A 53,517-nucleotide genomic window follows, 5' to 3' on the forward strand; every position below is an offset into this window, starting at 1 on the left:
TCTCCATGAGAAGTACAAGGCGTCCCCATTAGAAGTACCAGGCGTCTCCATGACATTTTAATGTTTTTAATTAAAAATTTTGTGACCCCGTCACTACATGCTTAGCAACGCGAAAATAGTACCTTAATTTAAAAAAATAATTTTGCATTTCTGGCGCGACTTCAAGGTTTGTTTCCATGCAAGGTTTGTTTACGTTTTAAATCAAAATTTCCAAAAAAAACGCTAAGGCTTTATTTTTTTATTTAAAGTATTAATTGACTGAAAAGAAACTTATTTCAACAAATTCGCATTAAAATACATCAATTTTTAAAATTTTGCTAAATTTTTCATAAAAAAAAACTAAGGCTATAGCCTTATACAATTTTCAAATTTTTAGAATTTTTTTCAATTTTTTCATTATTTTTTATTCTTTTTTTTATTTAAACCATTATTTGAGAGAAGAGAAACAAATTTCAACAAATTCGCATCAAATAGCGATTTTTCGCGGAAAATACAAGTATAGCGACTTTTCGCAATTTTTCGCAGTTTCGCAAAAAAAAATTTGAATCGCGTTCGCAAACGCGACAATTGTTAAGCGTTTAGTGACGGGGTGTCGTTTTTTTAATTTTTTTAACTATAAATTAAGGGTTAAGCATGAACTTTACTTTCCGTTGTAAGAAATTCGACCCCAACGACTGTTACACCTTAACATGAACGCTCATAAAACGAGTGCACCCAGCTAAAAACAAATCCTCTGTAATAAACGTCTCGATTTATAATCACTTTAACTTTATCTCGCTTAAAAGTTTTTTTGTTTTAATTAAAAATCTTGCTTAAGAAATCAAATTCCTGGTTGTATTTGTTATATATTAATTCTTAAATTTCTAACGGCAAAGCCTTTAATTAGCCATGCTTGGAGTTTTACTGCTATGTTTGATTACACGTTTTACAATTTTGTTTCTCCTCTCCCTGGAGCTGAAGAGTAAATACTTAACCAATATCTTTACGCTATTGCCACCCCTCTGTGAGACTGGGGTTGCTCGTCCAACCCGCTTTTCACACCGAATCTCGGCTTCCCAAACTCACCGTGTGTCTCTGTGTCCCCGTTCTAGGTGCATCATATCATCACAATAGTAATAGTAGTAGTGGTAGTAGAAGACCGGCCTCGACCCGGCACGGTGACAACCGCGACCGGGACCGGCTGGACCGTATCGAGCGTGACCGCGAGCGGGACCGCGAGCGTCTGCATGCACGGGAGCGCGACATGCTGCACTACGACATCAACGATGACGATCTACTAAACGAGCGCAACTACGGACCCGCCGACTACGGTGGTGGCGGCGGTGGCAGCGATCGTGGCGGTGGCGGCGGCATGGTACGGGGCGACAGTCGGGACATGCGTGACCTCAGAGATCCGGTATCGGCGGGGGTGCGGGAGCGCGGTCAGCTGGCGGGCGGCATGGGACTGGGGCTGGGGGCGAGCAGCAGTAGTAGTAGTAGTGCACCGCACGCTAGAGCGCACACACTCAGCAGCGACATCCTTGACCACGGCGAGCTAATACGCGAGAGGGAGCGAGAGCGGGAGCTGAACCGGGGGTACGCGGTGCAGGGTGGGCCGCGGCAGCTGGTGGCCGCACCCACCTCCCAAACCGTGCGCCGCGGCATGCCCGATCGGGACCGCGACCGGGACGACTACAGTCCGCACCGTGGCGGCGGTAACAATAGAAGGGTACTGAACGCCATGTAGGAATCGTGGATATAGGGATGGGATCAGGATGATGGCGATGCGGACGAGGCTGGGACCCGTGTACTGGCCCGCGGCCGCACGGTGGACGAACCGGACGACGAGCCGGACGTTCGCGATGCGGGCGCACTCGACGAGGTAAAGCTCGTGCCGGACAGCGACGAGGACGACGGTTTCGAGTACGATGAGTTCTACTGAAGCGACTCCCTCACCACTTTGTGGAGGGAAGAGGCTTGTTGGTCGGGCGTACAAAATTCACTACTCAAACACACATACAGACAGACACACGATACACGAGTTACGGATGCAGAAAACGATCTCCTCAGTCGATTGCTATCCTCCCTTTGATCTTCCTACAGACAGACGACTTCCGAACATATTCTGAACTAAGACTTCCGTTTTTCACGTCGTTTTGATTCGAGCTCAAGAAGAAGGAAAAAACACTCTAATTCTTAATCCAAAACAAACAAACAAATACTCTCTCACGCACAAAGCCAAATACACATACTCACACAACAAGACACTCACACTGCACAACCGCCCTTTAGTAAGGACCAGTAAGAAACGATCGCCGTTCCCGCGCAAAATCGCATCCGCTTTCATAAATACGCGTCGTGCGAATCATCCTGATCCGATTCCTATACGGTTTACGTGAATGCTCTTCTTGGCAGGTTTTGATATGGCACAAGATCGAACCGATCGATCCGGAAAAAACAGCAATGAAACACTGAAACCCACTGTTCCACTGAGCGTTTGATAATCTTCCCTTATTGCTAATCGCAGCTCGTTATCCTCCAGCTATCCGGAAAAGGATAATTGTAATGTTGTCTATTTTCGTTTCCTACTTGTGTTCGAATTGTTCCAAAAAGTTCCCACTTAACGTGCACAAATGTATAGTGATTCTCACTTTGCTACCAAATTTCGTTAGATCGTTTGTTTGTTTTGTTTCGATTTCATTTCAGTATCGATGCTTGCAGTATTGTTTTTGTTTGTTTGCAACTTTTTTACACGTACCTTATGTCTTTGTTTGTGTTAAAGATAGCTCTACCATTCATTTATGTAATGTGTTTTGTATGTTTGAAGTTTTTCTATCTTTCATTCTCGTTTTCTATTCATTCTATCAACTGTTACGACTTGTTACGAATTACTTTCATATTACTTTTCCCTTCTTGTTTGTTTGTTTATACTTTTAGATCTTATCCTGTCCGAGTTTTTCTAGATGGCTTCTCTGTTCTGTCCTCACCAAATACGTGGTTCTTGTTTCTAGTGCTTGTCTATTCGTTCTGAAAACAAAAAAAAAACAGTTAGTTCTCGTACACGTAGCAGACCGCTGTTAGTGCCCCGTGTTCAGTACCAGTTGGTGAAGTCTTTATAGACGAATTTGAAATCGTCACCTTTTATTTTACCGCCTCTTGCCTGCTCCAACACCTTCTTCTTCTTCCCCATTCCCCTAAACTTCCATTCTTCCACCCTCTAGCAGCAACCGCCCTCGGTCCCTCTTAAATATGCTCGCATTCTGCTGCCGCTGCCGCCCTCAATATGCCTTCGTGAGCTGGCCGGCAGCTATGGCTTGCATTGGTATGGTGGACAAAGTAGCTTCTGCTAGCACACAAAAGTTACCATCCTCCCCCTTCTACACACACACACACACACACATACAGCGATAAAAATGTGCTCAGGCCAAGGAAGAGAGAAAGCGTAAAAAAGAGAAGAAACAGCTATGTATAAAAAGAGGTTTAGATTTTAGGGATTCTAAAGCAAACGATAGCAAGATCGCGTAAAATGTAATATAGGCTAATTAAAAGTAAACCATCCTTCCCCCAAAAAAAAACACTGTCTCACGCCCCACTTCACTTACTCAAACACCCAAAAACCGATACAAAAAAAAAGATACGGTGAATTGGTTGCTTAAGCAAAAACTAGACACATTATTTCGCATAATGGTGGACGAGGAATACAGCTGCAAGCATAAAAGAAATATGGCGCCGTCGTAACGACACGCTAAATGGACGCAAATGGGACTGTCGATCGTGCGTGTAGTGTGGGTGAAGGTGAAATTTGTTTGATTTCTATTTTTCCCAAAACACGCAATAGTATGACGTTTGATTGTGCCAAAAATGTGACCAGAACTGAACGTACCTTTGCAACGTGAGGACGTACGGATCGTGAGATCTGTATCAGGGGCAATGCAAATTGTACCAGCAAAAAATGAAAGGCTTTCACTATGACTTCTTTTGTTTCATAAAATGGTTTCATTTATTTGTAATTTCTTTTAAAATGTACTTTTGGGTCAGTAATTAACCCTCGTGGTAGACACCAGATGAGCAACAGTTTGCATCCATTTGCAGTGTTTTTGTTGTTGCGACGACGGTGCACCTTGCAGTAGTGTGTATGAGAAAAGCTTTAAATTTAACTTTAGGTAAATTGTAAAGGTTTATCGAAACATAAAAAGTAAAAAAAACACACACACATACAAACACACTTTTTGGATGCGTGCCTGGCAAGCTGGTCTGAAGACTTTATGCAGGGAGATAAGAAGGACTTGTCAAACAATTTGTTAATGCAATTTTTTCAATTTAATTATTTCTTTAGTTTGATTATAATTCTTCCTCTCGTTATATCCCTGCACACTGTTTTACGGAAGCATTAATACAGATACACACACACACACACAAATCACGCTTGCCAAGCACGAAACGATAAATTCTCATTTTGTAAAGTTAAGAAGAGGAGGAAGCAAACAAGCAACAAAAAAAAAGATACCTACCACAAAAAAAACCTAAAAAGAACAATCGTAACAACATATTATTAACTTGCGTACGTTAAGCAGCAAATTGAATCGATGCATTGAAATACCATATTTGAAAAAAAAAACAAACAAAAAACCCATTGCTTAAGTCGAATTTATATACATATAAAGTACGAAATGCGAAAACCAAAAGCAGCAGCACCATACACACACACCACAGTTGTGCAAGTGTAGTGGTGGTTTTTTTTTTGTTTTGTGTGTGTATAATATTGGAAAAGTTCAACCAAACGATTTGACGAGACCGAGGATCGTCGAACCGAGGAACAAACAAACAAACAAGCAAAAAAAAAACAAAACAAACACAATAACATATTCCATTGACTAAACATCATGCAGAGCTTGACTTCTTGGGTCTAGGTTTTTTCCCCCTTCTCGATCGTTGATTGATTAGTTGTAGGTGCTTTTTCGGGAGGCCATCTTAGATGAAGGGAAGCGAAGGGGGTGGTTCGAATGAAATACGGTGGTGTAGAACGAGTAAACAAGATGAAAGGTTATGAAAATTAAAAAAAAATAAAAACAAAGCGAAAATGTAAAACAAAACTGATAACAGAAACGATAAGTACAGAGAACAGTGTGAAAGTGAAACTAAAAACATGAAAACTGCACAGACAACACAGAGAGAGAGAGCGCGCGAAATAGAGAGTAGGAAAGAAGGGAAAGTAAGGAGTAGAAAATCGGGCACAGAATACCTGAGAAGCTATGGTTTCGACACAACAAAAAGAACATAAAAATGAACAAATTTACTTACTCCCTAGCTCGCACAACCATCGACACACAAACGCATACACTTACACTATTACACACAAAGAAACATGTTTGCAAAACTGTTACAAAAAGAAACTAATGAAAAATGTTATGGAATTATTTAAACAATCAGTGATCGTAAAAAGCAAATGGATCGTGTAAGAAAACAATAACGAAAACAAATACATCACCAAACTACCACTAACACACGACACGATCAAGCGAAACCGATCTTTCTTGACGGTGTCTTTCTTCCACTAGAAACATTCTAAACTGAACGAACGTGTCCGAAGAATCACTTTCTTCTCTTCCCACAATTCCGTTGCAAAATAGCGTTCGAAACAATAAGTTGAAACCGGCAGTAACGATCGGTCGGTTCCAGCGAACACCATTTTACCATCATTCTATTTACGCACTGAGCAGTGGAGAAGAAACACAACACATTACCACCTGCTCATGAAACACAGCCACACTTAACACTTAAAATCATGCAAACAACCACCACATTACACCGATGTAACGATGGATGGCGAAAGGCGCGAGAAGGAAGCAAGGCAAGCACGAAAGACGTGATCGAGTAGTAGTAAGTGGCCGTATTCTTCCCACGCACCGATCGAGTCTCTGGAATAGGCGAGTACAGATAGAGCTACAGTTGGCGAATTGTGATTATAAATACTAAATTATCAGAGTACTTTAAATGCAAAACGTAGAGAACTTTGCAGCACCTTCAACGCTCGACACGTTTTGTTGTCGAAGAAGAGAAGAAAAGAAGATAGTAAAGAAACACACAAAAGGTAGACACAGAAGAAGTAGGAAGAAAACAAATGAACAAAAGAAACGCGAAACTCCTGCAACGTGGTACTCAACGAGAATGAGAAGAGCAAGAAGAACAAAACAAAGTCTCTACTTGTAAAAAGCTAAACCAATCTAAACAAAGCAAAGAAAAAAAAAGCAGAAAAGTCCAACCTATGGATATTATACCTTATCGCATAAGTGGAGTAAAATGGAGTGGAAACGAGATGGGAGCTAAAAACCCTTGAACCGTTGAAGAGTAAAAAGGAAAAAGGAAAAAGAAAGAAAGAACAAAACAAAAAATATATTTGCTATATACCAATTGCCTTGCACTGATATAAATGAAATGAAAATTAAAGAAAAAAAAACAAAAGACGAAAGAGCTAGAGACAGCTATGTAAAGTTGAAAGCATATTAAAACCTAATCACATACACACAAACACACTCGTGCGCTGCATTGGGAGAATGTGTAGTGTGAGTGTGGGTGTGAAAAATCGTTACAAAACACACTCACACAAGCATGCACCCATGAGCTGTAATATAGAAACAAAACAAAAGTAAACAAGCTATTCTTTCCCCAGTTTTACCCGCAATTCGTTCTAGCGAAATGAACAAAGTAGTAGAAAAGATGAGAAGAAAAAGAGAGCAAAAAAAACACAGATCAGCAAAACAGATAGAAATCATGATTAATAAGTGAGATTAGAAGAATGAAAAAAAAAACCCGATCGTTGACATGTTGATACAAGAACAAAGGAGAACAAAAGTATAAAACAAACAGTTGTAAAAAAAGAAAATGAAGCGAAAAAAAACATAAAAAAAACTTCTATTACGCCACTGAAAGTGCAGTTTCCTCTTATTTCTTCGAGCATTCTTCAAATTAATAAGCAAACAACAACAACAAAAAAAACCCCTCAAGAGCAAGGAAGAAGAGACACATACACAATACACACAAACAACGTTAATCGCTGCTGCAAAATCGAATGCAACCACAAATAGAAGCAACAGATGCTAGTGAACTACGTTAGTGTACACTACTAAACAGCCACTTCCTTCCGGTTCTGTTCGGATGTGACACAGCAAGATTACATTATCACACAAGGAAACAACACTCGAAATACACAAACACAAACACACACGAGAAGAGTCACTATTTTGAGGCGAAAATGGCCGACCCGTGTACATACGCTAAAGTAGATGATATACAGGCACACCCTGGACATGATCGAGCTATTCTTCAGTGAATCGAAACTTAACATTGAAGTGTATTTGCAAAAACCTACATTGAGCTACTGCCAAGGGACTACGACGATATTAGCCAAGTTGCGTACGTTATAGGTGTACGCCGTTTGAAGATTACGGTTCAGTTTCCAAACCACTTCCAATAGTCCTGTTGTCATTTGTTTGCCCAATATCAGCTATAAGTTCAAGTGTTTCATTTTTTTTTGTTTATTCTGTGCGGTTTGTTTTAAACAAGATAAGTTTAAGTTTGCAAATAAGCTAAGCGATTCGTAGTTGTACGTTTTGAATGTTCTGTTTTATTTTTCTGCTCAATACCACTGTAATACCGTGTTGACGTTCTTTTGGATTGAACATTTTGGTTTTGAAATATTTATAAAGTATCTTACACAAATGCGGAACGCGTTGAAATTTACAACAGTTTGTATGAGTTAGAGTTTGTAAAGAAACAACTGAAGCAAAAAAAAACTACACACAAGAACCCATTTAACCGAACCGGGGAGAATAGTATCGAACGTTATTTATGTATATGTACGTTTCCTTCGATAACAATTATACTCGCCTAATTATAAACAAGCTGATGATTTTCATTTCATCGTGAGAGTCATTTCAAATCCGATTGCCCCATTTCCCTTTAAATCGGACGCTCCATTTAATGCTAATAACGTTTTTCATCACGGTGTGTGACCCCCAATGCAAGAAGCACATTGCGGACGGGGCACACACACCCACACTTTCCTCCAACATTAAAACACAACAAAACACACATTACACACACACACACAAAAGCTCTAGAGATTTAAAAAAAACAAAAAAAAAGAAAGATTCGGTGGGATAAGAAATTGGTTACGGGTCCTTTATTCAAAACCGATTCGCTTTTAAGGCAAGCGTAAGCATCATTTAGTCAAAATGGCAAAGACAGCAAACCGCGAAAAAACGGGGATTAATGTTGGTTGGCACACGGTGGCGGCAAGAGAATCATGATAAGCTAAACAAAGAAAAATGTAAAACAAATTAAAGAAGACAAAAAAAATGAATCCCAATAGCTAGACTAAAAACGAAGACGAAAGCGAAAAGATGGAGAGAAAAACAAACCAAAAAAAAAACACGAGATTTCAAAAATGATCTTTATGCAAAAAAGCGAGCTGACTTACAAACATAAATTTAATGAACAAAGCAAAAGAATGAACAACAGACAAGAAAACGCTACACTCTTTACAGACACACACATACATACACACGCATACACCGGTACACACTTTTTTGTCTTGCGAGAGATCCACTGGTTCATTCCGGACATGATACTCATCACGGTTAAATCGGATCGAAACATATGAAATGTATATGCGGTATACGGGAAAGCTGCTAAAGAAAACTCGAAGCGAAATACAACACACACACACACACACACATACATACACAAACAATTTCAAATCAAGTAATATAATTGATATGAGCAGAAAAGGAAAACGTATAAAAGAAGAGAAAACAACCCAAAAAAAAAGATTAATTCTTTATTGTTGCCACATTTAAATTAAATTTAAACAAAATATTAAAAATTTAATGAAAAAAAAACCAAAACTCAGAACTCTACAACAAAAACAAAAGCAAACCAAAAAAAAAAAAGAAACAAACAAAAACAGCCCAAAATCATTTGTAAATATATGATGAAAAAATAAAAATAATTTTTATCTAGCCTATGGGTTTTGGTGCTTGAGTGGAAAGAAAATGGCACACAACGAAATTTCGGATATGTCCGGTGCTATTGACGCTGCATAATGTTCGATTAATTGTTTTATTTATTTGTTTAATAAACTTTATCGCTAGCTGCAAATCGTTTGATTATCGAAAATATCAGCTATCAATTGTCAATTATATTTGCAAAGGTGTTTCTTTGAGAAAACCAAATGATTTAACATAATTACACCATGTCCCGGTCGTTTCTTCAACCACGGTTAGTTGAGAACATCTTGATTGAAGGTTAATCCGATCTTTGTCGATCCGATCGGATTATTTACACACGCACACACATATAAATGATTTGTTCTGTCCGTTTTTGACTTCCTTTGTTAATACAACTCTACGTTTGCTCTACTCTAGTTGTTGCTGTTTTGTTTTATGATTCGATGCTTTAGCATCACTTCTGAAATCAAAATGTGTGATTGCGACTCCTTAAATAGCATTGTTTTTACATTGTTGTCATATGCCTCATACAAAACGCCGAACAGAGATACGATTTTAAAATCTATTTCGAATAACAATTCTTTTCAGTACATTTTACAATGTTCCCAAGCTGCGGCCACATATTAACAATTCGGTTCTGCTACTCTTGTCCTTCCACAGCGTTCATTCGTTTGCAAACATTCCTAATTATATTACAACTTAAAGCATCAGCACAATGGAAGGAAGAAAACGAGTAAAATTTGCACTACTTAACTTGATCTATCGTCGTGTGATCGCGCGATTTAAAAAAAACCTTTAACACTCACTTCGGGCACGCCTACGGTCACGTGCACATTCTCAACTCTAATCACTAAGTAGCTTAGAGATTGTGTTAGCAACATACAAAATAGTTTGCTCGATAAAAATAATAATTTGCGCAGTAGCTATATTTACAAGCATCAAGAACAATTCCGGGACCATGCCCACACCCGGCAAAGGCAGAACCGGCCGTCTATCCTTTAAATTGTATACGGAAAAATAATCGTTTCTCTACTCCTATAATAATCATGATCGCCCTCTCTTTACATGCTCTTTACTACTTTCTTTCATTGGTATTACTTTTCATTTAACTAATTTCCATTTTTGTTTTTTTTTCTGTTTGTTTACAATTCATTTCTTTTCTCTGCGAAAACGTGCTCTTTTCGTACGTTACACACTATTTTATCACCAGTATTTGCGTATAAATTACTAATACAAACAAATGGCATACTGAATGGGAAAAAAGCGGGAGGGAAACAATGGGAAAACGGAAGCGGGATAAAACGCTGAAGTGTTTGAAAGGGTGTACAGAGAGAGAGAGTGACTAAGAGACATGGATAGAAGACGAAGCATAGGAATCTATCATGGAGTGTGCGAGCAAAACGTTCGAATGCCCCTGGAGAAGGGAATTAACTAAATGGAACAACGCCCCTGCACAAGAGAAAGCAACAAAAAAAGTACGGAAAGCAACGCTTAAATGCCAGAGCCTCCATCAGGATTTTCAATTTCCTTCCCAAATGGGGGGAAAAAACAAACAATGCCAACAATCAACTGGCATCGCCTTTGTTAGACGAAGCAGCAGCAGCAGCTGATGGAGAAGACCGACTGGATTGTGGCTGCTCTTTGATTGAGGCACTGGACGCACAAGCACCTGTTGCTGACTTTCTTCCATCTCCCGTCGGCGATCGTTTTGCTTCAGCGGCACGATCCGTACCGTATGTCTTTTCTCTTTCGCCCGGCGGAACGATGCGTTTGTTTGTTGGCGTCTCGTGCATCGTCCAGCCCGGTGACGCCTGTGTGTTGCTGTTTTTTGGATTACTACTGTTGGCAGCAGCCGGTTTTGCTTTGCTGGCGGCTGCAGAAGGAACGGTAAAGGAACTGTTTCCTGTGTTTTGCGGGTTTTGGCGCCCAAAAAACGATGATGATCCCGTATGGATCGGTGCACCAGCATCCGATTTGCCACCGTCCGTCGGTGCCGTTGTTGCCGTCCCAACGCCCCTTCCGGGGGATTCACCCTTCCCCGGATCGCCACTACTGGCCATGGATGTTGCAGCGGCCGCCGCCTTGCAGCGTTTGTTACTATATGTGTATCTTTTGAGCGGTGGCACTCAGTTCGTCCATGCTCTTCCGGGCCTGGTCCGTGATGTCGTCCAGCGATTTTTTGGTCTGTGTCAAAATTTCGTTCGTACTGTTTGCCGCACTGTTGGCCAGTTCTTTCATCTGAAAAAAATAATGGGGATTTTCCGTTAGTTGTTGGATAATTGGCATACGATCGGTATGATTCTCCCTTACCTCAGCATTCAGCTTTCCTATTACCCATTCCAACCCCTGGCGTCCCTTGCCCGCATTGGTGCTAATGTTTTTCGTCAACACATCCTCCATGTACCGGTTCAGTGGGACGCCCTCGACCTGTACCGTGGCTTCCTGCTTTAGTAGCGTTTTCGACGGATCGGTCGGATGTGGAACGTAGCTGAGCGTTTCGTACACTGAAAGAAAGCTGCCAAAGGTGAGGTTGATCGTTTTCAGCGTCATCAACCGTTCCTTCGGATCAACGGTCGACTTTTCGCTCGCGTAGCAAACGTTCGGTGAACCAATGAGCTGAAATTAGAAGAAAAAAAAAACAAAACGTTAGTGTAAAGCGAAGAAATTACGCATCATATAATTACGCCGGAACGTATGGAGTACATATTTCGATCCGCCTCCAGCAAGTGAAATAAATTAAATCATTGATTGAAAATAATTATAAACTCGTGGCGTTGATCGAATGGGAATTATAACACATCACCTGGGGTGATTTCCCACCGTGCACCATTGTCAAGAAGGTTTTGAAATATTGAATTAATAATGCGTCGTTCCTTTAGTCAACACCACACAAGTAATTGTTTCAACAAATCGAGAAGGTGCTAGGCAAAGCATGATAACACAGCACCGGATGCGAAGGGGTAGAAAAAAGGGTGGATATACATCTGACTAACGTCTGTATAAAGCCTTTAACTCCCTTCTTAGGGGTCTCTCCGTATGACGTACGTTATAATGCGTTCGACAACTTCAACCCACAGCGCATGCAAAGGTCGCTTGTCTGCCTCATGCGTTATCGTATCAGTTGCTCGCGTTGCTGCTACACACGCTGTGGTGTGATCACGCGTATCGGCAGGTGATAATCTTCTGGCAGATATAGCATTTATTGCAGAAAGCTTCAGAAAAAAATTGCAATCCCCAGCGACACTGTTACCGGGTGGCCGCAAAACACCACCCAGGTGATAATGAATTGATGCGCATAAAAAAGGGCATGTAACACCTTAAACCGGGCGAGATGATAACATGAATCGCTTATCGGGAGGTCGGTTTTTTTCGTTTGTACTTTGCTCTTATGAGTTTTTTGTGAATCATTATTTATTCCTTAAATCGTTTAACACAAGAATTTAGTGAACAAAGCAGCATAGATCGACAACGATCTCACTTCAGCAGATCGATCATGCAATGGTCACGTGCATCGCAGCAGCCGTTGGCTAAACGATCTGTCAAGCTAAAGAACGTACAGCGATACTTTCACCGTCGTATCTACTTGAAACAATGAGAAAGAAGTTAATCATGTTTGTAATGCGCGTGAGACAAACACAGATCAGCATCCGTACACATTGTCAGACAGCTCTAGAGGCCGGCAGCGTGTAGTTGGGCAAATTAAATAAACGCCAAACCATTCCTCGTGCGCTATGTTTGAAGTACACGCGCGCGCACGATACCCACTGCGGACAATGTGGTAGTGGAAAGGCGCAAAAAAAAAACGGCAGCATGTGAAACGATGACGCGTGCTCGTGACGATAGTGAGAACCGTTCAGTGTGTCGCCGTAAATTTAGAGTAGCATTCCGTTGGAGGTTTTTGAGCTTCTCAAAAAAGAAACGCTGCCGTTACCAACACAAGGGCCATCAGCTGCCTGTCGTCGTCTGCAGGGATACGGATTAGCGTATTTTTATCGTGAAAAAGTGTTTCGTTTGCATACAGGTAAAGAAGCTAGAGCGAGCCAATTCGAATATACTTTTTATAATTGTTTCGTAGAACATTAGCAGAACTTATGGATGGTTCAAGATGGAAATGGAGCGATCCGGTGATATATTGATAGTGGAAGCTTCACAACAAAAAACCCGTACCTTCTGCGCCCACTGTGGGAAATACCATTTGGAGCTGACCAGCCGGTGCGTGTGCAGGACACCGTCGACGACCCTTCGTTCCACCACATCGGTGCCAATGACGGCTGTGTTGATGGGGTTGGGGTATTTGCGCCAGGCGGCTTGTGCTACGGTCTCCCACGGATGGCTGCAATTAAAGAAACGAACAGATGGATTGTATTAATTAAATAATGCCTTTTTACCATTTTTCTTCTGGACAACGTGATTCGCGCGGTTGTTCTAAAGCGCATTGCAATACAAAGCAGGTCATATTCATGCAATTCCACAATTTTCTTGCCGTAACATACATGCAAGTGGTCCACCTTGAGCAGTGGAGAAAGTGAAGGTTATCTCAATCTGAACGAATGCCAAGCGGAACACAGGAGATCGACGAACCCGGTCGAGGTTGCCTCTGTGTTGACCACTTCCTTAAATCCCTCTGTGCTTGCGGTGTATAGTCATAAGATCATTTATTTGCACTTGCCGAAACTTACGATGAGCGTTAATTTTTCGGAAAGTAAGTCAAGCTCACGATTTTAAATTAACAACAAAACCCCCACCATCACCACCCCCCTACAGACAGCTGTTTCATCCGCATCAACCCCGTTTGACGTTTCGCGTCAAACACACATGCTGTCGAAACGGAAACCAACACGCACACACTCTCGCACCTGGTTGCTCAATTTCGTAACAAGGTCCAATTATATTGCGATGATTTCTATTCAACACTCTGCCCCAGTGTATGGTAGCATTTTCACTAAATCAACATTATTTCACTGCATTGTGCCTTTATAGGAGACGAATTTATGTTGAGAAATCATTCGCGTGAACGAACATTCCAGACGCACGCGGGGCGCACACACTATCAAAAAAAAGGTTTCCACAAGTGGTACATCGCTTTTTACATAACATCCCCTCTTTCGGGGCTTGGTGGGGTGAAACATTTGGCATAGCAACCGCGACGACTATGCTGCAGCAGCCCGAAATATACTTCACACGATACTATGGTTACTTACTTAAAGACGTGTTCTGATGTCCAGATTTTCATGCTTGCGCTTTGTGTGTTGAGCTCGGTATGGTTGAGTAAAGTTATCGCTCGCTGTGTTGCTATGCGTCACGAGGAATTTCACGGACGCTGCAGCTCTCCCACTCCAAAAAAACGCCTGGCGGTCGAAGACTTTTGTTTCTCCTTGCTTACAATTACACCACCTCCACCTGAGGAGCACACGCGAAGAAAAAATGCTGTACAATAATTGGGTTTTGCAGATTCGTGCGCTTCTGTAGGCTCGATCGCGCAGAAGAGCTGTGAATCGTGCGGCCACGGAAAACGCAACGAAAATCGCGAAAAGCGTTTACAATGCACGGAACAATCACGCACGTTTCGTTTGAGTAGAAAACTGCTCCCCAACACCGGATATTATTTGTACTCCCACAACAGCGCGAAAATCCTTCTCCGTTCGACCGCAGCAACCATGACAAGTGAGGAAAGAAGAAAGCGCCGAGAAGCCTTTTGTATTGTCCGAAGACGGCTAAAGTGGTGCGCACACGGAAGCTGTTGTCGTTCAGTTTTTGTTAGAATTAATTAAATTTTTATGTGAATTAATATTCATTTTATTCGAACATTATTATTTGGAAATGATGAATGTCATCTTCAGTTGAAATATAAAAGAAGGCATTTTGATAATAAAATTAAAGAAAAGGTTTCGTTTACAGGCACTATAATGTTGTCGACAAATTTGTCGGATATTGTACATCACTTTGACAGTTGATAATAGTGGTCTCATTTTCTAGAAAAGTTTGTTGAAATTCATGTGAATATTAATTTCACAAAATTAATACAAAATTAAGTATCCGATATATTCCAATTAACAAAATAAAATGCGGAAAAAACTTTCTTGTGTATTTGCTTTTTATATACGAATTTTTCAATCGTTTATTGCTGAGAGCTCTAAAAACATTCCAACAAAAATATATTAGCATTCAAATACAGATTTAACGAAAGCACTACATAAAGGGGTGATAAATCTCGTTTTTTGTAGTTCATTTCTTAATTTCCAGATAGCTTCCATACTATAACCACAAATTACCGTTGCGGGTGTGAGGAAATTTCCGACAACATATTCCCAGCACTATTGCGAACATATGGACAAACAAACAGTTTGGAGTGCAACTCATGAATAAGAACGATGTATTTTCAATACCATTTCAATAAACGGAAAATGTTGCTGAATATTTAACACGTTGTGTGCCATGTCTATCATTTTTGATAGACAGTGAAGTTTCCTGGGGGGCCATGTCTATCATTTTTGATAGACAGTAGTCGTCATTTTCAAACTGTTATTTCTCCGCGGTGGCTGCGCTTTTCTACTTACAACCTTCGGCAAATATTAAGATAAAACTTTCATGAAACTAATTACATAGTTGGTTTTCGCAAATCTTCAGTCCATCAATTTATAAAAGTATATTTTTGGGATGCCTTTTTTCGAAAAATCTTAACGTTTTGTTCATATTGCTATCTCTTATGTCGCGCCGTTTGATCGTTTGCAGTGCGAGTGAGACAAATATATGCTTGAACAACAGACGATGGAACGGCGCTTCAGAAGAGATAGCAATATGAACAAAACGTCAGATTTTTCGAAAAAAGGCATCCTAAAAATATACTTTTATAAATTAATTTACTAAGGGTTTCCGAAAACCAACTATATAATTAGGTTCAATAAAGTCTAATCTGCATATTTGCCGAAGGTTTTTTGTAAAAATGTGCTATCTCCGCGGAGAAATAACAGTTTGAAATTTACATTTCCTGGGGGGCCATGTCTATCAAAAATGATAGACAGTCAATTTGTAAACAAAAACGCCGTGGCCTGCTAGGAAACATCACCAAAATAAGCGTGGCACACAATGTGTTAATTTGTTGTTGAAATTTTAATTTTTAAATTCTTCGAATATTACAAATGCTAGAAAATCTTCGATATCGAACGTCATTGGTTCGAATTCGAACAGTTCGAAACGGTGTGCGGCGCGCGTTTACGTACGGATCAGATACTTCGCATCTTTCCGTCTGACTGTGTTTGAGCCGCCATTTTGAGCCGCCATTATGTGGCTTTCTGTAAAATTGGTGGTATCGTGGTAAATTACGTGGTACGGTTACAAATGCGTTTTTCTCCTATTGTGACTGAGGTGCGTGAATCGTGACGCGGTCAGCATGAACTAGCACGTTGCGGGTCGTGTTTTACGTCCCGTTGGACCGCTTGGCGGACCTTGGAAGCAGGATTTTCGCGTGTTTTTTCACTCCCTTGGCACGGGAGTTTTCTTCGCACACACGCCCCGTCGCCGTCGTCCGGGTCGCCCTCTCGCCCTTCCTGCCGTCGCTGCCGTCGCTAGCTAGCGCCCATCGTTTCGTTGCTGGCAAACGCGCTCGACGTCGCCGTCCGTCGCCGCCGCTGCCGTCGTTAATATTTTGCCCGGGAGTGCGAGTGTGAGTGAGAGGGCAGCAGTGTCAAAGCAGCACAGAGTACGGTTCTGTTTCGCGGCTCAAGCAGCGAGTGGGAACGAGAGCGAATAAAAAAACGTGTACAGTAAGGCGTACTTACGTTAGTGTGAGTGAGAAAGAGAGCGGTCGTTCGAAGAAAAAAAAAGAGCATTAGCAAGCAAAGTGTCAGAGCGCGGTGGCGCCATTAGCGTGAGTGAAAAGGCGCGCATGGTGGTTGTTTGTGGAGTGTTTTGTGAATTCGCGCGCTTGCTTAGGTTTTGCTGTCTTTTCAGCGGTCATCAATTAGTTACAGCAGCAATTTGCAGGCTAACCTATCCGTGGTGTTTGATTCGGTGTGGCAGCCGTCAAATATTTTTCCATCGTCGTACGAGCGTTGTGTGATCGGCAGTGTACATCTAGCTCTACGCTTCCTGCTCAACGAAATTGCGCGCGCTGGCGCACGAACACACACGCACACCTAACCATTCGTCCCCGTGTCATTTCGTTGTTTGCTCCCGTTTTTTTTCGGTAGGGATTCACTCTTCCTTCGGCTGTCAGTGGTGTAGTACTTCTGGGTGCGGTGTGTGTGTGTGTGTGCGCGCGCGTTGTGTTTGTCAGGAGTGGAAGAGAAGCTGGGCCCGGGGTTAGAGGAACGGAGCGAAAGCTAGAAAGAGCAAGGAAACGCGCAAACGTGGTCGAAAGCAACATAACGTAGGGCAAGACGAAGGGTTTGGGCGCGCATTCATGAGAAGCAGAAGACGAAAAAAGAATCAAATCGAACCCAGCAGCATTGAGCGCGGATCGGTTCTAGGTGTGTGTGTGTGTGCCTGGCTTAAAGGGAAGACGCCGCGCGAGTATCGGAAGCATCAGCAAAAAGCGTGCGAAAAGGAATAAGCAAACACACAGCCATCAGTCAAGCGCGCGCCCTACGTGCGAGAACGAGAGCGATCGAGACGAAGCATCCTAGAACGGGGTGGAATCGAGAAATCGGGGGTACACACGAAATCTTGAAGCCGGACGGGTTTGGTTGAATGGTAAAAGACCAGCTCTGCATGTCGAAAGGGTTGTGCAGAGCAAGAGCGAGATGAGCAAAACCCACCCAAATGAGTAAATAGGAAAGTAGGAATAAAAAGCAAAAGCACGAAAAATAACAACTCATCTCGGCACGGGCAGTAGATACAGATATACAGCGAGCAGCGAACGGGGTGGAAAGGTGGCGAAACTAGAAGCAGAACGAACGGATGGTGTAGCAACCGGGTGGCGGCATCCCCAGCGAACTGCACGAAAGTCGCACAACAAAACGGCGCAGGGAAGGAAAACCCGCCCCACCACCACCACCACCTTCATTGTCCCAAGGGCTGCAGAAACACGCTGTCAAGATGTCGAAGCTTTCGTTTCGGGCAAGGGCCCTCGATCCGTCGAAACCCATGCCGATCTATCTGGCGGAGGAGCTGCCGGATCTTCCCGAGTATTCCGCGATCAATCGCGCAGTGCCCCAGATGCCGAGCGGCATGGAGAAGGAAGAAGAATCGGTAAGATCTTCCCGCATGCTACTAGCAAAAGGCAACACTTTTAGGACGGACACCACACGTCTTTAACACGGTGCTTTTGCCGATCGGAACGTTCTTTCCATTATATTCCGTCCGTTTTTGTGTTTGTGCTTGTGTCGTTTTTTTTTCGTTGTTTTATTGGTTCCCCTTTTTTATGGGTTCATCGGTTGAGCTTGCTATTTTCATGCTTTTTTGTATGCTGCTTTCGTGCAATGATTATAAATTGGACTATAAAAGCCGCGTAAATTTCGTTGTAAAGTATTTCGCTGTGAGAAAATGTCAAAACAATTCTTTTTGGTTACAAATAAATGAATCATGTAAAGTGTATTTGATAGAATTCGCGTAAATGAGCAAAAATGTATTACTGCAGAGCACACTAGATGCTAATAGCAAAACAATAACAAACAACGCATCGATCATTGCAACCGGTGCAGTTGGGTTTGTGGGCGAGAAAGAGACCACATGTTTTTGTGATGCGCAAGAGTAGTAACACACGTGCGAACTGTTTTTGTGTTGTTCGAAACAAAACACGTTCTGTTGTTTTTTGCATTTACAAAAAAAAAGAACGTGAAGTTTGAAGTTTTGCTACATTTGATGAATGAACGGATTGGATGCATTTGCATTTAATCATTTAAGTGGAATTGTGTTGTTTTATATAAGCAGAACAGATACAAAGCAATTGTCTAAATAGTAAACATTCGTAAAAACAAAAGGTCAGTTGCGCTGGAACACGGAATGAAACACGAATGACTTATTTAAATTACCATGGCGCTTGAGTTTGCTTTGTTTCGTATGTGAAAAACACTGCTGTTATAAAGAATGTATGCAATCGCAAAGATTCTGCTACAATGACGATGTTACAGTATGTGTGTGTGGTCACGCTGTTCCGATTTGTTTATGTTCCAATGGTGTAATTCGCTTCCATTCGCTTTTCTATTGTTGGACTCCAGCTTTGAATGGATCGTCTCGTATGATGATGTTTACGTTCAAATGAAAGATTTGAAGGCAAAATCATGCTGGAAGAAAGGAAGAATAATCATTTACTGAAACTCATTGGATTTTAATTAATTTGTGTTTATAGTTCAGGGCAAAGATGCAAATAAATTGCTCTAGAATTGTTTGTTGGAATCTATCATGATATTTTTTGTTAGGCGGACCATAAAATTAGAAAAAAACACCTCAGCTGACTCAGTGAATTCTAATGATTTGTTTTTGTTTTCTTTCCCATGCAACAGGAGCACCATCTGCAGCGGGCAATATGCACCGGGCTCATCATTCCTACGCCGGAAGTGTACGATTCGACAGATTCCGAGTTTTACGACAAATACTACCCGCCCGACTACAAACTGCCCAAGCAGCTGATCCACATGCAGCGTAAGTAGCAGCTGATATCGGTCAATCTACCTACACTACAATAATATAGCCTGCGATCACATCTGGTCGTTTTGTTGCATAAACAAGCGATCGTATAAGTTCGCATGCTCATTGCATTGGAATGTTAAACAAGTGTAATGGAAACAATATGCATCGCTATGCAAGGTTTTGTGAGTAGGAGAAACAATTGTAAAGTGATACTATCATTTTAAAGGCAATATTTGCATTATTGATATTATCCTCGATGTGATTGACTTTCAACACAATCTTGAATTATCTTATTTTTACTGGTTTGTTACTTTCCGGATTTTTATCACATGAAATTGCGACTTAATTGCGATTGTTTAAATGCGTGTTCCTGACCAGTTCATCGTAAAATTAGAAGCGAAAACATATCGTTCACTACAGCAAAATGTATTGCCGTTTGCGTGACCGACTGGAAGCTGAGATCATTAGCCATATCTTTGTATATTCTGTTCGTGCTTTCTTAGCGCGGCAGTAAGCGTTAGAGAGTACAGTTTGAGTCATCAATCTAAAGACCCTTGTTGTCTGTATACGTTAATTTTTCGCAAGCTAATCTTTAATCAAATGTATTTTCCATCGCTTCATTTCAGCACTCAACCTCGAGCAGGACATACCGGATTACGATATGGACAGTGCGGACGAGGTATGGGTTACGTCACATGAGAAGAAGCTCGATCTTGATCCGCTCAAGTTTGAAATCATGATGGATCGGTTGGAGAAAAGTTCCGGTCAGACGGTGGTCACACTAAACGAAGCCAAAGCCCTATTGAAGCAGGACGACGAAGTGAGCATAGCCGTGTACGATTACTGGCTAAATAAGCGGTTGAAAATGGTAAGCAAATCGTGCGTCGGATCGTATTATGAGCAACATTTTCTTACCGCTTCCTTACCCTTCCAGCAACATCCCCTGATTCTGTACGTAAAGACGGAAAATCGAGGCAACATGACACCGAACAATCCGTACCTTGCGTTCCGGCGGCGCACCGAAAAGATGCAAACGAGGAAAAACCGCAAGAACGATGAATCATCGTATGAGAAGATGCTTAAGCTAAGGTACGGACCATCGGCAACGCTTGGGCGCTACAAGCTAACGGCGTAGTGCGAGCGCAAGTGCTTACACACCCCGTACACACACACAAACATACTTTGTCGAATGGCATTCATACGGGACCATCTTGGTCCGCTTGTTGTTGCATTTTAGGCGGGATCTCTCGCGTGCAGTGACGCTGCTGGACATGATAAAGCGACGGGAAAAGCTAAAACGGGAGCAGTTGCACCTGAGCATCGAAATCTACGAGAAGCGCTATCAAGCGCAGGATTTCCATGGTCATCTCCTGTCCGAGTTTACGTCCAACGCGACTCGTGTCACGAGGTACGGAGCGTACGCAATCGGACTCGTGGCGCTCCATAGATGTAGAGCAGTTAGTAATCTTTATTTCTCTTCCTATACCTCGTTTCTTCATCGTGCAGACCTGCGTTTGCGCCCCTCTACACCAACCAGTACGCACCGTTGGCTGGTGGGCAGGGTGTCAATGCGGTGGGCGCTGGTGCCGGTACGTATCTGAACAGTGGAGGCTCTTCGTCCCAGTACGAAGGTCACGGCACCGGTGGCAGCAGTGGCACCAACAAGCGTGATAATGAGAGTCTCAGCAGTCGGAAAGAAAAGCGTCAGTATAAAAAGCGGAAGCTAAAAATGCAGAAAGACCGTGGCTTATCGAGCGGCGGTGCTGGAAGTGTTGGAACGGCTGGCGGTCGTGGAGATGTGGCAGGTGGCACGAATAGTGCGGGTAGCTCCTCGATGCATCATCATCACCAACAACACTACCACGGATCGATGCTAGGAGGTATTGGTGGACGTGGTGTAGATGGCACTGTATCGGGCGGACATGACACAGGTAAGCAAACAGCGCTAGTAGCATCATTAGAGATGAGATGAGTCTCATTTAGAGTGAGTTTTAACTGAGTAAAGGACGATTAATTTCCTTCTTTGCAGACCATCATCATCATCATCATCTGCATGGGTCGGGTGATCATGTAGTTTCGTCCGACGATGAAGAACTGTCGAATCTGCAAGGTTCCTCAGCAGAAGAAGAGTACGCTTATGCATTCCGAAGGAGTAAACACAGTCAATATCACAGGGTAAGACAGACGGTTTCTATCGTATTGAGTAGAACATTGGTAAAATCATTCAAATGTTCTGACAACGTTTACAGCCCCGTGCGGATGGCTACGGTAATTGGCCGTGGACCTCCCGGGAGGAAAATGGTTCGGCGGATCCACGATATCGTTTTACCCTTACTTCTTTGCGGTATCCAAGGTAATGTAATTTGTTTTACGGAAATTGATTTGAAGCTAAGATTTTGAATCTAATCTTTTGTTTTGTTTTCCCTTTTTGCTAGACCCCGATGTATTGGTTTTGCGCGTAGACGTTTGGGTCGCGGTGGGCGTGTCATCATTGACCGGATAGCGACCGATTTCGATGATTTGTGGTCACGGTTAGACTACACGATCGTCGAGAGTGAAACGATCGCATCGCTTAACGCTACCGAGCCAACTAAATCCCGTGATGAACCGAAGGCGGACGAGAACGATGAACCGATTGTGGTCCCAACACGTAGACGCCAAATCGAGCGTACGGTTAGCGTGAGCAGCAACTGCAGTAATACTAGCAGCACGGCTGGTGTGGTTGTATCGCTAAAGCCACCTCGGTTACCTGCACTCTTCAACCATCAGCATCAGAACCAACCATTAGTCAACGGTTCGAATGAGCTGCCGTCGGTTGCGAACGGTAACAACACACCGCGAACGACCGTAGCACGAAGAAAGTTAATACTGAAGCAGGAACAACCGCCCGTACCGAGTGACTACGAATCGGATGGTGGCGAGATCCAGTTTTTGGCCAGCATTGGGCTAATGAATAAGGCTGAAAAGGAATCGGATACGACATTTGCCAATACCAAGCGCCGGCTTCGGTTTGACAGTGAGGAAAGGGATGACAATCGTCCCGCGGTGGAAGGGGACAGTGAAGTGTCCAAGGATGTTGGTGCGGTGTTGGGCGACGGAAGGACATTGCGAGATGTTCAAAACTCAGATTCAATTGTGATAAAAAGTGAAGACAGCACTGAGCTGGTGGTGTCGACGGGTACGGACGGTTCGACGGTGGTAAAGCAAGAACCGGAAGCGATGGACGATTACCAGAAGGCTGTCGGTGGTACCGGTGTACCGATGGAAGAGGATTTCGAACAGTTGATAGACAGTGTAAATAGTCACAATCACGTGCGAAACCGATGTAACGTAACGGGGGTGGGTGCCGGCAATAGTATTAGTTCTACGTCGAACGATGGTGGTGTGGTTACGGTGGGTGAGCAACGGAGCCCGTCAACCCAGCAAAAGCACGGTTGGTCCAGGAAGCGCCTGGGACCGGAAGGTTCCCCTTCGCGGCTGCACGATGCAACACGGGAAGATATCAATGCGGTATACAAGGATCTACTGAACGACATTCAATCGAACTGGTTACACTTCCGACCGAAAACACCGGAACCGAGCCAGGACGATCTGCTAACGCTAGATGGCGATCTGGAGCACTGCTTCGGTTTGACCGATCGGAAGCGTATCACGCTGGAACTGCAGGCATTGGACGAACAGCTGCCGGCGACGATATTTGCCCCGAGCAAGGGAACAACGATATCGTCCCAGTTCCGTACGACGGCGTACGATCTGGACAATCTTATCGAACCGCATCCCTTATCGCTCGACGATGCAGATAGCGCTGTAAGTGGAACGACGAAAGGAGTGCCGACTGCACCATCGTCATCGACATCGGCCATTGAAGTGAAGCTGGAAACGTCCGGTTCGTCTAGCGCGGAGAATAATCTAAGCGTACCGTCAGAGCTGAACCTAAGCCTGAACGAATCGAGCGAGGATAATGAGAAGATGCTGGATAATATTCTGCAAGAGTGTGCGATAGATGATCCGAAACAGTTGCATCAAACGAGCAACTTTTGGAACGGCATCCTGGACGATGGTATGCTGAACAATCTTGAGGCTGGTGGTAGCACGCAGGAGGACGAACCGATGGTGGAGGAACACGAGTCGGGCGAGTCGAATCTGTTCGCTTCCAGCACGGGCAAGATTGGGTACCACTCGGAGCTGGTCGGGTATGGACGACCAGCGGGAGCAACCGATCGCCGTACGAGCAAAAGCAAACGGCGTAAGATGCTGAAGCGTTGTAGCTATCTGGTGGGCAGCAGCTACTTCTCGGTGAAAAGTTTACCCAAAGAAGAAATCTTTCAACCATTGCTCGACGCCAACGGGCAGCCAATATTTCTTAGCGATGGTGATGCTGATGGTACGAACGATGGCGTGACGGAGCAAGCGGAACTTCGCGATGCTGACGATGCGATGCACAGTGACTTACAGCCCACTGCCGTTGGGGTGGAAGCGATGGAGATTAAAATGGAAGAGGAAGCGACACTGGCGGCGTCGGCCAACGAGCTGACGGAGACGGTTTCATCCGTTCCGATAACGTTGGCCGGAGGAGAGCAAGTGATCAAGATTGAACCACCGGACGAGCTCGTACCACCATCGACAGATGGAGTTGGCTGTGATGCGACGCTGTTGGGAAGCACACCAACCACGGTTCAATTTCTACCTCACAACAGTACCATGGCGGCACCGGCCGCAACCACCATCAAGCTGGAACCGTTCAATCACATTAGCCAAATAACGGCCCGAAGTTCGACACCGGACGGTGCGCGCGTCGTTCCGACCGGTTCGACGACACTGATACCGGCCACGATCGTCGTTTCGCAACCGTCAGCGACGGGCAGCTCGTCAATGTTTTCCGCCACCTCCGGGACGGTTCCGGCCGTGGTATCGGTAGCACTTCAGCAGGGTCAACTCCATCAGCTCGTACACACATCGTCCGCACCATCGATGGGTGCCGGTACGACAATGTTGGTAATGCAATCGATACCAGCGAACAGCGGCAACTCGCTACAATCGTCCCCGTCCGTATCGTCGGTCGCTGGTACACCGACCTCATTCCTGCTGACCACCACCGGTAACGCAATCAGTGGCAGTAACGCCATGGGCACTGTGTCATCGATCGCTGGCTCGATTCTAGTGCAATCGTCCGCCTCGTCCTCACTGTCGAACGCTGTCCAATCGTCTTCGTCGTCGTCCGGTTCGCTGCTGTCGGGTTCGACGCCCATCGTCGTTACGGTACCACCGGCCAGCAGTAGCGGCATATCGGTCAGCGGTGGCACCCAGCCGATGAGCGTCGTAATGCCAACGAGCGGCACCAACACGGTCGTATCGATTGCGAGCCCAATCGTGGTATCTTCAGCATCGGCAGCAACGCTAGCCCAATCGATCGTGCACGCCCAATCGTCACAGTCGTCGGTTATCGGTAACAGTACGGTCGCTGGCAGTAATAGTGCCACGTCCAGCGCAAACACACCGACCGCACTGAACAGTTACATTGTGCAGCACAATTCGACACCGATCATGCTTTCCCATCAGCAGATGCAGCAGCTAGCGAACAGTGGCGGTGGCAATATCGTCACCGTCGGTGGACAGCAAGTTGTCACGACTAAGCAGCATCACGGCGAAACGTACGTGCTCACGCAAACACCGCTTAAGAAGCAAATCAATGGACCGTCCGATGGTAGCAAAAATGCCACCACTGCTGCCGGTAAGAAAGAGTTTTCCCTTTTTTTGTTCTTCGACTTTAATGTGTCTGTTTTGTTTATTTCAGTGAACGCGCAAAACATCAACAACCAAAAGTTCCACGCACTGTTGAGCCAAAAGCTTGGTAGCAAATCTTCCGACCTGAACAAAAAACAGCTAGAAATGATACGGAAAGCTTTGGGTTCGTCACAAAAGATGATCGTCAAGTCGACTAACCATACGCAGCAACTGCACGGTGCCACCGCCGGTGGTAGCGCTGGTATTGCTGGACATCATCAACAATCAGCCGCACAGCAACAGCAGCAGCAGTATAACGTCATTCACCAGAACTCGCTAAACACACCGATCACGATCGTTTCCGCCCAAAGCCCGGGTCAGCCCACGCAGAACAAGATCATTCTAACCTCGTCGCCACACCTTCTGCAACAGGCAGCCGGTGTTGGTGGTGCTACCGCCGGCCAACTGATAGCCGCCGGGCATGGTAAGATACAGCTCGCAACAGTTCAGCAAAGTCAGCAACAGCAACAGGCGGCCGGTACGGCCCGCGGCCAAATTGTGACGCTGGATCCATCCGGTCAGCAAGGCGCTAGTACGGTGGGCGGTGTGCAACAGCAGCTAAAGCTCGAGAAGAACAGCATACTGTACAACATCAAGAATAGCCGCGGCCAGTTTCTGCATCTGAACCCGAAGGTGGTCAACATCATACAGCCGGTGCAGCAGCAAAAGATTGTAAACAGTTTAACGATTCAGCAGCAACAGCAGCAGCAACAGCAACAGCAGCAACAGCTCCTGCACAATCAGGCCGGTCACGGTGGGACGACTACGACGATACTAAGCAAAGGCCAAACGGTTCAACGTATCCCGACGGTTAGCATTCGTACGCAGCAACAAGCGCAACAGCAGCAGCAACAGCAGCAGCAGCAGACAAACCTCGTCGATATGGTCGTGGTGAACAATGCAAGTAATATAAAGTTTATACAGGCCGCAGCTTCGGCAGCGGCCGCTGCTGCTGCTGCAGGTGGTGGTAGCGTGGTGAACAATACCGCCGGCGGAACGTTGACAGCAGGTCGGGTAAACTCCGTCACAACGTCAGTCGGTACGGCCACGCTGAACGCTTCCTCGGACGGTGGTACAAGCAGTAGCGGTAGCAGCAATTGCGTACAGGTGGCCGCTACATCGGCTGCCAATGTGAACAGCACCGGAACGGCATTAACGAACAGCAGCAACGCAGGTGGCGTAACGGTCGCGTCGGTTGCGTCTCCGGTGGCGACGGTAACCGCTGGAACGGTGGTCGGCGGTAGCACAACGGTGGTTGGCAATACCGGTATTGCGACCAACAGCAGCAATGGTGGTGGTAACAGTACCGGCAGTGCCAGCGGTAGCACTAATCCTTCAGCCAGTATAAACATTACCAATAGGTGAGAGTCGAAGATCCAGCTCAGTAGGTAACTGTTACTGTATTTTAACTTATTGCTAATTAATGTTAACGTGTAGGCCAAGGTAGGGAACATAAGCGAGTATAGGGAAAACTAGCGAAGCGCGCTTTCGACGTACGGAGGCAGACGACAGTTTTATCGATGAAAGGCAGAAGCGAACTGCACGCCTGAAACGAACCTGAAAGGCACTTATAAGGGAAAAGCGGGCACGAAAAGGCAAGGGAAAAGAAAAACCATGTTTTTTCTCTGCTTTCTTTCGGTGTGCAAGGAGTCCACGTAAGTGTGTCCACACATCGGTCAACCTGTGTAGATTTGTTTCCAGCTGGTATAAGAAAATGTTTCAAGATGCACAATCGTATGACGATTTCATTCTTTTGCTTTCATTAAACTTATCTGTTGTGCTGGTTTTTCTATATGTTGCGTATGGTTTTGCACTTTTGGTTTAGTGAGGCGCTGTTGTAATATTATATTAATTTTCTTTTTTTTATCAACCACACATCGTGAGGAATTTACGCCAAAATAATACATTGTTCTCAGCAAGAAAAAACTTATCAAGTGATCAAGTGTAAAAAAGCGATTATATATTTTCATTCAAGCTTTCTTTTTTTTAATCAGTTTTGTTTCGGCACACAAACGAATATTTGCGACATCTGTGATTTTCGTTCAATTATTGCAAATATTCCATTTTTAAAAATTTGTGCAGAAATTGCAGAAAATTCGAAACGAAATTCACACGACTAATAGAAAATAAACTTCATTTCGGTAACGTTCGTCGGAAAAGAAACGGTGCCGCAATATTACAAAACCCATACAACAACGGGTTGACCGATGTAAGATTCTATAAAGCTTTACAAATAAAACAATGCAGTTAGAATAGCAGGAAAATAAAACGGATGACTTCAGTTCGGAAAGGCAAATGCACAAGCAAAGCGGAAGAAATAAGCATGTGTTTCCCACTATTCATTGAACGTATGCGCTTCGTTTCTATTCTTTTAATTTTCTAAAAGAATAATGCTATAGAATGGGCAAAAGCGGGGCAGCGCAACGAAAACCGACACCACAGCGTTCATCAACATCTTGCAGGCGCTTTAGTTTGCTGCCAGCAAAGAGAAAACATCTTTCCTCCTTATCAAACACGCACGGAAATAGTGCGGATGGTTAGTAAAGGGACAATCGAGCTGTCTTCATCGAAATACAGAAGGAAAGATATGTTCGGCAGAAATGAAACTGCGTGTGGGTGTCGGTTTTTCTTTGTTTTGCTGCTGGTAGGGTGTGTAAGAAATTTAAGTACTGTAAATAATTTGTAGCTTTAACAAATAAATAATTAGCTCTTGTAAGACCGTTGTACCGGTAGCCGGGAGTTGATAAACACACACGTACACACTAGTAGGGACAAAGTGTCATTCTTTGTTGAATGCAGTACATAAAGCAGCAGAAAACTACAACTAATACACTCACCAGAACGAAATAAAACAAAAGAAGAAGAAGAGAAAAACACAGAAGCAATTCCATGAGGGAAAGAGTGAAAAAAAAAACGGGAAGAATGATTATAAAACAACAAAAGAAGCAATGAATGTGAACTGCTAAAAAAGAATATAAAAAAAAAACATGAAAACAAAACAAACGAAAAAAAAACACATAAAAACAAAACCAAAGGCTATATTGGAAAGCTATATAAATTTATCAACTGCACATGCAAAATCTGTTGTGTCCTCTTGAGCAGTTCCGTTTTCGTGATGATTCTAATTACACGCGCTGCGTAAAGTTGTCTGGTAGTGGCTATTTGGAGAATTTTTCTTTATCACCAAATATTTAGCAACTTTCATCCCATCCACAAGTGATGACATTTGTTTTTGCTTATTTACAACATGTTCTGATGTCAATTTTTGCTCTTCATTCCAACCCGTTTTCCTATGGCGTTCGTTATCGTTTTTAAGTTTCGGTATCCTTTCGCTCCTTTCCAGTAGTTTTTAGCAGTGCTTTAGTTCGTTGTTCGTGTCCTATTAGCTTTTCTCACTCACTGTCCCCCCCGTTTTGGTTTTGATAGTTACTGTGTCTGTGATTGTGATGTCGTGTTTCCCTTTTTCGGTTTTTAAGAGTTGTATAAAAGTAAAAAAAAACAAAAGCTAGGTAGTATTAGGAGATTTTACGGAATATCGTGCGCTACTGGTAATGAAAAAAAAAAAACAAAATCTCGTTATAGTAAAGTAATAAATATGGTAGTAAATTTATGAAACCTAGTATCGAATATAGATTACAATGACTGCATCATAACAGGAGTAGAGACACGAAAAAAAACACACATAAGAACATACACACTACCAAGATCTGTGCCCGTGGCGGCTCCATGCCGGCTTGCGCACGAGCACTTCTGGAGGAAAACACTTGAAAACGCTTACGAAACGATTTAGGACTATTCCGATTTCTACCTACATCACGGGTAATCGTGCAACAACGCGGTCACGGGCAGCTATATTCCGAACCCGGTAAAGGTTTTTGGTTAGGTGCGCATAAATACTTGACCATGGCCATGTTCTCATTCTCATTCAATTGCATTGCATAAAGGCGCATACTTGTGCGTGACAAGTGATGGCCAAAATAGAAGCAGATGATGACTAAAAACAAAAAAAAAAACAATAGCAACGTAAAGACATCCATCCGTTCTACTTCTACATTCACAAACGAAACGAAGAAAACAGTACCCAATACGGTTACTACCAATGATCTACTATTATTATCATCAATAATACTATTACTATTACTACTATCTACCACACCTACTACTAATACTACTACTACTACTACTTCGGCAACGAAGGCAAAACACACGCGAAACAGCTTTCCTCCCCCCGCAGGTGTGTTGTACCATAAAGGGATTAAGAAATTACCTTTAAAAAAACAACTAAAAGGTGCAACGAATAAAAACCAAAGTGTGGTGATTAAACTGAGAGAGTTTAACGGAAAGCAAGGAAAGGAAGAAGAAAAAACAATTGTTTTAAATTGTTTTTTTGTTTTGTTGTGCTGTAAGAAGCTGTACTTGTATTGGGTCTACTAAGAAGTAATAGATAAAATCAATCAAATACTACTTAAATAGTGAATTATGGTGAATAATGTTTTGCACTAATGCAGAAACACACGACAAGATAGGACAACACATCCTAATGCCCAAATTTGTAACCTTTATTGGAGGAACTCATTGTTGTTGCACATTTCCCCCATTTGGTAAAACGGAGTTGATCTTCCTTGAGCGCTTTTTATCCACCGAAATTTACCTATTTGGCATCTAGATCGGGTTTTTTGGGCAAACTTTGCTCACCATCAAACTTCCTTCCTTCGTTCCATCAGTAACTTGCAGCGTGAATGATAAATAGTACATTCAGGTTCCAATTTGGTTGTTGTCTACACTATCACAAAACCGAAGTTTTAAGTACAATACTGCTTCGTGTGTGTGTGAGAGAGAGAGAGAATTGATACTCCGCAAAATAAGATAAGCAAAGTAGGGAAGTGTGTTACGTTAAGACAAACAAAACAAAACCATATTATGGTAACAGCAGAGTAAGACAGTTGGTAGTAAAGTTGTGCAAATGGGTAGCCACAGGTTGGTTTGGTCGAAACGTTGCAATAAAGCAATTGGAACATGTTAAAACAACATCAACACAAAACAAAAAAACGCTAGATTGTATTGAACAATTGAAGTAAAGAATGAGAACATAAAGTTAAAAGCGCAACAGTTGTAATGAAACAAACCGAAACATAGTGTGAAGTATGGACCGTTGTGCGTGATAGTGTTATGTGACAGTAGATAAACATAACAATGTACACGCAACAGTGCAATCGCAACGAAATGCACCATAAGACGAAGAAAAAACAACATAAATTCGCTACACTTTCAACAGTTGGTAAAAGTAATAGAAATGATCATTAAACAGTTGACTAAAGGACATGATAATGTGCAAACACAAGTGTGTGAAGTGAGATTGAAACACGGGTTCCCTCAAAAAGAAGAAAATGGCAGCAGATAAGCAGAGTTGAAGCAGCAAAGAAGCAGAAAAAAATCAATCCTTTGGAACATAATATATGTGTACGGTAATGTAAAAGCAAGTAAATCTTAATGACTAAAGTGAGAGCACGAATATGTGACGAAAGTGAGCGAGAGAGAGAGGGAGTGCGATAAGATGGGTATAAAATAAGAAAGATGCAGAGACGGCAGAGACACTACATAACTACAGAACAATAGTAATTGCCCGGATGTGTGAGGTCATCTCCCCGGTGCAAAAAAACCCCCGTTACATCAGATCACTCAAAACAAGTATTATCCTTATGATGAGCAAAAACCAATAAATAAACGAAAGAGAAAAAAAACGAAATGATAAAAAAAAACCCTGGAAAATAGTACTCAATTCAATGTGGTTTGAAATTTGTGGAAGAAAATCGCATGCACTTTACAGGGTTTTTCGAGCTGAAGTTGTAAATATTTTTGGGGTCGTTTTGAAGTTGTTCTTGAATGAAGTGAAGTTACACCTAGAATCATTTCTAATTTCCTGAACTATTAAAATTTAAAATCGATTCTGTTCAAAGGTTTTTCAATTCTTGCATTTGAAAAGGTTCTATTGCGGCGATCGAGAACCTTTTGAGTAAAAAAAAATCACCTGAATTGGAGATATCCACTGAAAAGCTTAGAAAAATTGGAAAGCATCGCGTTTCGTCCTGCAACAAGAAAAGAATCCCTAATTGGTTTTAACTTTACTACTTGAACTCAAAAACCCTGTCAGCAATTGTACACAGAACCGACTTCATCTTGCAAAAGCCCGATAAAAGAAGGAAACATTTCACTTCAACATGAAAATAATCCGGAAATGGTTGCAACTTTACCAACTTTATTCGAATACCCTGTACAAGGGGTGTTTTATACAGCAAAAACTGAAGACACTAAAGAAAGAACATCAACTCCAAGAACACCACAGTCCAATGGGTAAGCTTTATGATTTACACGTTGTTCCCTATTTACGAATTTACATGTTGATACTAATTAAACGTTCTTTTTTTCTATTTTAGGTCAAGTTGTCGCCTAACATGGGCTGATGCGGCCCGTTCAATACGCTTTACGTACGAATGAATCAACCTGTGCGGTTGATGGAGGAGTCCACGATATCTTATCCAGGCTATTACAACGGCAGTCGCGGTACCCGTCTATCCTCACTTTCATCTGCGGAACAGGTTAACGCGTTCGCGTTGGACGTAATCTTATCTACCCTCCCTGCGAGCTATGGTACACGATCCGAGGAATCGTAATGCGTTGCGTGAAATCGGGATCGGAAACCATTATCAGATATTAACAACGCCCGTCGTGCATTCTTATAGGTCTCACCCGACGTTATCGACGTTGGCGATGCGCAAACGAATCGGCCCCCAAACTGTGGACGACAGTGTGGTTGTGCGCGTCGCCAAGAGATGGTTGATACATTGGCTCGGAATGTGCTACTGGATGCAGAACAGGCCATCGCACTGTTCGAGGAGCTGACAAACAATGGTGAGACATCCACGCGCGAAATCCTGTCGGGCGTAGTGCACAAACTGTGCGAGGAAGAGCTTGGTCACGTACTGGAGATAGTGCGCTTCTTGCGCCGTTACTACCAATGCCGTACGGAGCATACAGAACATCGGGTGCAAACGCTGCTGGTGGGTGTAGAGGAACTGTTGCGCTATCTAGACGCACTGGTACCATGCATACCGAAGACGGGCTGTACGTTGCTGGTGTACAGCCTGGTGGATGAGATGTTTACCAGTGGAGCCGATTTTCTGGACCTCGAAGAGTCCCTCCAGCGGGTCGTGAATCTGAAGCATTCGCTCGAGTACGTGGTGCGTGATGTTGCGTCTGCTATCGCACAGTCTATGTCCGATGATGATCGGCATAATCTGGCCGCACTGTTTGACCAGATATCGAGCGAGCTGCTGAAGCGGTTGGTGGACGAATCGTACGCGGACTGCTCGGAAGGGTTGCTGCATGTGTGTGACTTTGTGGAACATTTGCCCTGTATCGATCATCAAATTATCGCCTGCCAGGTGCTGTACCGACGGATGAACATGGACACGGGTCGGCTACGTGTCGGTGCGACCGTACTTGCTCACCGGATCCGGAAGGTGATGCGCTACACGGACTTTGTCCGGGCCAAGCATGTCGGTGAGATGCGTAAACTGAAGCTAAAGCTCCCGGAAGGTGTGTACGCGATCACCTGGGGCTTCGTTAATATTGCCGGCGCACAGTTTATGGCACCGAAGGCAAAATCGGAGCGCATCGGTGAGCTGAAGTGCAAACCGGCCGGATGGATCGAGACGTGCAGCAAAGCGGCCAAACACGAGTTCCAGACGGATGATCGGGGCACGAGCTTTGCGATCAAGAACACACACACCGGTCTGTTTCTGACCGATGTGGATGGTGCGTTCTGTTACGTGGAGACAACTCCACCCGACCGGTGGACGGTGGAGGTTATCAAGCGGGGCGAAGATGTGTGGTACAAGATTACGAACCGACGGACGGGGAACTCTTTGGTGCCGGCCGGTGAAGTACGAGTAGGCATTGATGACCAGTGCGATGGCTTCAATTTGGTCGACTTCAATGAAAGATCGCTAGTGGTAGTGCAAAAGTTTGAGCTGCAGCGTAAAAAAGCAGCCTGTAACATGCAGTAGGAGACGGTATTAGGAGGTTGAGGAACTTTGGGATTAACTAGTTCAATAAGTTGCAGTTTTATAAGCTCTAAAAAACTTTATTCCATATTGTTTATATGTTTCTAGTGGCACCTAGTGATTGTAATAGTGATAGTTTTCCACGATTCCCGTAGCTTACATAAAGTCTGCAGAGAGTTGGAATAAAATGAAAAAAGTCCTGTACATTTATCGCAGTTCCTTCCATATTACTAAAACCAAGGCTACAGCCTTAGGAGATTTTCAAATTTGTAGAATTTTTTTTATTATTTTTTATTCTTTTTTTATTTAAAGTATTATTTGAGTGAAAAGAAACTTATTTGAACCAATTGGCATTAAAATTAATTAATTTAATTTTTTTTGCAAAATTTCCCAAAAAAACGTAAGGGGTATGCCTTATGAAATTCTCGAGTTAAATTTTTTTTCTGATTTTTTATTCTTTTTTTAATTTAAAGCATTATTTGAGTGAAAACAAACTTATTGAAACGAATTCGCATTAAAATATATCACATTTATAAATTTTGCTAAATTGCTCAAAAACAGGGTAAGGAACTTGGTTCCCTGAATAACTTCTGGCACAGACATCTGACGGTATGGCCGTCCAAGAAGAAAATGTAGCCATTGGTGCCATCTATCGACCACAAGTTAAAGATTGGCGATCCGTTGGATACCGACCGAGTTATAGGCAAAATTTGGTGCAAAAATGACCCTTAGTAAATTTTCTTTTTTTTGAATTTTTTGATTTTTTCATTATTTTTCACTCTTTTTTTATTTCAATCATTATTTGAGTGAAAAGAAACTCATTGCAACCAATTGGGATAAAAATAAAACAATTTTATTTTTTTTGCAAAATTTCTCAAAAAAAACGTAAGGGGTAAGCCTTATGAAATTTTCGAGTTGAAATTTTTTTGAAATTTTTTTTTCGATTTTTTATTCTATTTTTAGTTTAAAGCATTATTTGAGTGAAAAGAAACATATTGCAACAAATTCCCATTAAAATATATCACATTTTTCAATATTGCTAAATTGTTCAGAAACAGGGTAAGGAACTTGGTTCCCTGAATAACTTCTGGCACAGACATTTGAGGGCATGGCCGTTCAAGAAGAAAATGTAGCCATTGATGCCATTTATCGACCACAAGTTAAAGATTGGCGATCCGTTGGATACCGACCGAGTTATAGGCAAAATTTGGTGCAAAAATGACCCTTAGTAAATTTTCATTTTTTTGAATTTTTTGATTTTTTCATTATTTTTCACTCTTTTTTTTTATTTCAATCATTATTTGAGTGAAAAGAAACTCATTGCAACCAATTGGGATAAAAATAAAACAATTTTATTTTTTTTGCAAAATTTCTCAAAAAAACGTAAGGGGTAAGCCTTATGAAATTTTCGAGTTGAAATTTTTTTGAAATTTTTTTTTCGATTTTTTATTCTTTTTTTAGTTTAAAGCATTATTTGAGTGAAAAGAAACATATTGCAACAAATTCCCATTAAAATATATCACATTTTTCAATTTAGCTAAATTGTTCAAAAACAGGGTAAGGAACTTGGTTCCCTGAATAACTTCTGGCACAGACATCTGACGGTATGGCCGTCCAAGAAGAAAATGTAGCCATTGGTGCCATCTATCGACCACAGGTTAAAGATTGGCGATCCGTTGGATACCGACCGAGTTATAGGCAAAAGTTGGTGCCAAAATGAGAAAAATTTTACATTTTCTCAAACAGGGTAAGGAACTTGGTTCCTCGAATAACTTCTGGCACAGACATCTCAGGGCATGGCCGTCCAAGAAGAAAATGTAGCCATTGATGCCATCTATCGACCACAGGTTAAAGATTGGCGATCCGTTGGATACCGACCGAGTTATAGGCAAAATTTGGTGCAAAAATGACCCTTAGTAAATTTTCATTTTTTTGAATTTTTTGATTTTTTCATTATTTTTCACTCTTTTTTTTATTTCAATCATTATTTGAGTGAAATGAAACTCATTGCAACCAATTGGGATAAAAATAAAACAATTTTATTTTTTTTGCAAAATTTCTCAAAAAAAACGTAAGGGGTAAGCCTTATGAAATTTTCGAGTTGAAATTTTTTTGAAATTTTTTTTTCGATTTTTTATTCTTTTTTTAGTTTAAAGCATTATTTGAGTGAAAAGAAACATATTGCAACAAATTCCCATTAAAATATATCACATTTTTCAATATTGCTAAATTGTTCAGAAACAGGGTAAGGAGCTTGGATCCCTGAATAACTTCTGGCACAGACATCTGACGGTATGGCCGTCCAAGAAGAAAATGTAGCCATTGGTGCCATCTATCGACCACAAGTTAAAGATTGGCGATCCGTTGGATACCGACCGAGTTATAGGCAAAAGTTGGTGCCAAAATGAGAAAAATTTTACATTTTCTCAAACAGGGTAAGGAACTTGGTTCCCTGAATAACTTCTGGCACAGACATCTGACGGTATGGCTGTCCATAAAGAAAATGTAGCCATTGATGCCATCTATCGACCACAGGTTAAAGATTGGCGATCCGTTGGATACCGACCGAGTTATAGGCAAAATTTGGTGCAAAAATGACCCTTAGTAAATTTTCATTTTTTTGAATTTTTTGATTTTTTCATTATTTTTCACTCTTTTTTTATTTCAATCATTATTTGAGTGAAAAGAAACTCATTGCAACCAATTGGGATAAAAATAAAACAATTTTATTTTTTTTGCGAAATTTCTCAAAAAAAACGTAAGGGGTAAGCCTTATGAAATTTTCGAGTTGAAATTTTTTTGAAATTTTTTTTTCGATTTTTTATTCTTTTTTTAGTTTAAAGCATTATTTGAGTGAAAAGAAACATATTGCAACAAATTCCCATTAAAATATATAACATTTTTCAATATTGCTAAATTGTTCAAAAACAGGGTAAGGAACTTGGTTCCCTGAATATCTTCTGGCACAGACAACTGACGGTATGGCCGTCCAAGAAGAAAATGTAGCCATTGGTGCCATCTATCGACCACAAGTTAAAGATTGGCGATCCGTTGGATACCGACCGAGTTATAGGCAAAAGTTGGTGCCAAAATGAGAAAAATTTTACATTTTCTCAAACAGGGTAAGGAACTTGGTTCCTCGAATAACTTCTGGCACAGACATCTGAGGGCATGGCCGTCCATAAAGAAAATGTAGCCATTGGTGCCATCTATCGACCATTATAGGCCAGACGTGCCATTATACGCAAAAGTTGGTGCCAAAATGAGAAAAATTTTACATTTTCTCAAACAGGGTAAGGAACTTGGTTCCTCGAATAACTTCTGGCACAGACATCTGACGGTATGGCCGTCCAAGAAGAAAATGTAGCCATTGGTGCCATCTATCGACCACAAGTTAAAGATTGGCGATCCGTTGGATACCGACCGAGTTATAGGCAAAAGTTGGTGCCAAAATGAGAAAATTTTTACATTTTCTCAAACAGGGTAAGGAACTTGGTTCCTCGAATAACTTCTGGCACAGACATCTGAGGGCATGGCCGTCCAAGAAGAAAATGTAGCCATTGATGCCATCTATCGACCACAGGTTAAAGATTGGCAATCCGTTGGATACCGACCGAGTTATAGGCAAAATTTGGTGCAAAAATGACCCTTAGTAAATTTTCATTTTTTTGAATTTTTTGATTTTTTCATTATTTTTCACTCTTTTTTTTATTTCAATCATTGTTTGAGTGAAAAGAAACTCATTGCAACCAATTGGGATAAAAATAAAACAATTTTATTTTTTTTGCAAAATTTCTCAAAAAAAACGTAAGGGGTAAGCCTTATGAAATTTTCGAGTTGAAATTTTTTTGAAATTTTTTTTTCGATTTTTTATTCTTTTTTTAGTTTAAAGCATTATTTGAGTGAAAAGAAACATATTGCAACAAATTCCCATTAAAATATATAACATTTTTCAATATTGCTAAATTGTTCAAAAACAGGGTAAGGAACTTGGTTCCCTGAATATCTTCTGGCACAGACAACTGACGGTATGGCCGTCCAAGATGAAAATGTAGCCATTGGTGCCATCTATCGACCACAAGTTAAAGATTGGCGATCCGTTGAATACCGACCGAGTTATAGGCAAAAGTTGGTGCCAAAATGAGAAAAATTTTACATTTTCTCAAACAGGGTAAGGAACTTGGTTCCTCGAATAACTTCTGGCACAGACATCTGAGGGCATGGCCGTCCATAAAGAAAATGTAGCCATTGGTGCCATCTATCGACCATTATAGGCCAGACGTGCCATTATAGGCAAAAGTTGGTGCCAAAATGAGAAAAATTTTACATTTTCTCAAACAGGGTAAGGAACTTGGTTCCTCGAATAACTTCTGGCACAGACATCTGACGGTATGGCCGTCCAAGAAGAAAATGTAGCCATTGATGCCATCTATCGACCACAGGTTAAAGATTGGCGATCCGTTGGATACCGACCGAGTTATAGGCAAAAGTTGGTGCCAAAATGAGAAAAATTTTACATTTTCTCAAACAGGGTAAGGAACTTGGTTCCTCGAATAACTTCTGGCACAGACATCTCAGGGCATGGCCGTCCAAGAAGAAAATGTAGCCATTGATGCCATCTATCGACCACAGGTTAAAGATTGGTGATCCGTTGGATACCGACCGAGTTATAGGCAAAATTTGGTGCAAAAATGACCCTTAGTAAATTTTCATTTTTTTGAATTTTTTGATTTTTTCATTATTTTTCACTCTTTTTTTTATTTCAATCATTGTTTGAGTGAAAAGAAACTCATTGCAACCAATTGGGATAAAAATAAAACAATTTTATTTTTTTTGCAAAATTTCTCAAAAAAAACGTAAGGGGTAAGCCTTATGAAATTTTCGAGTTGAAATTTTTTTGAAATTTTTTTTTCGATTTTTTATTCTTTTTTTAGTTTAAAGCATTATTTGAGTGAAAAGAAACATATTGCAACAAATTCCCATTAAAATATATAACATTTTTCAATATTGCTAAATTGTTCAAAAACAGGGTAAGGAACTTGGTTCCCTGAATAACTTCTGGCACAGACATTTGAGGGCATGGCCGTTCAAGAAGAAAATGTAGCCATTGATGAATTCTATCGACCACAAGTTAAAGATTGGCGATCCGTTGGATACCGACCGAGTTATAGGCAAAAGTTGGTGCCAAAATGAGAAAAATTTTACATTTTCTCAAACAGGGTAAGGAACTTGGTTCCTCGAATAACTTCTGGCACAGACATTTGAGGGCATGGCCGTTCAAGAAGAAAATGTAGCCATTGATGCCATTTATCGACCACAGGTTAAAGATTGGCGATCCGTTGGATACCGACCGAGTTATAGGCAAAATTTGGTGCAAAAATGACCCTTAGTAAATTTTCATTTTTTTGAATTTTTTTGATTTTTTCATTATTTTTCACTCTTTTTTTATTTCAATCATTATTTGAGTGAAAAGAAACTCATTGCAACCAATTGGGATAAAAATAAAACAATTTTATTTTTTTTGCAAAATTTCTCAAAAAAAACGTAAGGGGTAAGCCTTATGAAATTTTCGAGTTGAAATTTTTTTGAAATTTTTTTTTCGATTTTTTATTCTTTTTTTAGTTTAAAGCATTATTTGAGTGAAAAGAAACATATTGCAACAAATTCCCATTAAAATATATCACATTTTTCAATATTGCTAAATTGTTCAAAAACAGGGTAAGGAACTTGGTTCCCTGAATATCTTCTGGCACAGACAACTGACGGTATGGCCGTCCAAGAAGAAAATGTAGCCATTGGTGCCATCTATCGACCACAAGTTAAAGATTGGCGATCCGTTGGATACCGACCGAGTTATAGGCAAAAGTTGGTGCCAAAATGAGAAAAATTTTACATTTTCTCAAACAGGGTAAGGAACTTGGTTCCTCGAATAACTTCTGGCACAGACATCTGAGGGCATGGCCGTCCATAAAGAAAATGTAGCCATTGGTGCCATCTATCGACCATTATAGGCCAGACGTGCCATTATAGGCAAAAGTTGGTGCCAATATGAGAAAAATTTTACATTTTCTCAAACAGGGTAAGGAACTTGGTTCCTCGAATAACTTCTGGCACAGACATCTGACGGTATGGCCGTCCAAGAAGAAAATGTAGCCATTGGTGCCATCTATCGACCACAAGTTAAAGATTGGCGATCCGTTGGATACCGACCGAGTTATAGGCAAAAGTTGGTGCCAAAATGAGAAAAATTTTACATTTTCTCAAACAGGGTAAGGAACTTGGTTCCTCGAATAACTTCTGGCACAGACATCTGAGGGCATGGCCGTCCATAAAGAAAATGTAGCCATTGATGCCATCTATCGACCACAGGTTAAAGTTTGGCGATCCGTTGGATACCGACCGAGTTATAGGCAAAATTTGGTGCAAAAATGACCCTTAGTAAATTTTCATTTTTTTGAATTTTTTGATTTTTTCATTATTTTTCACTCTTTTTTTTATTTCAATCATTGTTTGAGTGAAAAGAAACTCATTGCAACCAATTGGGATAAAAATAAAACAATTTTATTTTTTTTGCAAAATTTCTCAAAAAAAACGTAAGGGGTAAGCCTTATGAAATTTTCGAGTTAAAATTTTTTTTGAAATTTTTTTTTCGATTTTTTATTCTTTTTTTAGTTTAAAGCATTATTTGAGTGAAAAGAAACATATTGCAACAAATTCCCATTAAAATATATCACATTTTTCAATTTAGCTAAATTGTTCAAAAACAGGGTAAGGAACTTGGTTCCCTGAATAACTTCTGGCACAGACATCTGACGGTATGGCCGTCCAAGAAGAAAATGTAGCCATTGGTGCCATCTATCGACCACAGGTTAAAGATTGGCGATCCGTTGGATACCGACCGAGTTATAGGCAAAAGTTGGTGCCAAAATGAGAAAAATTTTACATTTTCTCAAACAGGGTAAGGAACTTGGTTCCTCGAATAACTTCTGGCACAGACATCTCAGGGCATGGCCGTCCAAGAAGAAAATGTAGCCATTGATGCCATCTATCGACCACAGGTTAAAGATTGGCGATCCGTTGGATATCGACCGAGTTATAGGCAAAATTTGGTGCAAAAATGACCCTTAGTAAATTTTCATTTTTTTGAATTTTTTGATTTTTTCATTATTTTTCACTCTTTTTTTTATTTCAATCATTATTTGAGTGAAATGAAACTCATTGCAACCAATTGGGATAAAAATAAAACAATTTTATTTTTTTTGCAAAATTTCTCAAAAAAAACGTAAGGGGTAAGCCTTATGAAATTTTCGAGTTGAAATTTTTTTGAAATTTTTTTTTCGATTTTTTATTCTTTTTTTAGTTTAAAGCATTATTTGAGTGAAAAGAAACATATTGCAACAAATTCCCATTAAAATATATCACATTTTTCAATATTGCTAAATTGTTCAGAAACAGGGTAAGGAGCTTGGATCCCTGAATAACTTCTGGCACAGACATCTGACGGTATGGCCGTCCAAGAAGAAAATGTAGCCATTGGTGCCATCTATCGACCACAAGTTAAAGATTGGCGATCCGTTGGATACCGACCGAGTTATAGGCAAAAGTTGGTGCCAAAATGAGAAAAATTTTACATTTTCTCAAACAGGGTAAGGAACTTGGTTCCCTGAATAACTTCTGGCACAGACATCTGACGGTATGGCTGTCCATAAAGAAAATGTAGCCATTGATGCCATCTATCGACCACAGGTTAAAGATTGGCGATCCGTTGGATACCGACCGAGTTATAGGCAAAATTTGGTGCAAAAATGACCCTTAGTAAATTTTCATTTTTTTGAATTTTTTGATTTTTTCATTATTTTTCACTCTTTTTTTATTTCAATCATTATTTGAGTGAAAAGAAACTCATTGCAACCAATTGGGATAAAAATAAAACAATTTAATTTTTTTTGCAAAATTTCCCAAAAAAATCGTAAGGGGTAAGCCTTATGAAATTTTCGAGTTGAAATTTTTTTGAAATTTTTTTTTCGATTTTTTATTCTTTTTTTAGTTTAAAGCATTATTTGAGTGAAAAGAAACATATTGCAACAAATTCCCATTAAAATATATAACATTTTTCAATATTGCTAAATTGTTCAAAAACAGGGTAAGGAACTTGGTTCCCTGAATAACTTCTGGCACAGACATTTGAGGGCATGGCCGTTCAAGAAGAAAATGTAGCCATTGATGAATTCTATCGACCACAAGTTAAAGATTGGCGATCCGTTGGATACCGACCGAGTTATAGGCAAAAGTTGGTGCCAAAATGAGAAAAATTTTACATTTTCTCAAACAGGATAAGGAACTTGGTTCCTCGAATAACTTCTGGCACAGACATCTGAGGGCATGGCCGTCCAAGAAGAAAATGTAGCCATTGATGCCATCTATCGACCACAGGTTAAAGATTGGCGATCCGTTGGATACCGACCGAGTTATAGGCAAAAGTTGGTGCCAAAATGAGAAAAATTTTACATTTTCTCAAACAGGGTAAGGAACTTGGTTCCTCGAATAACTTCTGGCACAGACATTTGAGGGCATGGCCGTTCAAGAAGAAAATGTAGCCATTGATGCCATTTATCGACCACAAGTTAAAGATTGGCGATCCGTTGGATACCGACCGAGTTATAGGCAAAATTTGGTGCAAAAATGACCCTTAGTAAATTTTCATTTTTTTGAATTTTTTTGATTTTTTCATTATTTTTCACTCTTTTTTTATTTCAATCATTATTTGAGTGAAAAGAAACTCATTGCAACCAATTGGGATAAAAATAAAACAATTTTATTTTTTTTGCAAAATTTCTCAAAAAAAACGTAAGGGGTAAGCCTTATGAAATTTTCGAGTTGAAATTTTTTTGAAATTTTTTTTTCGATTTTTTATTCTTTTTTTAGTTTAAAGCATTATTTGAGTGAAAAGAAACATATTGCAACAAATTCCCATTAAAATATATAACATTTTTCAATATTGCTAAATTGTTCAAAAACAGGGTAAGGAACTTGGTTCCCTGAATATCTTCTGGCACAGACAACTGACGGTATGGCCGTCCAAGAAGAAAATGTAGCCATTGGTGCCATCTATCGACCACAAGTTAAAGATTGGCGATCCGTTGGATACCGACCGAGTTATAGGCAAAAGTTGGTGCCAAAATGAGAAAAATTTTACATTTTCTCAAACAGGGTAAGGAACTTGGTTCCTCGAATAACTTCTGGCACAGACATCTGAGGGCATGGCCGTCCATAAAGAAAATGTAGCCATTGGTGCCATCTATCGACCATTATAGGCCAGACGTGCCATTATACGCAAAAGTTGGTGCCAAAATGAGAAAAATTTTACATTTTCTCAAACAGGGTAAGGAACTTGGTTCCTCGAATAACTTCTGGCACAGACATCTGACGGTATGGCCGTCCAAGAAGAAAATGTAGCCATTGGTGCCATCTATCGACCACAAGTTAAAGATTGGCGATCCGTTGGATACCGACCGAGTTATAGGCAAAAGTTGGTGCCAAAATGAGAAAATTTTTACATTTTCTCAAACAGGGTAAGGAACTTGGTTCCTCGAATAACTTCTGGCACAGACATCTGAGGGCATGGCCGTCCATAAAGAAAATGTAGCCATTGATGCCATCTATCGACCACAGGTTAAAGTTTGGCGATTCGTTGGATACCGACCGAGTTATAGGCAAAATTTGGTGCAAAAATGACCCTTAGTAAATTTTCATTTTTTTGAATTTTTTGATTTTTTCATTATTTTTCACTCTTTTTTTTATTTCAATCATTGTTTGAGTGAAAAGAAACTCATTGCAACCAATTGGGATAAAAATAAAACAATTTTATTTTTTTTGCAAAATTTCTCAAAAAAAACGTAAGGGGTAAGCCTTATGAAATTTTCGAGTTGAAATTTTTTTGAAATTTTTTTTTCGATTTTTTATTCTTTTTTTAGTTTAAAGCATTATTTGAGTGAAAAGAAACATATTGCAACAAATTCCCATTAAAATATATCACATTTTTCAATTTAGCTAAATTGTTCAAAAACAGGGTAAGGAACTTGGTTCCCTGAATAACTTCTGGCACAGACATCTGACGGTATGGCCGTCCAAGAAGAAAATGTAGCCAATGGTGCCATCTATTGACCACAAGTTAAAGATTGGCGATCCGTTGGATACCGACCGAGTTATAGGCAAAAGTTGGTGCCAAAATGAGAAAAATTTTACATTTTCTCAAACAGGGTAAGGAACTTGGTTCCTCGAATAACTTCTGGCACAGACAACTGACGGTATGGCCGTCCATAAAGAAAATGTAGCCATTGGTGCCATCTATCGACCACAAGTTAAAGATTGGCGATCCGTTGGATACCGACCGAGTTATAGGCAAAAGTTGGTGCCAAAATGAGAAAAATTTTACATTTTCTCAAACAGGGTAAGGAACTTGGTTCCTCGAATAACTTCTGGCACAGACATCTGAGGGCATGGCCGTCCATAAAGAAAATGTAGCCATTGGTGCCATCTATCGACCACAGGTTAAAGATTGGCGATCCGTTGGATACCGACCGAGTTATAGGCAAAAGTTGGTGCAAAAATGAGAAAAATTTTACATTTTCTCAAACAGGGTAAGGAACTTGGTTCCTCGAATAACTTCTGGCACAGACATCTGAGGGCATGGCCGTCCATAAAGAAAATGTAGCCATTGATGCCATCTATCGACCACAGGTTAAAGTTTGGCGATCCGTTGGATACCGACCGAGTTATAGGCAAAATTTGGTGCAAAAATGACCCTTAGTAAATTTTCATTTTTTTGAATTTTTTGATTTTTTCATTATTTTTCACTCTTTTTTTTATTTCAATCATTGTTTGAGTGAAAAGAAACTCATTGCAACCAATTGGGATAAAAATAAAACAATTTTATTTTTTTTGCAAAATTTCTCAAAAAAAACGTAAGGGGTAAGCCTTATGAAATTTTCGAGTTGAAATTTTTTTGAAATTTTTTTTTCGATTTTTTATTCTTTTTTTAGTTTAAAGCATTATTTGAGTGAAAAGAAACATATTGCAACAAATTCCCATTAAAATATATCACATTTTTCAATTTAGCTAAATTGTTCAAAAACAGGGTAAGGAACTTGGTTCCCTGAATAACTTCTGGCACAGACATCTGACGGTATGGCCGTCCAAGAAGAAAATGTAGCCATTGGTGCCATCTATCGACCACAGGTTAAAGATTGGCGATCCGTTGGATACCGACCGAGTTATAGGCAAAAGTTGGTGCCAAAATGAGAAAAATTTTACATTTTCTCAAACAGGGTAAGGAACTTGGTTCCTCGAATAACTTCTGGCACAGACATCTCAGGGCATGGCCGTCCAAGAAGAAAATGTAGCCATTGATGCCATCTATCGACCACAGGTTAAAGATTGGCGATCCGTTGGATACCGACCGAGTTATAGGCAAAATTTGGTGCAAAAATGACCCTTAGTAAATTTTCATTTTTTTGAATTTTTTGATTTTTTCATTATTTTTCACTCTTTTTTTTATTTCAATCATTATTTGAGTGAAATGAAACTCATTGCAACCAATTGGGATAAAAATAAAACAATTTTATTTTTTTTGCGAAATTTCTCAAAAAAAACGTAAGGGGTAAGCCTTATGAAATTTTCGAGTTGAAATTTTTTTGAAATTTTTTTTTCGATTTTTTATTCTTTTTTTAGTTTAAAGCATTATTTGAGTGAAAAGAAACATATTGCAACAAATTCCCATTAAAATATATCACATTTTTCAATTTAGCTAAATTGTTCAGAAACAGGGTAAGGAACTTGGTTCCCTGAATAACTTCTGGCACAGACATTTGAGGGCATGGCCGTTCAAGAAGAAAATGTAGCCATTGATGAATTCTATCGACCACAAGTTAAAGATTGGCGATCCGTTGGATACCGACCGAGTTATAGGCAAAAGTTGGTGCCAAAATGAGAAAAATTTTACATTTTCTCAAACAGGATAAGGAACTTGGTTCCTCGAATAACTTCTGGCACAGACATCTGAGGGCATGGCCGTCCAAGAAGAAAATGTAGCCATTGATGCCATCTATCGACCACAGGTTAAAGATTGGCGATCCGTTGGATACCGACCGAGTTATAGGCAAAAGTTGGTGCCAAAATGAGAAAAATTTTACATTTTCTCAAACAGGGTAAGGAACTTGGTTCCTCGAATAACTTCTGGCACAGACATCTGAGGGCATGGCCGTCCAAGAAGAAAATGTAGCCATTGATGCCATCTATCGACCACAGGTTAAAGATTGGTGATCCGTTGGATACCGACCGAGTTATAGGCAAAATTTGGTGCAAAAATGACCCTTAGTAAATTTTCATTTTTTTGAATTTTTTGATTTTTTCATTATTTTTCACTCTTTTTTTATTTCAATCATTATTTGAGTGAAAAGAAACTCATTGCAACCAATTGGGATAAAAATAAAACAATTTTATTTTTTTTGCAAAATTTCTCAAAAAAAACGTAAGGGGTAAGCCTTATGAAATTTTCGAGTTGAAATTTTTTTGAATTTTTTTTTCGATTTTTTATTCTTTTTTTAGTTTAAAGCATTATTTGAGTGAAAAGAAACATATTGCAACAAATTCCCATTAAAATATATAACATTTTTCAATATTGCTAAATTGTTCAAAAACAGGGTAAGGAACTTGGTTCCCTGAATATGTTCTGGCACAGACAACTGACGGTATGGCCGTCCAAGAAGAAAATGTAGCCATTGGTGCCATCTATCGACCACAAGTTAAAGATTGGCGATCCGTTGGATACCGACCGAGTTATAGGCAAAAGTTGGTGCCAAAATGAGAAAAATTTTACATTTTCTCAAACAGGGTAAGGAACTTGGTTCCTCGAATAACTTCTGGCACAGACATCTGAGGGCATGGCCGTCCATAAAGAAAATGTAGCCATTGGTGCCATCTATCGACCACAGGTTAAAGATTGGCGATCCGTTGGATACCGACCGAGTTATAGGCAAAATTTGGTGCAAAAATGACCCTTAGTAAATTTTCATTTTTTTGAATTTTTTGATTTTTTCATTATTTTTCACTCTTTTTTTTATTTCAATCATTATTTGAGTGAAAAGAAACTCATTGCAACCAATTGGGATAAAAATAAAACAATTTTATTTTTTTTGCAAAATTTCTCAAAAAAAACGTAAGGGGTAAGCCTTATGAAATTTTCGAGTTGAAATTTTTTTGAAATTTTTTTTTCGATTTTTTATTCTTTTTTTAGTTTAAAGCATTATTTGAGTGAAAAGAAACATATTGCAACAAATTCCCATTAAAATATATCACATTTTTCAATTTAGCTAAATTGTTCAAAAACAGGGTAAGGAACTTGGTTCCCTGAATAACTTCTGGCACAGACATCTGACGGTATGGCCGTCCAAGAAGAAAATGTAGCCAATGGTGCCATCTATCGACCACAAGTTAAAGATTGGCGATCCGTTGGATACCGACCGAGTTATAGGCAAAAGTTGGTGCCAAAATGAGAAAAATTTTACATTTTCTCAAACAGGGTAAGTAACTTGGTTCCTCGAATAACTTCTGGCACAGACATCTGACGGTATGGCCGTCCAAGAAGAAAATGTAGCCATTGGTGCCATCTATCGACCACAAGTTAAAGATTGGCGATCCGTTGGATACCGACCGAGTTATAGGCAAAAGTTGGTGCCAAAATGAGAAAAATTTTACATTTTCTCAAACAGGGTAAGGAACTTGGTTCCTCGAATAACTTCTGGCACAGACATCTGAGGGCATGGCCGTCCATAAAGAAAATGTAGCCATTGGTGCCATCTATCGACCACAGGTTAAAGATTGGCGATCCGTTGGATACCGACCGAGTTATAGGCAAAATTTGGTGCAAAAATGACCCTTAGTAAATTTTCATTTTTTTGAATTTTTTGAGTTTTTCATTATTTTTCACTCTTTTTTTTATTTCAATCATTATTTGAGTGAAAAGAAACTCATTGCAACCAACTGGGATAAAAATAAAACAATTTTATTTTTTTTGCAAAATTTCTCAAAAAAAACGTAAGGGGTAAGCCTTATGAAATTTTCGAGTTGAAATTTTTTTAAAATTTTTTTTTCGATTTTTTATTTTTTTTTAGTTTAAAGCATTATTTGAGTGAAAAGAAACTCATTGCAACCAATTGGGGTAAAGATAAAACAATTTTATTTTTTTTGCAAAATTTCTCAAAAAAAACGTAAGGGGTAAGCCTTATGAAATTTTCGAGTTGAAATTTTTTTGAATTTTTTTTTCGATTTTTTATTCTTTTTTTAGTTTAAAGCATTATTTGAGTGAAAAGAAACATATTGCAACAAATTCCCATTAAAATATATCACATTTTTCAATATTGCTAAATTGTTCAGAAACAGGGTAAGGAACTTGGTTCCCTGAATAACTTCTGGCACAGACAACTGACGGTATGGCCGTCCAAGAAGAAAATGTAGCCATTGGTGCTATCTATCGACCACAAGTTAAAGATTGGCGATCCGTTGGATACCGACCGAGTTATAGGCAAAAGTTGGTGCAAAAATGAGAAAAATTTTACATTTTATCAAACAGTGTAAGGAACTTGGTTCCCTGAATAACTTCTGGCACAGACATCTGACGGTATGGCCGTTCAAGAAGAAAATGTAGCCATTGGTGTCATCTCTCGACCACAAGTTAAAGATTGGCGATCCGTTGGATACCGACCGAGTTATAGGCAAAATTTGGTGCAAAAATGACCCTTAGTAAATTTTCATTTTTTTGAATTTTTTTATTTTTTCATTATTTTTCACTCTTTTTTTTATTTCAATCATTATTTGAGTGAAAAGAAACTCATTGCAACCAATTGGGATAAAAATAAAACAATTTTATTTTTTTTGCAAAATTTCTCAAAAAAAACGTAAGGGGTAAGCCTTATGAAATTTTCGAGTTGAAATTTTTTTGAAATTTTTTTTTCGATTTTTTATTCTTTTTTTAGTTTAAAGCATTATTTGAGTGAAAAGAAACTCATTGCAACCAATTGGGATAAAAATAAAACAATTTTATTTTTTTTGCGAAATTTCTCAAAAAAAACGTAAGGGGTAAGCCTTATGAAATTTTCGAGTTGAAATTTTTTTTGAAATTTTTTTTTCGATTTTTTATTCTTTTTTTAGTTTAAAGCATTATTTGAGTGAAAAGAAACATATTGCAACAAATTCCCATTAAAATATATCACATTTTTCAATTTAGCTAAATTATTCAAAAACAGGGTAAGGAACTTGGTTCCCTGAATAACTTATGGCACAGACATCTGACGGTATGGCCGTCCAAGAAGAAAATGTAGCCATTGGTGCCATTTATCGACCACAGGTTAAAGATTGGCGATCCGTTGGATACCGACCGAGTTATAGGCAAAAGTTGGTGCCAAAATGAGAAAAATTTTACATTTTCTCAAACAGGGTAAGGAACTTGGTTCCTCGAATAACTTCTGGCACAGACATCTGAGGGCATGGCCGTCCAAGAAGAAAATGTAGCCATTGATGCCATCTATCGACCACAGGTTAAAGATTGGCGATCCGTTGGATACCGACCAAGTTATAGGCAAAATTTGGTGCAAAAATGACCCTTAGTAAATTTTCATTTTTTTGAATTTTTTGATTTTTTCATTATTTTTCACTCTTTTTTTTATTTCAATCATTATTTGAGTGAAAAGAAACTCATTGCAACCAAGTGGGATTAAAATAAAACAATTTTTTTTTTTGCAAAATTTCTCAAAAAAAACGTAAGGGGTAAGCCTTATGAAATTTTCGAGTTGAAATTTTTTTGAAATTTTTTTTTCGATTTTTTATTCTTTTTTTAGTTTAAAGCATTATTTGAGAGAAAAGAAACATATTGCAACAAATTCCCATTAAAATATATCACATTTTTCAATTTAGCTAAATTGTTCAAAAACAGGGTAAGGAACTTGGTTCCCTGAATAACTTCTGGCACAGACATCTGACGGTATGGCCGTCCAAGAAGAAAATGTAGCCAATGGTGCCATCTATCGACCACAAGTTAAAGATTGGCGATCCGTTGGATACCGACCGAGTTATAGGCAAAAGTTGGTGCCAAAATGAGAAAAATTTTACATTTTCTCAAACAGGGTAAGGAACTTGGTTCCTCGAATAACTTCTGGCACAGACAACTGACGGTATGGCCGTCCAAGAAGAAAATGTAGCCATTGGTGCCATCTATCGACCACAAGTTAAAGATTGGCGATCCGTTGGATACCGACCGAGTTATAGGCAAAAGTTGGTGCCAAAATGAGAAAAATTTTACATTTTCTCAAACAGGGTAAGGAACTTGGTTCCTCGAATAACTTCTGGCACAGACATCTGAGGGCATGGCCGTCCATAAAGAAAATGTAGCCATTGGTGCCATCTATCGACCACAGGTTAAAGATTGGCGATCCGTTGGATACCGACCGAGTTATAGGCAAAATTTGGTGCAAAAATGACCCTTAGTAAATTTTCATTTTTTTGAATTTTTTTATTTTTTCATTATTTTTCACTCTTTTTTTTATTTCAATCATTATTTGAGTGAAAAGAAACTCATTGCAACCAATTGGGATAAAGATAAAACAATTTTATTTTTTTTGCAAAATTTCTCAAAAAAAACGTAAGGGGTAAGCCTTATGAAATTTTCGAGTTGAAATTTTTTTGAATTTTTTTTTCGATTTTTTATTCTTTTTTTAGTTTAAAGCATTATTTGAGTGAAAAGAAACATATTGCAACAAATTCCCATTAAAATATATCACATTTTTCAATATTGCTAAATTGTTCAGAAACAGGGTAAGGAACTTGGTTCCCTGAATAACTTCTGGCACAGACAACTGACGGTATGGCCGTCCAAGAAGAAAATGTAGCCATTGGTGCTATCTATCGACCACAAGTTAAAGATTGGCGATCCGTTGGATACCGACCGAGTTATAGGCAAAAGTTGGTGCAAAAATGAGAAAAATTTTACATTTTATCAAACAGGGTAAGGAACTTGGTTCCCTGAATAACTTCTGGCACAGACATCTGACGGTATGGCCGTTCAAGAAGAAAATGTAGCCATTGGTGTCATCTCTCGACCACAAGTTAAAGATTGGCGATCCGTTGGATACCGACCGAGTTATAGGCAAAATTTGGTGCAAAAATGACCCTTAGTAAATTTTCATTTTTTTGAATTTTTTGATTTTTTCATTATTTTTCACTCTTTTTTTTATTTCAATCATTATTTGAGTGAAAAGAAACTCATTGCAACCAATTGGGATAAAAATAAAACAATTTTATTTTTTTTGCAAAATTTCTCAAAAAAAACGTAAGGGGTAAGCCTTATGAAATTTTCGAGTTGAAATTTTTTTTGAAATTTTTTTTTCGATTTTTTATTCTTTTTTTAGTTTAAAGCATTATTTGAGTGAAAAGAAACATATTGCAACAAATTCCCATTAAAATATATCACATTTTTCAATTTAGCTAAATTATTCAAAAACAGGGTAAGGAACTTGGTTCCCTGAATAACTTATGGCACAGACATCTGACGGTATGGCCGTCCAAGAAGAAAATGTAGCCATTGGTGCCATTTATCGACCACAGGTTAAAGATTGGCGATCCGTTGGATACCGACCGAGTTATAGGCAAAAGTTGGTGCCAAAATGAGAAAAATTTTACATTTTCTCAAACAGGGTAAGGAACTTGGTTCCTCGAATAACTTCTGGCACAGACATCTGAGGGCATGGCCGTCCAAGAAGAAAATGTAGCCATTGATGCCATCTATCGACCACAGGTTAAAGATTGGCGATTCGTTGGATACCGACCAAGTTATAGGCAAAATTTGGTGCAAAAATGACCCTTAGTAAATTTTCATTTTTTTGAATTTTTTGATTTTTTCATTATTTTTCACTCTTTTTTTTATTTCAATCATTATTTGAGTGAAAAGAAACTCATTGCAACCAATTGGGATAAAAATAAAACAATTTTATTTTTTTTGCAAAATTTCTCAAAAAAAACGTAAGGGGTAAGCCTTATGAAATTTTCGAGTTGAAATTTTTTTGAAATTTTTTTTTCGATTTTTTATTCTTTTTTTAGTTTAAAGCATTATTTGAGAGAAAAGAAACATATTGCAACAAATTCCCATTAAAACATATCACATTTATAATTTTTTTTAAATTTCCCAAAAAAAAGGTAAGGTTATGTATTGGCCTTAGGAAATTGTCAAATGGGAGCGCATCGCACAATCGCTCCTGTGTGTAGCGCTCCGTACGGAGCTACCTCTTTTTCGCGTGGGTTGTGCGGGACCGCGCACAATAAGATGAGCGGAGCGGTTGAGGTACCTCTTTCGCTCTTGACCCAACACTAGCTATGGGAAAATGAGTTCCACATCAATTGTTACTTGAAAAGAAACCTGCTTTTCGTTTCAGTGTTTTCCCCTGGCCAAAGCAAGTTAACATAAGGTGTGATGAACAAAATGACTGTTGAAGCTCACATATTTTACACGTGACAGAAATAGAGAGTTTTCGGGCGAAGTAATTCGAATCCGGACCAAAAATTGTTTCAAGAAAAATGTCATCGTATTCATCAATCGCATCGTTACTATGGCTTTCGGTGTGATGCTACTACCACTGCTACTGCGACTGTTCCACCAAGGTGTTTATAGCACGGCAACGCCGAATCGAAGCAATCAATCTCAGCAATCGGAGCAATGGATTGTTGTTTGTTTTTTCTTCTCTTGTTGTATGTGTCTGTGTCCTTCCTCTCCGGTTACGGGGATGTTTAGTCACACTTTTTGTTTCCTCTTCACTTATTGCACTTTTGTTGGTGTGGGATGGATGGGAGAGGAGTGCACACCGTTCGGTGCAAATGTTAATCAAAGTTTGATAAAGAATTTGATCGTTTAATTCTATCGTTCTGCGTCATTTAACACGGGGTTTTCAATAAAAGTTTTGTGTGTCTTTTTTTCATTTTCGTACATTCGTCTTCCAAAGGTTAGGAAGAGGGAATAGAGAAAGGGATTGTTTGGTTTGTGTGGGTGTGTTATTTTCGATTGGATTAACAGTTTGGGTTTTAATTGAAGATTGAGTATTTTGTTGTAATGCTGCTTATTAAAACAAAATGTTCTTTTTTTGTTGGTAAATAATATTTTATTTCTATAGACCAAACCTTTCGAATAAAAATAAAAAAGGAGGGACAGCTTCCCTTGTTGATTGGTCTCAAAACAAGTTTTTTCCCTCTCTTGTTGGCGTAGAAGAATTTTTTAATTTTTCTGCCTGATCGGGGACAAATTAGTTTCGCTATTGATTTTGTGTGTGAGTGTTCTCTAAGTCTTTTTTTAAGGAAAACTAAGAATAGACAAGATCTAATCTGGGAAGGTGTGAAAGGACAATTGTGACAGTAAGGAAGAAATGTTAGGTAAAAGACACCTAAATGTTGTTTTTTTTTTACAAATTGTGAAATAAATATAACTTTTGAAATATTATTCTCTTATTAGAACGTAACAATATCGAGTGTTCTTAACATAAAAGTAAACATTTTACAGCATCATTTAAAATAACAAATAAAAAAAGACAATTTCATCCCCCAAGAGTTGACAACGGTGCTTAGGTGCAAGGAAGTAGAAAAAAAAACAGTTGCTGGAAAACTTGCTTTTCGTGACGAAAAGCATAGCTAATGCGATCAACTGCAATCGCAAAGAAAGAGAGAAGTGACACGTAAAAAAAACTTTCCACCAAACCCGAGGGAAGCATTCCATTCAATATGAACGATGGTGTGAAAAATGTTTACTAATGGTGTGCATCTCTTGCTTTTTTTACTATAAAGATCAATCTACTAGGGTTAAAATTGTTTCATCTTTTTTTTAAATAATTGCTTTGTTCTTTGACTACTGATTTTCTTCTTCTTTGTTTAAGAGAAAGGAAAATTATTGTAGCCGTGTGTGACATTGATTATTCAGCTCCATCTCTTGTTTGCTCATTATTTGGCGTCTTTGCTGTTTGTTCTGTTAGAAGCTTGAGTGATTTAGCGAGTGGTTTCCTTGCTTTTGCTTAATGAGCTTACTA

The 53,517-nt window shown here is 40.0% G+C and overlaps 3 protein-coding genes and 1 long non-coding RNA gene across 22 annotated transcripts in view; 3 read left to right on the forward strand and 1 right to left on the reverse strand.

The window, feature by feature from the left end:
- The window catches only part of LOC125765692 (voltage-dependent L-type calcium channel subunit beta-2), a 110,721-nt gene extending 108,550 nt beyond the window's left edge, over positions 1-2,171 (forward strand). For 13 of the 16 annotated variants that reach the window (XM_049431114.1, XM_049431103.1, XM_049431113.1 and 10 more), the window contains one exon: positions 1,092-2,171. In XM_049431114.1, the coding sequence (XP_049287071.1) occupies positions 1,092-1,726 (635 nt within the window). In that variant the 3' untranslated portion in view covers positions 1,727-2,171. Of the gene's footprint in view, positions 136-1,091 lie in introns of those variants that run through there. The other 3 variants (XM_049431116.1, XM_049431117.1, XR_007418606.1) reach the window with 2 other exon arrangements.
- A 6,914-nt stretch (positions 2,172-9,085) lies between these two features.
- On the reverse strand, positions 9,086-14,679 carry LOC125765712 (protein slowmo). Its single transcript, XM_049431146.1, has 5 exons — positions 14,551-14,679; positions 14,189-14,387; positions 13,155-13,320; positions 11,298-11,603; positions 9,086-11,225 (listed from the first exon to the last, which is right to left on the reverse strand). The coding sequence occupies exons 2-5, from the start codon at positions 14,218-14,220 to the stop codon at positions 11,085-11,087; spliced, it is 645 nt and encodes a 214-aa protein (XP_049287103.1). The 5' UTR covers positions 14,221-14,387; positions 14,551-14,679; the 3' UTR covers positions 9,086-11,084.
- A 1,543-nt stretch (positions 14,680-16,222) lies between these two features.
- On the forward strand, positions 16,223-28,967 carry LOC125765687 (protein split ends). Of its 2 annotated transcripts, none has more exons than XM_049431088.1 (11): positions 16,223-16,313; positions 17,177-18,176; positions 19,430-19,568; positions 20,183-20,424; positions 20,491-20,645; positions 20,794-20,964; positions 21,063-21,487; positions 21,586-21,731; positions 21,806-21,909; positions 21,992-25,287; positions 25,351-28,967. In XM_049431088.1, the coding sequence occupies exons 2-11, from the start codon at positions 18,024-18,026 to the stop codon at positions 26,703-26,705; spliced, it is 6,186 nt and encodes a 2,061-aa protein (XP_049287045.1). In that variant the 5' UTR covers positions 16,223-16,313; positions 17,177-18,023; the 3' UTR covers positions 26,706-28,967. The 2 variants fall into 2 exon arrangements, with proteins under 2 accessions (XP_049287045.1, XP_049287044.1); XM_049431087.1 differs by having other exon boundaries at positions 16,224-16,313; positions 16,938-18,176.
- A 6,099-nt stretch (positions 28,968-35,066) lies between these two features.
- Positions 35,067-51,281, forward strand: LOC125765729 (uncharacterized). Of its 3 annotated transcripts, XR_007418618.1 has the most exons (5): positions 35,067-35,748; positions 37,846-38,035; positions 41,150-41,836; positions 44,144-44,641; positions 51,249-51,281. It is a non-coding gene; the product is annotated as an uncharacterized LOC125765729 (long non-coding RNA). The 3 variants fall into 3 exon arrangements; XR_007418620.1 differs by lacking the exons at positions 41,150-41,836; positions 44,144-44,641; positions 51,249-51,281 and adding exons at positions 38,724-39,221; positions 43,954-44,120; XR_007418619.1 differs by lacking the exons at positions 44,144-44,641; positions 51,249-51,281 and adding an exon at positions 43,954-44,120.
- Positions 51,282-53,517: the final 2,236 nt, after the last annotated feature.

This window comes from Anopheles funestus, chromosome 2RL (assembly GCF_943734845.2).
Source record: "Anopheles funestus chromosome 2RL, idAnoFuneDA-416_04, whole genome shotgun sequence".
Lineage (NCBI taxonomy): Eukaryota > Metazoa > Arthropoda > Insecta > Diptera > Culicidae > Anopheles > Anopheles funestus.

Bases quoted from the DNA above. Each gene is read 5' to 3' on its own strand.
- LOC125765712 (XM_049431146.1), bottom strand. From the start codon at position 14,220: ATGAAAATCTGGACATCAGAACACGTCTTTAA. The intron at 11,604-13,154 runs GTACGGGTTTTT...TTCTAATTTCAG, and splicing joins TCCCACAGTGGGCGCAGAAG to CTCATTGGTTCACCGAACGT. The intron at 11,226-11,297 runs GTAAGGGAGAAT...TATTTTTTTCAG, and splicing joins TAGGAAAGCTGAATGCTGAG to ATGAAAGAACTGGCCAACAG.
- LOC125765687 (XM_049431088.1), top strand. From the start codon at position 18,024: ATGTCGAAGCTTTCGTTTCGGGCAAGGGCCCTCGATCCGTCGAAACCC. The intron at 21,488-21,585 runs GTAAGCAAACAG...CCTTCTTTGCAG, and splicing joins ATCGGGCGGACATGACACAG to ACCATCATCATCATCATCAT. The intron at 21,732-21,805 runs GTAAGACAGACG...CAACGTTTACAG, and splicing joins AACACAGTCAATATCACAGG to CCCCGTGCGGATGGCTACGG.